This window comes from Hyaena hyaena, unplaced genomic scaffold, assembly GCF_003009895.1.
Source record: "Hyaena hyaena isolate Hyena2069 unplaced genomic scaffold, ASM300989v1 scaffold_23, whole genome shotgun sequence".
NCBI classification, from domain to species: domain Eukaryota; kingdom Metazoa; phylum Chordata; class Mammalia; order Carnivora; family Hyaenidae; genus Hyaena; species Hyaena hyaena.
The window spans coordinates 2406302-2476636 of NW_024080655.1; the positions used below are offsets into that span (position 1 = coordinate 2406302).

The 70335-nt window shown below is 50.2% G+C and overlaps 2 protein-coding genes across 4 annotated transcripts in view; both read right to left on the minus strand.

The window, feature by feature from the left end:
• MAPK8IP1 (mitogen-activated protein kinase 8 interacting protein 1) overlaps positions 1-10430 on the minus strand; it is a 17017-nt gene extending 6587 nt beyond the window's left edge. Inside the window, exons 1-2 of one of the 2 annotated variants that reach the window (XM_039226832.1) lie at positions 10330-10430; positions 1500-1605 (exon numbers count right to left, since the gene is read on the minus strand). In XM_039226832.1, the coding sequence (XP_039082763.1) occupies positions 1500-1605; positions 10330-10430 (207 nt within the window). Of the gene's footprint in view, positions 1-1499; positions 1606-2645; positions 2732-10329 lie in introns of those variants that run through there. The other variant, XM_039226833.1, reaches the window with a different exon arrangement.
• A 2757-nt stretch (positions 10431-13187) lies between these two features.
• CRY2 (cryptochrome circadian regulator 2) lies at positions 13188-46812 on the minus strand. 2 transcript variants are annotated; one of them, XM_039226778.1, is made up of 12 exons: positions 46589-46812; positions 38987-39095; positions 35988-36130; positions 33636-33820; positions 32826-32914; positions 27707-27847; positions 26227-26538; positions 25846-25997; positions 25520-25722; positions 25107-25199; positions 23775-23916; positions 13188-15478 (listed from the first exon to the last, which is right to left on the minus strand). In XM_039226778.1, exons 1-11 carry the CDS (start codon positions 46801-46803, stop codon positions 23777-23779), a joined length of 1782 nt encoding a protein of 593 aa, XP_039082709.1. In that variant the 5' UTR covers positions 46804-46812; the 3' UTR covers positions 13188-15478; positions 23775-23776. The 2 variants fall into 2 exon arrangements, with proteins under 2 accessions (XP_039082709.1, XP_039082708.1); XM_039226777.1 differs by lacking the exon at positions 13188-15478 and adding an exon at positions 23140-23498 and having other exon boundaries at positions 46589-46803.
• Between the last annotated feature and the right edge of the window lie 23523 nt (positions 46813-70335).

Below are 70335 nucleotides of genomic sequence, written 5' to 3' on the forward strand. Positions count from 1 at the left end.
AGTTAGGGCCCCACAAGGGATGGAGGAGGGGAAGGTTAGCATCTGAAGGGGGCAGTGAGGAAACCTGGGAAAACAGTCCCAGCCAGGCCGAAGCATGGAGGGAGGGCCGCAGTGCTAACAGAAGAGGGATGCTGGCTGGAGGGGCAGGTGGGGGCACCCGGCCGCAGCACCTCTCGACAGTCGGAGAACCCTCCAACCTGGGGTTTTCTCTCAGGCCGTCCTAACCTTGGTAATTCAGAGCTCCAGTCTAGTTTCAGCTCTGCCACCAACTCCCTGGCACCTTGGACAGATCCCCTGACCCTTCAATTCCCTCTCCAGTTAGCTTCCCTCCAGCTTCCCAGAGATTGAGGACTCACGGGCAAGAGTGTGTGAAAGCCCCATGGAGCTTGTCTAAGGCCCCACAGGGTACATCTCTAACTGGTACTGCCTCAGGGCCCTGGCTGGTTGCAGGGACCACCGTCTCCCAAACTCTGCGGGTGCACATTGGGTGAAAGGGTGGTGTGGGATTCCGGAACAGGTGTACCACCTTAGGGAAGCTATGTCAGGGCCCTGGGACCATTCCCCACCCTTGCTGGCCTGGCTTTGGGGGTACTGGAGGGTTATCCTTACCCCTCGGCTACCCCTTGCCTGGCTTTCAGAATCTCTGTAACAGGCAACTGGAGTTCAACCCAGAGACAGGCACCCCACCCCAGCTCACACTGCAGCTCTCCTTTGCTAACCATTCTCCTCTAATACCGTGTCCACTTTGGCCACCCACCCTCCTGGGGGGCCGACAGAAGCTCTGGGGTCTGCAGCCTAGTCCTGTGCTTTGCCTCCTATTTCCTGGCCAATGGCCCCTTCCTCCTGTTCTGAAAAGACCTAGGGGGACCCCTATCTGACCCAAGCTACCCAGATGCTGAGGACCTCCTGGCGGGATGCAGAACTTAGGGAACAGAGAGAGCCAGGAGGCTGAATGAAAGCAGCAGCAATGCTAGGTGAACCCTCCAGAGAAGCCTTGAAAATTGCAGGCCAGGGAGGGTCTGCGGGGCTGTGTGGTGTGATCTGGTGCAATGGCAGCCGAGGGAGTGCCTTGGCTCTTTTTTCCTGTCCCAAGCACTGCAGAGTCTATCAGACTCCACCCTGCTCTGCCTCAGGCCCTCTGCCAAGGCTGCTCTGCCAATGGTTTAGGGTAGTCCTCAGCCTTCCCTTAACTCTGGCACTAATTGCTACTGCCCTATATCTGAAGACCTCCTGTCCTCTCCTTTCTTGTGGGCAGCTGAAGGAGCTGCCTCTTGCCTTATAGCTCCTAGCAAAAAAAAAAAAAAAAAAAAAAAAAAATCTGATTGAGCCCCCAAGATGTGCCCAGCATCGTATTGGATGTGTTTCTTGGGTGCCATTTCCTTCGATGAGGATGCCATACAAACCCTGCAAGTCCTTTTGTAGATGTGGGGATGCCCTCACTCCTGTCTTTACCCATCTTGCCACCACCCCCCCAGGGGCTCATGAAACCCCACTCTTACCCGCAAGGACAGGGTGTCTTTGCACTGCCGGCTGATGCCACACTCCTCGGTGATCTCTGAGAGGTCTTCATCCTCAAACTCCTCCAAGCTGATGTCATGGGTGAGCCTGGCGAGGACAGGAAGCCCAAGTTACCAACCCAGGGGGACTACTTGGTCCACTGACGTCTCCCTGGTACCTCTTCCAAGGGGCAGCCCCCCGAAAGCAGATCCCAGCCCCCAGACGATGGGACTTGTCCACGTGAGCCAAAGCAAGGGGTAACAGGCAGGGAGAGGGGAGGCTCCAGGTTACTCCAGGTGACTCCATTCTGGTGCCAACCAGGAGGCAGTGCCTCGAAGGCCCAGCTGGTCAGAGCCTCAGCTCTGCCAGAGAAATGCCTCCCAGGGTCAAGGCAGGTGCCAAGGCCAATTCACCCGTGGAGAATGCAGAGGTGAGAAGCGACAAGGGACGCCTGGAGGAGGGGGCTGCCCGTGCAATCCCTGCAGCGAAAAAACCCGAGGTGCTGGCAGAGGCCCCTCCCTAGCCTCAGAGGAGTGCTCCATGCCCCCAGCCCAGGAAAGCCAATGCCTCTTGAGCCCTGGGAGCAAGTGAAGGGAAATCTGGTGTCAACGTGGCTAGTTTCAGCCTGTTCCAGGAGAGACTACACCCCCATTCTGTGCTCTTCATCTCTTCAACCCAGCACACGATTGTGAACAGAAGGCTGCAGAGGGGTCAAGGGAGGCCCGGGGTTTGGGGCTGGAGATGTTGTGAGCTCCGCAGACAGAGCAGAGCACAACTCGTAACTGGCTGTACTAGAACCCTCTACCCCCAGGCCAGCCCTGTGCCCCGTGCCCGCTGTAGTGACTGTCTTCTTGGCCCCTACACTGGCTCGCCCCTAGCCCTGGGTGCTCCACCTAGTTTGGTGTGGGTGGGACATGTGGGAGAATTCTGAGCCTTTCCCCAAATAAGACAGGGAGATTGAGGCATAGAGCAAGCGGAGACCCAGGAGTCCAAGGTCAACCAGGAGAGGTAGTGGCCCAGCCCCCAGCCCCAGCCCCAGGCCCACACCCTCTGCCTCTTGCCTCAGTCAGATCAAACAGAGACCCAGAGCTCCATAGAGCTGCCCCCCAAAAGTCCCCCCTCCCCCACCAACCCCTGTACCCCCCTACCAGCGCTCCCACTGATCCTCCAACCAGCTGTCATTGTCTGGGCTCGAATCCATCTTCAGCACCAGCTTCATGGAGAGCCCTGCCCAGCCGGGGGGCTGCAGGGCCCCAGGGCCACCCTCTCATGCCCAGAAGGGTTGGGGGGCTAGGGCTCAGGGCAGGGCTGGGGCCTCGGGCCTCCACCGCCGGGGCCTGCCTTTCTGCGTCCTGCCCGCAGCAGAAGCCTGGGGAGCTCATTAAAAATAGATGGGCCAGGAGAAGAGGCAGTGGCTGCCGACCCAGGCCCCAGCCCCAGCGCTTCCCGGCCCAGCCCTCAGCTGCAGGCGGCTTCCTTCCCAGCCTGGCCCTGCGCTGCTGCTGCTGCCGCCCGTTGCCGCCTCCCCCTCGAGATCGGATCGGGTTACTGCAATCGATGCCACCTGCCCTTCCAATGCCCCTGTCGGGGGCTGGGGTGGCCCCCCTCCCTGGACCAGGCTTGTAAGCAGATGGCAGAAATCTGGGATGTCTCCCCCCAAAAGCCAACCCTGATCTGCTTTAAAGGGCCAGCGCCGCGCTCAGGGCACCTGGTGGTGAGATGGGGGGGCTTCTGAGATTCTCCATGAATGGATGCCCCCATCCACACAGCAATGCACTCAGCCCTCACACCTCATCAGGGAGGGCCCAGGCAGCATCCAGACAGTGCTGCCGGAGGTGGGTCTGGGCGGCTTCTATTGACCACCAGCATGCAGGAGAGAAAACTCTGTCACCTCCCCAGGGTTTCATCCTTGAGCACTCAGGAAGCGCCTGTGGGGGCACCTGGGGGGCTCAGTCGGTTAAGTGTCTGACTTCAGCTCAGGTCATGATCTCACAGTTTGTGGGTTCGAGCCCCGCATCGTGCTCTGTGCTGACAGCTCAGAGCCTGGAGCCTGCTTCGGATTCTGTGTCTCCCCTTTTCTCTGTCCCCCCCCCCCCCCCCCATGCTCTCTCTGTTTCTCAATAATAAATAAATATTTTAAAAAAGGAAAAAGGAAGCGCCTGTGGGCACAGGAGGCTCCATGGCCAGGGCTAAAGGCAGACTATGTGTGGACACTCTCAGCCTTGCTGGGAGCTTTCTGTCACTGCGCACAGCCCACCAGGCTGCTGCGGAGGCGGATGGAGCTCACGTCGCCCACCCTTGTGCCGGGCAGGTGATGCATACAGGTCCCCACCCTCCCAGCTCCCTCTGGACTGTCTGCTCCTGGAGGGCAGAGCTCGTGAGGCCACCTGGCACGCATGAGGTGCTCGGTACACACCTGCTCCATGTCTGTCAAGGGACATCCTTAGCGTCCACCTGCTCCTCTCAAGCCAGAGTGTTCAGGGCAGGGCTATAGGGGCGCTTCTCAGCTCATCTCTGCACCCTCAACATCACACCACATCCCACTGCCTGGGACGGCAGGTCTGGGGACAGGCAGGGTCCCCTGTGGGGCCAGCTGTGGGATGACGGGGGAGAGAGCACTGGGCTGGGCTCGGAAGCCTGCACTGGTTTCCAGCTGAGGTGGGGTGGGTGAAGGGAGCTGCTCATCTGCCTTTTTCCTCCTCACAAGGCCGGATGGCAGAATGGTCACCACAGCAGGCTTGGGGACAGGTGGCGCGAGAGATCAGGTCCTGACTCCTGCACTTACGGGGCCGCTCCATCTCCCGAGCAGCTGCCGTGCCCTGGCCGCCAACCCTCTTCACGTGGGCACATCTCCCTGAGTCCTCACTACCACCTTGCACGAGGGTTTCATTTCGCCCATTTTCCGGATGAGGAACCCTGAGCTCCATCCCTGCCTCCCTCCCCGACCTCGAGGGTGTCAGTGAAGCTGAACAGGGTAGAACGTTTGTGGATCACTGAGCGCTGTGAGGAGGTCAGGACCTCCTGTGGGTCACCCCCTGCCCGCCCTGCCCCCGCCCTTAGCTCCCGCTCCTACAGGGATGTCCTGGGTTTCCAGGGGAGGCCCTTTGTGGAGGGAAAGCAAAACAGACCCTTGGGCCCTCCAGGCTGGGAGGAAGGGAAGAGGAAGGAAAAGCTGGAGGGGAGGAGGGAAGAGGAAAAGGAAGTAGGGAGGGAGGACCTCTTCTGATCCCCGCAACCCCCCTTTTGCCCGGAAACTTGAGCCCTGGGCACCAGGAGGCCACCTCAAGCTGAATCGCACACCCTGGGCAGGTCGGCATCCCTCACCTCCAGATCTGGAGGCCTTGGCGGCTTCCCTCCAGGGGCAGCCGCTGCCTATCCATCAGGCCTGCTCGCCCATTCGGGTGAGATGGTCCCTGAGGTCTCATCCACATTAACAGTGGGTGACCCCGTGGCATGGGCTTGCTCTCCCGAGACCTCCCTGACCTTTGTAGTCTGTATGTTTGAGGCCCCCCTCTTCCCGCACGAACCTCAGCTCTAGGCCTTACTTCAGGCCTAGAACATTCTGAACACGCCACCCCCATGCCCCCCACCTCTTCCTGCAGGGAGCTCCCCCCCCCCCCGATGAACAAACATGCCTTTGTGCTCTGGGGTTTATTACGCGGACTTTTCCCTTCCACGTGCCGTCTTGTCTCCTGCTCTCTCCATCCCTCTGGTGGCAGCCTAGCCCTGTCCAGCTGGCCGTCTCAGCCCAGCAGCAGGCTGAGTTAGGAGTGTGTGCAAAGTAAGGGTTAAGTGGCAAAGTGCCGCGGCTTTCGCTGAGCAAGGCCAAAGCCGAGCCAGGCATTTGGCTGTCCAGAGGCATTCCTGTCTTCCCCTTCCTGGCTCTCTGTGAGGTAAGGATGCCAGCTGCGTGGCCTTGCGTCCTGGCCATGGTGCCCAGGGGCCCCTCTCACGACAGAGAGCCTCTGTGGTTCAGGCGCCCAGCTTGTCCCTCTGCCGCCCTGTGTGTGCTGAGCAAATAGCCGGCTCCTGGGGGGTTCTCAGTTAGGCTGGTTCCCCATTTCCCTCTGGCTCCCCTACAGGCCATTTGCCACCGGGCACCGAAAACCAGCGTGTGACATGCAAACCTGGTCTTGCCACCCCCTCCCCAGCTCGGTCCCTTAACAGCTTCCCCTGGCACTTAGCGAAAGGGGCCAACATTGCCTGTGGCCTGAAAGCTCCATAGGGCCCCCCCCCACTGTAGGGTGTCACCGCCCCCCGTTCTTCCCCACCCAGTTCCCTCAACGAAGCCTTCCCTGACCTCCCTGACTAGGCCGAACAGCCCTGCTCCTGGCTCTCTCAGGCCCACTCGCCGGTGTTTCTGGGTCGCTGCCATTAGCCCTTTGGGTTCTGAGACAAGTTGGGGGGTCCCCTTAGGGGCAGTTGGCCTGCAAGGGTGGGGCCGTGTCTGTCTCCATCAACGGTGTGGTGCCTGACAGGTATTTAATAAATGGTCACTGAACGAACATCTGGTCTTTCTGGATTTTCCCCTTAAAATTCTCTAAGTCAGGTGCCCTTTCAACTCAACTTCCCGCGTCCCCACCGACGTCAGAATCTGGGGCAGAATGTGCAGGCCTCTGGGGACGTGCGGGCTGAAATGGTCCGGGGGGGGGGGGGGCCGGCCCAGCACACTCAGAACTCCCACCCCATGCCACCGCCAGCTCTGGGGAACACTGGGGCCAGGCTGGCTTTGTTCCTCTCGTCTCTAGTTCCCACCCTGACCATGTCCACCCTGGAGTCACCGCCCGTGAAAAACAGAATCCATCCCAGGAAACAAGTCATATGGGACAGTCCCTACTTGGGGTTAGAATGTGTCCGATCTGCTTAAAGCTCTCGGTGCTGATATGTAGCCGGGACTCTGGGATCTGGTGATTTGACTTTTGAAAAGCTGCCTGAGAAAATAACCCTACGTGGCAAAAACCTTTACACACAGGGATGCGTATCTCTCATAACGGCAAACAACCGAAAAACCACGGAAGAGCTCGGCACCGGCCGGCTGGTTAAACCGTGGCCAGCCCGGGGGTGGAATACTGTGCAGTCTTTTGGTCGGATTTTATAAAGTCTGTGTTGATGTGGAAAATGGCAATTACTCTAATGAGCAAACAGAATGTTAGGACCTCATGGCTTCACATGAGGAGTCCCACGCAGGAAGAAACACGAACACAGACGCGGCTGTGAGACATGGGGGCATCTGGGGAGATCGTCTCTCCTCTGCTCACCTTGACAAACTTTCTGCACTTCAGACAGAAGCGTAGCGCCAGGCTCCCGCTCCTGGTTCTGGGGCTGCTGGCCTTGCTGTGGAGCGGTTTCCGGGGGGCAGGGGTCATCATGCTCAACTAGGCACCAACACCCCACCTCTGTTCTAATCCGTGCACAGAGCCCAAGACCTTGTACACCGTAGGTACCAAATAAATGTCTACTAAAGGAAGTACCAGGGCACCCGCAGCTCCGGGCGCCAGAACACAGCAGGGCCCACAGTTAATGTTGGTAGAGATGTTTTAAATGAATACAAGGGTAGGGCCATGAGACAGAGGTGACATCCCAGGATGGGTAAGAACCCTTAAGTGGGAGGGGTGGCAGTGACCCCACTTTGTAGTATCCATGGGAGGCCCAAGCCAAGAAGTCAGAGACCCACTTCAAGGCTCTGCCGTCAAAGAAGTGGGGGTGAAACCCTGCCGTGGCCATTGTCTGCCCCCCACATTGGGGGTTCACTAGGAGCCGAGCTCAGCGTATCCAGTGGGCATTTTTCTAAAGTCTCTTTTCTAGGGTTGTCCTTAGAATGAACATGGACCACGTTAATTTTAAATTCTCTTTTCTAGTTTTGTAAGTTATAGAAGTAACCAATGCTGCTTGTAGAAATGAGAAGTCCAATAGTAACGGAAGTACGTGAAATCAGGGAGAATTTCTCCTCTGATACCACATCCAGGGGTAACTACTAGTAACTGGTTGGAGCATTTCTATAATCAGAAGGAAGAAAAAAAAAGAACACTTATTTGAACCAACTACCAACAAACAAAGGCTCTCCACCCCTCCATGTCCACAGCATGAGAGCACACGCTCTCCCCCAGGGCTCTCGCTTTCCAGGGCGGCTCTGGAAGCAGAGGGCCTGCACTCAAACCCCAGCTCTGCCACTTACCTAGCCTCTTTATGCCTCAGTTTCTTCATCTGCAAAGTGGGGATAATACTAACCCTCTGTTTCTATGGCTCCGGCGAGCATGAAGCACTCTAGAACGGTGCTTGTAGAACCATGTAGAAGGGTGCTGGGCAAAGGGAGCGCCTCTTGGGGTGCTGGAGGGGGGGTGGTCAGCACTTCCCATTGTTATTCTCTGACAACATGCCCTGTTCTTCTCTGAGCTCCAGGAAGGCAGCACACAACTTATCCTTAATAATAAGCCAAGAAGGCATTACTGAGCACCTACTCTATGCTGGGCAGTGAGCAAACCAAAGTTCAGATACTGACTCCTCATGCCCTCTGGAAGCTGACAGTGGGTCTGGGGGCACCCACCGAGTCACAACGACAGCAGCCCGGCATGAACGCAGCTCCTCGCAGCCCCTGACACAGTCCACACGTGCTGTCCCATCCAGGTCACAGGACCACCCTGACCAGGAACAACACTGGGATCGTGGAGAAGAAATGGGGGCTCAGAGGGGTCAAGTGCCCAGTCTTGGGGCACACAGCTAAGATGGCTGGGCCTGACTGCAAACCCAGGCCGGCCGGACCCACGACCCCACCAAAGAGCCGCGAGAGAGCAGTAACCATCCAGGGTTAATCCGCGCTGGGCGAAGGGCTATGCGAGGCGGGACAAGGGAAAGGTCAGCAGGGGCGGCTGGAGCAGGCAGGGCGGGCCATGTGGGGCCGCAGACACTGCCTTTATTATTCCCACGAGCTGGCCTTGTCCCCACAGCCAGGCCACAGTGTCCTGGAGGGCCAGCCCACGCCTCAGCCTTGGCACACTGCTGTTCTCGCCCACCTGGCCGGGACCGAGCGCTCACTGGCTGGGGTCCACCTTACCAGTTCCCCTCACTAAAGCATTCATGATAACCTGCCTGCCAGGGGCGGGGTGGGGTGGAGGGCACTGTCACCTGCGGATCTGGAAGCAGGTAGAGGGAGGCAAAGCTGTTCTCTGGGCCAAAGACAGGGCCTGGAGGCAGCGTGGACTGAATACACACAGATGGCCCCAGGCTTTGACTTCGTCGGGGTCCTCAGGCAAGCCGTTGCCTTCCTGAGCCTCAATCTTGTTATCTATAAAATGGGCAGACCAATACCCACGGCCACAAGGGCAAACGAGCCTGCCCTGGGAATGCTCCGAACAGGAATGAGCTATATAAATGCTCACCAGCATGGAGGGCAGACACTTGTTGAACACCGACTTGATGTTCGATGCACACTAAGGAATCAATATTAATTAGCTCACCTAATAGATGGGGTTGTCAGGTCACTCAGCTAGAAGGTGGTGGGGCTCAGATTGGAACCCAGGTTCCTCTAAGCTGTTCTACCGCAGAGGAGCCTCCTGGTAGGAAGGCGATATGTGCCCCGTGGCTGGGCATGCCATGCCAGGCGGAACTGGTCTCAGACCTCAGCCATCACTCAGAGGCACTGACCACAGAGGCCCCAGCCCTGGAGCCCTCGCGCTTGGCCTCCTCCGTCTGGTCCCCTCCCTTCGGTTTTCCCGGTTCCACAGCTGAGGGCCTCCGGGGAGGCTTCTAGTGCTGATGATGCCATTAGAGATCCCCAGGGGTCCCTACACACCTGAGGGCCGGGGAGCCAGCCGCCCCTTGGCCAGAGAGAGGCTGGCGCCAGAGCCCAGCTGCGGCCTGGCTGGGGTGGGGTGGGGGGCAGGAGAAGGGAAGGCACCAACCAGCTCATTGGATAGGGAAACAATGGGGTATATCTAGGCCTCCTCCTAGGCTCTGGAGCAGTTACCCCCTCCTCTTCCCCCTCTCCAAATGGGGCCAGGATTATGGTGGAAGGACATCCATCCCTTCCCCATAACACCCACTGGCCACTTATCTAAAATCCATCTCCTAACTGCCTAGCACCAGAGACTGGGCAGAGAGGAGGTGAAGGAGAACTCAGATCACAGACCTGGGTACTTGCTCCAGCAGGGACACCTTCCACCCAATGTCCTTGGCTACTTCTGCTACGCTCAAACCAGACCTCCCCCAACTACAGCTGGCTGTAGGGTTTCCTGGTTGAGTCTAAGCCTTCTGCACCTGCACGCACCTGCCCAAGTCAGTGCGGACCCAATTCTACAGAGGGTCCTGGCCATGCCAGGCCTGGGAGTGAGGCCCCTCGGACCGGGCAGGGCTAGGGGAAGGGCCCACAACTTCCTCCTTCCAGCAAGGCTGTCAGTTGCTCCAAGAAACTGGGACCCACGGGGCACCCCAGACAGCTCCCATCTCTATTCAGAAGCTTTCCGACTGGGCATAGGCAAAGCCCTAGGCTACCTACCTCCTCTGGGATCTCAATCCAGACCCCAGGCCCTGCCGCAGTACCAAAGTGGGGCAGAAGGAGGCCTGAGCGCCCCCTCCTCCAATTCCAGTTCTGAATCTCCTAGCCTAGGACGTGGAATGGCGGAGGGAGCCGCACCATGGCTGTGCAGCAGCTGTCAGCCTGGACCTGAGGCTGAGGGGTTTTCTGGGGACCTGTCCAGGGAGGGAACCCCATCACCAAGCCGCCCTCGCGTTCCCAGGGATCGGTGTGTCTGTGCTGGGGGATGGGGTGGGGGTGGGGGAAGCCCGCACTCAGCAGCCTCGGCTGAAGGGCGGGGCGCGGCGGCCGGGGACTCTCACCTGAAATTGGGCGGCGACGCGATGTGCAGCCCGAGGAACGGGGAGGCGGCAGGCGGGGACGCGGCCCCCCCGCCCAGGCCGCCGCTCTCTCGCTCCGCCATTCTCCGGCACAGCCCTGGCCATCCGGGCGGAGCGCGGCGCAGAGGCGGCGGCGGCGGCGACGGATGGGAAGGAGGCGGGGGCGCGGCGAGAGGCCGCCGCCGCCGCGGGGCTCCAGCAGGGGCGGGCGCGGCGGGCGCACCTGCGCAGGGCAGGGCGCGGCTCTGGACCGCGCGCCGCTCTCGGACTGGCGCGAGCGCCGCCGCGCGCCCCCGGGCCCTGGCTGGGGTCTCGTGCACCCCGCCCCCGGCCCCGCCCCCGGCCCCGCCCCTCCGGCGCTCTCCGAGGTGCTGAAGTCGCCGTCCCCGTGGTCCCTGGGCTCGGCCCAGTCGAGCCGAGTCCCACAACTCCTCTCCTCTGCCCTCTTCCCCCTCCCGCAAAGTCTTCGTGCCCCTGCGGGCTCTGCCCCTTGGGTGGCTCTAGCGCTCCGGTATCAGGGAACTAATGGCGGGACCCTGGTCCCCAGGGCCCTAGTTGGTCCCCAGCAGCAGACAAAGAAGGCAGACGGGAAAAGAGGGCCGTGGAGGAAGACAGAGAATGGTGAGATGGTGTCGGATGTGGGCTCCTAGAGCAAGGAAGGTTTGGAGTCAGATGGTATGAAGTCACAGCCATCACAGGTGGTGTGGCCTTGCATTAGTGCCTTCACAGTCCTAAGTTTGGTTTTCTCATCTGTGAAATGGGGACAATAATGGTCCCTCTCATGGTGGTTTTGAGGATGAAAATACAAATATGTTGTCACCAGAGGCAGGGAACACCCCACCTCTTCGCTAGGATCCAGGTCTTACCTAACCCTGTCCCCTTACGTTGAGGAGACCCTCTCGTGGACTCTCCCTAGAGGGTCTTCTCTCTAAAGATTGACTCAAGCCCCCCTTTAGCCCCAAACAGCTATTGATGGTGAACTGAACCTTTCCTCTTGGGTTTTCTGTTTCTCCTCCCTCACATCAGGACTTTCTCAGATGTCTCCACTTCTCACTTGGCATCTCAATTTCATTTCCTGCAGAACACCTCTCTTTTGCACATCATAGCTGGCTTCTCACATTCTTTATTTTTATTTTAAGCAGGCTCGCCTAGCATGGAGCCCAGTGCAGGGCTTGAACTCACGACCTTTACATCAAGATCTGAGCTGAGACTGAGAGTCAAACACTCAACTGACAGCCATCCAGGTGTCCCTGGCTTCTCACATTCTAAGACTAGGAGCTGGCCTTCCCACCTGCTGCCATAATTGACTTCTTGGGATTCTTCTCATGGTTTTTCTGTTTCCCCCAGCACCTTTACCCCTGCTAACTTTGGGCCATGGCTCCCTCCTGTCTCTCCCCTAAGAAGCCTAAGACTGTGAGTTATTTTACAGAGCACAGACTGCTGGACACTCAAGCTGCTGGCCAAGTCGAGGGGCCCAACTTTGGTAGGCCATAGAGCCTCTGACCAAACCTCACTGGTTTCTCTGGTCCCCTGAGAACTGCAGAGGCCCTATCCTCTACCCGCCCTTACCTCTCTTTGAAGAAGGGGCAGAACAAACTATTTCACAGCTTGTGGGGTCCTATTTGCAAATCTGGACGGCCAACTGGTCATGCCGCCCCTTTTCCTTTAATGTAGCACCCGGAAAGAAGCTCTGCAGGAAACAACTCCCCCTCCAGCACCGAGAACATCCTGTTACCTAGTGCCAAAGGTCTTCTCCCTGCCTGGGGGCCCAGAGCAGTGGCCACTTTACCTTTCCTGCTATTGTGGCTCAGCCTCCTTTCACTAGTACCAAACAGCAACCACCTGCTGATCAGATGCCTGGCTTTTGCTCCCAGGAAAGCAGTCATGCTATAACGGCTAGTAACTGTTGCTTGAGAGTGTGTGCTTGTCTCAACTAAGAGCATCCTTGGGTTAGGAGGGTGCATGTGTAAGACAACTCCATTTTCCAGAATCTTTTGCTCAAGAACAAAGGTATCTTAGCTCCTGAGGCCAAGCCAAAGACAGTAGAGAGAAGACAGGAGACAGGAGAGAGGGAAGGACAGGTCCAGGTCTTGGTGGGAAGGAGTTTCAAAGCACATTTAAGAAGGAGATGAAACCCAGGGCCAAGCTCCTGCCCTTTCCCCCTTCCTCACCCTGTGCACGACAGCCGTGTATTCTTGGGCCCTGCGTGAGCCCCTGCCCACAAGAAGCTGGGGTGTGGTGTGGGCTAACAAAACTCTTCCAGTGATCCAAGGCTAGAACTCATCATAGGAAAGCCCACATACACTGCAGAGAGGGGCCGCTCTCTGGCCAGATGGCATGAGGCAAAAGCCAGCATCCAGACCCTGGGCTTGGCTGTGGGCAGATACTGACCACCTAGCTAGAGTCAGAGTGCTTGCTGCTTGCACCTCCTCCACACCACACAGTGCTTGAGTGGCTGAGTCAAGATGAAGGATGGACTGAGGGCCTGGAGAGCCCTGCCAGGGACTGACTGATCCTCAGCCCCGGGGGGGATAGGTGGGCCAAGAGGCTGAGTCACTGCAGGATACCATCCTGGGCCTGGGTGCTCTGTACCCTTCTAGGTGTACAACTAGAGCCCCCAACTCTGGCCGAGCTGTGAAACTGCAGCGGGCTCACCTAGGGGCCCTCCCACTTCCTCCAGCTCTACCCATCCTTCCCTCTCCCTCTTGCCAAGTCTCAGGCGGGGTGAGAAGCCCCCGGTTCCAGCACAACCAAGATGGTGGGGCATAAGGCTTCATTCAGGCTCAGCCTTACGGATTCCTGGTTACCAGATCTCCCACAAGACTGACAACAAACACAGCTTTGCTCAGACAGTATCAGACATTTATGAAACAAGTGAATATTCACAAAATGTGGGAGAAACACACCTTCTCAGTAAGAAGAAAATCTCTGTATAAAGTGCATTTTGCCTGCGACCATCTCTTCCCCATGCTGGCCCTTGGATCAGGATTTGGGGCAATATGCTGTGGCAGCCCGGGGAACACCTAGGCCAGAAGAGGAAAGGCATGAAGCCATCATGGAGCTCGGGGCCACCAGATGCACCCTCTCCTCACCCCGACCCTCCCAGCTCCAGGAGCGGACCGCTCTATTCCGCTGGGAGTGGGCCAGCTTGCCACGGATGGTGAAGTAGGGGAAGTGGTCCTGCCAACTTGTACCTCAGGGAGCCGAGCCATCATCTAACAGGCAGGGAAAGGGAATCATCCTGATATTTGAATGTGCTGCTAAATACATGCTGACTCTGGTCTTCTCGTTCTCAAAACAGCCTTCCAAGGCTCGCTCTACTCTCCTTCGGGCAACAGCCCCTACTTCCCTTTCCTCCTGGTTGGGGCTGGGGAACAGAGAAGACCCCAGCCCAATGCTGTGGGTATACACCATCGCCTGTGCCTTGCTTCCCCCACAGGATTATGGGACATTTGTGATGAGAGTGACATACATATAACAGTTGGACTCTAAAGGCAGCTCTCTGGCTGAGAAAACCTGAGGACATCTCAGGAAGAAGCCTGTCAACGTGCCGGACAACTGTAGGCGACAGAGGCCTGACCCCAGGGTTCTGGTCCGAGGACAGAGGAGGGACAGGGCTAGGCCCAAGGGAGTTAACAGCTATGAGGCTAGGAAAGGTCACAGGGGAGGTAGAGAGGAAAAGGCCCAGAGGCCAGCTTAATGTTACAAGTGGGGACAAAAATCCACAGAGGAATCAGCCTCTCAGTTATGCTCACACCTGTATACACACACACACACACACACACACACACACACACACACACACACACACTCTCTCACACACACACTTTGTGGCTCAAGTGCAGGCCACAGGGTGGAAGGAAGACTTGCTCTAGCTGACCACACAGTCCTTTTCATTCTGTCTTTCTCAACACAGGCCTTCAACAGTAGGAGGCTTGAGGCAGGAGGCCAGGCCACTCTGGAATGCAAGGCCTTGGCTTCTCTGGGTCAAACCTCCCACCTGCTGCTTCTGGAAGGGTTGGTGTGCCGGGTGGGGTCTCTACCTGGACATTTCCCAATTGTCCCTGGCAGTTCCCACCTGAGTCTACCTGCCTGGGTCCTTGGCATCCAGCTCCTGGGAAGGCTGACACAGAGGCCTGGATGCTGAACAGCCGCAGCCAGGCCCCAGAAGCCTAGAGACCACAGGACAGACTGGCTCTCCTGGCTGTCAGCTGACTTCAACGGCAGCACTGCGGTACAGCCAGGGGAGCCAGGGGCCTTCTACCACCAGGAACCCGGCTTCCGCCTGGTGGAAGCAGGACTCCACAGTCAGCACTCAGGCTCTCAGCTTCTGAGGAAAGAGGAGTAAAAGCTGGGATTCCATTCCTAGCCTCGGGTGCTCAGCCCTAGAAAGGCAGACGCACTTTTTAGGCGACCGTCTACCGTGTATATGGCACACCAGTCAGGTGTCCGGCTGTACCTCCCCCTGATGACGTCAACTCTTCAGATCTATTCACAGCCTCACACTCAGTCCCAGATGCCCAAGGAGGGTCTGGAGGTGCCAGTGGCAGGAAATCTTAAATAAGAAAGAGGCCAGGCCAGGTGACTATGTCTGGACAGCAGCTGTCCCCTCCAGCCTGCCCACTCTCCAGGGTCACAAAGCAGGAAATCTGCAGGGCCCTGGCTGCTTCTAGAATCACGCTCTGGACAAGAGCCAGCAATACTGTCCTCCCGCTCCTCGGTCTGATGTGACGAGAGAGGAAGGAAGGGCTCAGGGTCGGGGTGGGAGGTGGGGCAGAGGCCAGAATCCCAGCTAGGAATCCCTACTACTCTCCTATTCAGACAAGCAGCTGGCTCACAGGGACAGTTTGGGCAGGAGGTCACTGCCATGACCTCTAGCCTGGTGTCTGGAGGCTGAGCTGAAGCTGCTACAGGTATTCCTCCAGCCCCGTCGGCGTTCAGAATCACAAGAGTGTAAACAGATGCACGCACACGCAAACAGGCACACCACTCCTTCCTCCGCGCACGCGTACACACATGCACACTCGTTCGCTCAGTCTCTATCGGTGGTCAGCTTTTCTGCAGGCTGCGCTCTGCTGCACGGCGGCTGCTTGGGCACCCAGGCTTCGCTCGTAGAGCTCCAGCGTTGCAGCTGAAAGAGAAAAGCAAGTGCAAAAAGGAGCATTTAGGAGGCTGCTTAGTTGCCCAGAGACACACACTCCTCTGTCTGCTTCTCTGGGGACACTCCGACCATGAGCTGAGAAGAGCCTAGAGTGAACAGCACAGGCCTGGGGACAAGGCTGTTGCTGCGATGCCACCGGGTGCCTGCACACTGTCCCTCTGAGGCAGCGACAAGCTCTCCCCTGTAGCCCCTCTGGGCCTCCTTGGCTCAGGGCAGGAGAGGAGGAGGAGAAGGCCCTGTGGGACTCACTTGAGGCCTTGGATGACACCTGCTCTGATAGGACACGGGCAGTTTTCACATCAAGGCACAGTGGCTGCTGCCAGAGATCTTCAGAAAAAAATATGGCTGGAAGAGAAGCCAGCTGGGGCCAGTAATTTGAAGATGAAGGCAAAGACTGAGTTTAGAATCAGCTGGTGAACAAATTTCCACATATAGATAAAAGAACCCTGGCAATGTGCTAGAAGTTGGGGGGGGAGGGAGGTGGTGCAGAGACACAAAGAAGAGTCATTTTAAATATTTATGACATCCCAAATCTGGGGCAGAGAGAAGAAAGGGACTCATGCCTGATGACAGAGGAGAGGGTAAGCCCGTCTTCATGCTGGGCTGCCTGTTTAAATGGGTCTAGTGTGCCTGAGAATGTACAGACACATGTCAGGGTTCCACTAACAGTCTGTACAGTTTAGGGGCGCCTGTGTGGCTCAGTGGGTTGAGCGTCCAACTCTGGCTCAGGTCATGATCTCATGGTTCATGGGTTCAAGCCCCACATTGGGCTCTGTGCTGTCAGAGCCAAAGCCGGAGGCTCAACCGGCTGAGCCACCCAGGCTCCCCATGATCCTGTTATTCCTGAAGATACGGCCTCCATTTTCACGAATGAGAAAACAGAAGGTAGAGAGGATACACTGCCTAGGACGATAGCATCAAAAGTGGCAGAGCCAAACCAGGAAACCCAGGTCTGATGCTGACACTTGTATTTTTACCATTAATTAATGTCTATGTTGTAGTATTGCCCATCAAGACTTTTAGAGAGTATAAGAAGACATTCAACATGGCGGCATGAAGGTTAACATACATCTGAGCAATATAAATGGAAGTTTAGAATTTAACAGAAGAGGGAAAATGCTCTGAAGAGTCAAAGATGCTAGAGTCAAAGATTCAGAATCAGTCTTCTGACATATGCAACCTTTTTAAGACAAACGTTGAATCTGAAAATTTTATCCAGATGATGAGAAGTTATCTGGAAGCTGGATAACATAAAGAGCAAGTGTACAAGTGGGCACCTGAGTGAGTCAGTACTGAATGCCCCACTCTCTTTTTTATTTATTTATTTTTTAAATGTTTTATTTATTTTTGAGAGAGAGAGAGAGAGACACAGAGAGAGACAGCATGAGCAGGGGAGGATCAGAGAGAGAGGGAGACACAGAATCTGAGGCAGGCTCCAAGCTCTGAACTAGATGTCAGCACAGAGCCCGATGCGGGGCTCGAACCCACGGACCATGAGATCATGACCTGAGCTGAAGTCAGACACCTAACTGACTCAGCCACCCAGGTGCCCCTCTCTTTCTTTTTTAAAGTTTTATTTATTTATTTTTTGAGAGAGAGAGAGCACGAGCATGCACATGAGTGTTAGCAGGGAACGGGCAGAGAGAGACGGAGAGAGAATCCCAAGCAGGCTCTGCACTGTCAGCACAGGAGCCCAATGTAGATGAGCTCATGACCTGAGTTAAAATCAAGAGTGAGACACCTAACTGACTGGGCCACCCAGGCACCCTGAGGGCCTCATTCCTCAAAATATATATTATTTTCAATAATTTTTTCCTTTAAGCTTGTACCAAAGTAACCTAGCCATATTTTTCCTATAAATAAATATATTCATTTCTAAAGTAATATATGCCAATTGAAATACACCGTGACACATATCTCACACACAGGCCTCTCTGTGGCCCCTGTGAGGCCAGATTTGGCTTTTCTTCTCAAAGTGAAAAATTTGGGATTTTTCTTGAATGGAGTGGAGAGTGTACCACAACAGATCCTCTTACCCAATACCTCTTTTTATCTTGTTTTCTCCATCCTTAGTTAGGGATGGGAGAGGATAAAGAGTGCATAAAGATTCCTTAGAACAGGGGCTCTTACTCTGGGGTTCATGGCCTCTTTACTGGTCCAAGGACAGGCTTAAGGGGCAGCCACTGAGGACCCTGAAGTTCTATGCACATTTTTCTGTGTGTATGAATAGCTACCACTTTCTGGGAGGATCCATCCTTTATCAGACTCTCCAAAACATGGATAACCCACAAAGGGTTTAAGAACCAATGCTTTCATTCGGTCGGAAAAAATATATTAATAAACTAATTTCACATCTTTCTTTTTACTTTTTAATGTGGTTACTAGAAATTTAAAATTATATGTGTGGGATGCATTGTATATCTGACAGGACTGATCTAGAGTTTGAAGCAATGAAATCTTTGTAACTAGGGAGAAAGAAATCCTCTTTTCCAGATTCTCTGATCAAACACCTGGCAGCCTAACTGTGTAAGCAAGTTGCTTAATTGTAACCAGTGATCTTCACAGCTTCTGGCAAACTTGTCTCTAAGTACTTATGGTTGTTGCTTATAGAGCTAGGGCTTAGCGACAGAAGACGAGTGAGTGGCCCAGAGGATATTGGGACTGAAGATTTCCAGGCTCCCTCTCCATCTTAACCCCACAGGGAGGAGACATGCACTCACTTCGGTGGCAACGGCACTCCATAGTGGTTGTCCGGGGTCTATGGGGCCTTTCTGGAAGAGTAGACAAGAGCCCTGTCTTCACTCCTGAGATCACCTGAATAATGAATAGATCCATGTACTTGCTAACAGCATTGACTTGCTTTTGGTTAAAAAAAAAGCCCTTTTCGGGCGCCTGGCTGGCTCAGTTGGTTAAGTGTCTGACTCTTGATTTCAGCGCAGGTCATGATCTCACAGTTCATGAGTTCGAGCCCAGCGCTGCTTGAGGTTTTCTTTCTCCCTCTCTCTACCCCTCCCTTGCTTGTAGTCTCTCTTTTAAAATAAATAAAGCTTTAAAAAAAATGCCCTTTTCAGTGACAGGTTTAATTTAAATGCTTAAACCGTCTCTTCATTGCAAAGTGCCAAAATTCTTTCTCTCCCTGTTTTTTAGCTGCTTATCTTCATTATGTTTTCTTAGGGGTTGACCTAAGACTTACCACATCACCGTATGTATAGAAAACATTATTTTGGAATTAAGGTGACTTTGCTAGTATCTTTAATCAAATTTATAAGATTACTTTCTAACATGCTTTGCCTGTCAACCTTCTTAATGATTGCTTTACACCCCACAGTGACAATGACCCATCATACAATCTGTTGATGACATTCACGGAATTAGAATTAGGCTTATAATAAATCTCACATACTTTAAAGTACAATAAGCAAGAGAACGTGTTATTTCCTATTTCCATCTGGTGTACACTGGTAATGAGTGGGTATTCCAGTCCACTATGACGGCGTAAGACATGACCTGTCGCCTGCACATCTAAAATCCGAGCAATGTATCTGTCAGCTCAAGTGTTCTGCATTACAATTAAACGTTTTCCAAAGAAAAGCCACAACAAAAAGAACCAATGCCTAAATTTAAAATATAAGCAGTCAGGTGGCTGTAATGCTAACACTTCGGACCTATGTTGACATGGATGATGCTGCCATGGGGCAGGCTCAGGAAGGGAGATGGCAGGTGACTGGGTAATAGTCCCTGTGCTCTTGTTCCCAAGCCAGGGCATAGGTCTGCAGAAAAAAGTGGACTGGGGAAATCAAAGGAGGCCTTGCAAGAAAATGATGACAGCAGCATTAAAAGAAAGGGAAGAACAGCTGAGGGGAGGCACCCAGGGAAAAATCAACTCATAAAACACGCACTGAAAAATCAATCTCTCAATTGTCTGACTCTTTCAACCTGTCACTAAATATAAGAAACACAGAAGGAGCAGCTGAACACAAAGTAAGTTAATGACAGGCTCCCTCAGTGCACCCAGTGTTCGACTTGCCCCCAGGCTACCTGTGAACCGGATGCTAACAAGAAACCCAAGTCTGTGAGTCTACCCTTCCTTCCCCTGATCCCAGCCCAGAAGGGGCATGTGGATGATGTGCGCGCAGGAGCTTACATCAGCAGAGGAGGCCACAACAGCTCAAGGTTGGCGGAAACTCTGCTTGGAGTCTGCAACCAGGTCTCAGTGCCCAGGGGCCTGAAAGAGGCAGAGGATTTGCCACCAGCTCCCAAGTTAGAAAGAAGGAAGAAGAGAGGCACAGCCGGGCTTGGCTGGGCTCAGACGGGCTACGAAGCAGGGCTCTCAGCTCTGTCTCTCTCCTCATGTCCGTGACACCCTTTCCCTTCCTGCACCATACAAATCCTGCAGCCAAGGGGAGGGTGTGTCGATCAGTCAATGGCAACTTGGTTGGGAAAGTGCAAAGGGACACGGGGTTCCCAACTTCTCATTTCCAGGTCAGGAAGTGAGGAGTGGAGAGGGGAGGCAACTCAGGCGAAGGCTCCCAGGCAGTGAGCGCAGGATGGCAACGCAGACACTGGTCTGAGTATAATGCCCAACTACCACACTGTGCTCACGCCCACTGTGTAGCAGTTTAGACCACCGCTGCCTCTCGCGTAAGCTGTTTCACATAAGGAGGGACACACAACTAAAGTGCCAAAGCGACAAGGAAGAGAGTCCAGAGGTGAGGTTTTCTGCAGTGAAGCCCCAGGGCTGACCAAGCTTGGTGAACTGTGGGCAGGGGAGGGGAAGTGGTGACCCTTGGCCCGGACACTTCTGAATTCAACGGGGCATCTCTGAACAGATCACTGTGTACCATGTGATGGGCAAATGGATCACGTGCACTGCCGCCCCACGACAGAACAATTGGACCAATAAGAAAAGTCTGTACACAATTCGAGGCTAATGGAATCCTGAGCAGTCAGCAGCTTCGGGGATTATAGGGAAGCCTCTGAAATGATAGCTATTTGGGGACTGGCTTATTTTTCAGTTTAGTGGACATTGTACAATAAAACCAAATGCAGAATAGACACTGGCGTGGGCTTTAGGTAAGCATGAAACCTACTGATATCAAGGCATGTTTTACACTGTAAATCGTTGTCTGCCCTGTGAACTGCCACAGGTCTGACGCACTAGAAATAATGGAATCACAAAACCACAGGGCTCAGAGCTAAATGGGGCCTCAAAAGATTCAGGATGGAGTCTTCAGGCTGGTAAAGAAAGATCAGTCACACCCCACAGTCTCAGAAAGGCTAAGCACCCTGCCCCAAGTCACACAACTAAAACTGACCAAGAGAAGAGGGGACAAGGGTAAGTCTCCCACTGGTACTGTGTCAACTTAGGCCACATGGCCACAGCTCTGCGCTCCACTTAACCCAATGGACTGCCTCTGGCTGGAGTAACAATAACACAGTTCAAAACACCTTGAGAAGCATGTACAAGATGGTAAAGTGATTTCATCTCCATAGTGCATTTGACCTTGTTCAGAGGCTTTGCACATACGGGTTTTCATTTCTTTCCCTAACGTGCGTGCTTGGTTGGCAGGGCAGGTGACAAGATGCTATTATCGCTGTTTTACAGATAAGGATGCTGAACGTCTTGAGGGCCAGACACTACCACCAGCAAATACAGCGAAACACAAGTATACTCTCCTCTCTCGGGGTTTCCAAAGAACATGTGCATTCTTCCCCCGGGCTGTCTTGTCCTCTGACCTCCTGGCCCCCCACTTCCAAACAATTAGCCGTGATGAAGGGCAGAGCAAATCTCGAGAATCTGTCCTTAAGATCCCAAAAGGCTGAAGGATAATCTCCTGGGTGGCAAGGCCAGAGACAGGCTGACCTCTGCTCCCTTGTAATGTTTTCACTTGGAGTCACTGCTGTCGCCTCTCAGCTGGCTCCCCCGCCATCTCCCCTGCAGGCCCCAGCCCGATGCCTTCCAAAAACACCTGTTTGATCAGTTCACTCTCCTGTTACAAAATGCTTAGTGTCCAGAGACACCAAGGGCTCACCTGTCTACGTTTAGGACCTTTCAGGACCCAACCCAACAGCAGCCTTATGTTCTTCTTAGAACAACAATGACAGCCATACCTAGAACAGGATCTACCGTTTACTAGCTACCTACGAGCCAGGCACTGGGCTAACTGCCTTGTACACCAACTAGGCACCGGCAGTCATCCAGGAGTGTCCACACTTCCTCGCTACCAAAACCTAGGTTTGGTTCAGTGGGTCACAGGCCTGGCATAGCAACAGATCATGATGCGTCTAAGTTGGTGATTCTCAAAACAGTCCCAGAAAAGCAGCAGTGGCGGCTACTGGGAACTTGTTAGAGCTGCAAATTCTCGGGCCCCACCCCAGACCTACAGATCAGAAGCTCTGGGGGTGGGGGGGCGATCTGCGGTTTCACAAATCCTCCAGGGGAATCCTATTGCTCCCTCAAGTCAGAAAACCAATGGTCTAAACCAATCCTGACAACCTGGATCCCTACTTCCAACACTGGAAGCGGCCCTGTGACTCAGTATGGGCTCACGAGACCAATGTGAAAAGCTGGGGGAGAAGTATTCTAGGATAGATTTTATTTTCTTGATAAAAAAGAAGAGAGGCATCCCCTCCCAATCTTTTTTTTTCCCCCTCCAATATTAAGATTGCAACCCCTGACTGTGGGCCAGCCTTTACTTTCTATCTTCTTACCAACTTTATTTTTTCTTCGTAACGCTTCGAGCCTCTTGACTATATCTATTTGTTTACTGTCTGTCTCCTCCCACCACGAGGCACCCAAGAGGGGGCCTTTGTCAGTCTCGCTCAGCGTGTCCCAGTCCCCTGATGCCCACAATAGTGTCTGGCAAACTGTTCACTGCGGGTGTGTTTCCTGATGAATGAGCACAGAGGTCTTTGCCACTCCTCTTCTTTCTTGCTTTGGGCGAAGAAATCCTCTGTCTAGGAATTATAAGTTATCTGCCTTCTTTTTCTAGGCAGACTGTTAAAAGCTTGTGGATGGGCATCATAACACATATGTGTATACTCCCCTACCTCACATACCTGCTGGCAATAATTTCATGCTGAATTGAGATGCCATTAGCGTACTGAGCAACCTTGACCCAGACATTTAACCTCTCTATTCTTTGATCTTCTCACCTGAAAGTCAGGAGTAACGGCCTGGCAAGGTCCAGATTTGTAAGGCAGAATGAATTTTGCTTAAGCAAAGTTTAATCTACTCTTTAGATAACTAAAGAGTCTTAGTTATCTCTTAGATAACTAAGAGAGTAGTATCTAAGGCTGACGGCTCTTCTAGAACAAGCCAGCACAAATCTATCAGCAATGTCTCTGACAAAGAGCTTCAGAGGGTAAAGGGCACAAGCATCAAACAATCGTCATCTCACCCAGCACTCAAGCCTAGCCGCTCCAATGAGATGGCCCCACCTGGCCCCGAAATGGAAGGGTTTGGAAAAAGAATCCATTGGTCCCATAGAGAAAAAAACACCCTCTCCAATCTAATGACGCAGACAGGGTATAGAGAGAACAGCTTGGGATGATGACTCAAAGAGAAAAGTAACTTCTATTTCCCCAAGAAAGGCATATAGTCCTTCCTGCTCTGGGGAGGGAGTCAAATTTATTTTTTTAATGACATTCAGGGGGCTTCCAAGAAAGCTGAGTGCTGACAGGGAAGTGCAGAGCCAGGGCCAGGGGGAAGGGAGAACAGAGGAGTGCTTCAAGAGGCAGAGACCATGGGCCGCCGGGCTGTCCCAGGCCTCAGGTGTCCCAGGCCTCAGGCGGGGCTGGGCCTAGCGAGCAGTGCACAGCTATCGCCTGTCTTCTCAAGGTCAGTGCTGCCCTCCACTGGCCTGCCTCCGGGACACAGCCTGTCCGCGAGGGCAGAAGGCCAGGGAGCGTCCTCAGAGCCTGCCATGGGGCCACTTGTCCTACAGCTTCATCTCCAGGTCTCTGCTTTCTTTTTGTGGGATTCGACTCACTTTGATGGGTAGAAAGAGTGAAAAAAAAAACTTTTTTCTTAGCTGGTAAAGAAAGAAAAAGGCTTTACTTTTAAATTTCTTTTTAAAATGTAAAAGGTACAGAAGTCAGAATGATAGAAATTTAGAGCTGAAGTCCTAAATCGAATCATGCAATCCCCACCAGGTGTTAATGTGGCTTGCTGGGCTTTAACCTCCCACTGGAAGCCAGGAGCCTTGCAGACCCACGCCCCGCCTCCTACCCTCCTTCCCGAAGCTGAGTCTAAGCGGTCACTTACTCTCAGACGCCCCTGCTTGGCAGCTCTGGGGTGGGCAGCGCTGCCACCCTCACCCGTTTGCTCAGCTCTTCACCGGGGGGCTCCTCGGCTGCTTCCAGCTTGCGTTTAGGGGACGCGGGGCCACCAGCCAGTGGCCTTGGGCCTGCAGAGAAACCAGTCAACATGTCACAAAGACCGTGCGTGAAGCCACGATGACCCAAAACCATGCAACGGCCGCTTTTTAAGGTGCAGGGAGCCTGCATCAAAGCCATGCCTACAGGTTGCTCCTCAGGCCTGCCCCTCGGCCTTCCTCTTAGCTGTAACCTTGCCTGGAAATGTCTAGGGAGAGCATGACCAGGCCTGCTGGCGGCAGGGACAGCTTGTGGGCCCCAAATCCCGTGGGCTCCAGGCCAGAGACTGATCTGGCGTGTCTGCTGCCCTTGCTCTGAAGGTCAGGCAGTCCCTCCGAGACGCCAGGCCAGCCTCCCGAAGCAGGCATGAGCAGCGTCCGCATCTGCAGAGCCAGCCCAGCTGGGCAAACTAGAAAAGCCCTGGGTTCTTGCTGGTCTCCTCTTACCAACAGTTACCCCAGAGCTGACGGGAGGAGGTGAAGAATTCGGCAAGACCAACTGACCTCTCTTTCCTGCCACCACCGGACTGTAATGCCACCTCCTGCCTGGACCACCACAGCTGCCCCCTTTCTGGCCTCCCTGTCCTCAGCCTGCCCACACTGTCCCCTCCACACAGCAGGCACAGGGAGCTTAGAATACATAGATGAGGTCACACACCTTCACCCTGCTGTCAGTGCCTCCTCAGTGCGCTGATGACAGAATCCCACTCCTCCTCAGGGGGGCAGGCCCAGGTGACACCACTCCTGCCACACCTGGTCCCCATCTCATTCCAGCTCCCCCCTCGGGGTACGCCAGCACCGGCTTCCCTTCCTCTGTGCCTTCAATGAGCTAAGCTCGTTCATCTCTGGGTCTTTCCCCGCTATTCCCTTTGCCTGGAATGTTCTTTCCCCAGTTCTTGGAAAGCCTGGCTCTGCCTGTTCCCAGGGTTCTGCTCAGAAAGGGGTCCCCTGACTAACTCTGTCTAAAGAGCCTGAAGGAACCCCCCCCTTCCCTAGCCCCTCTCTTATCAGGTCATTCAATTTTATTTTCTCCAAAAGCACTTGTTATCTGAATGATCTTACTCGGTTCCTTTACTATCTGTCTCCGCCAGGAGGACTAGAAGCTGTCTATAAGGGGCACAGATTCATTCCAGCCTCTGTCCTCAGCCCTCAGTCACTGAAGTGGCGGTAGTTCCGCAGTGTCCTCCGGGGACACAGGCCACAGGAGGCCAGCTGCTACTCACCTGCGCCACTCATGCTCCCCGTCTGGCTCGAGCTGGGCTCTGCCACCGGGTTGCTGAGGTCTTCCACACAGGAAGGGACAGAAGCCAGCAGACCTGGGAGAGAGGCAGGGGAGCAATCAGAATGTAACCTCGCAGGACTCCAGAGGCCCACGGGGCAGTTGCAAACAAGATGAGGTGGCGGGAAACAGTGTGCTGGGCCATGACACTAAGGCTCCATCTCTTCCCACTGGCCACAATGAATAGAGGCCCCATCCAGCCCGGCCCGCAGTGCTCTGGGCCCTCAGGTCAACTTAACAGCTCAGAAGACAGCACTCGGTCTCCCTTTGCAAGTATCTGGAAATCCCCTAGGAGCCCGCAGTGCTGTCCTGCCCCTAGCGAGCTAGGGGATGCTGGTGGGAGTAGTGGCTCCTTACAGAGTCCGCGGTAGCGAGAGAGCTGCTGATAAATCTGCTTCATTCGCTCGATGTTGAGCCGGCTGGTCTCAGCATGGTTGACGATGGGCCGAGGGTAGTCCACACCAATGATGCATTTGGCCGCCTTCTGAATGGACTCTGGGGCATTCCAGGGCTCATAGATGTATCGAGAAGGGAATCCTTTCAATATGGGCAGGTATCGCCTGAAACACATACATCAGACGACCGGTCGGCACACTGGCGCTCTCCTTCAAAGGGCCCAGGGAACCCATCCTAGGAGCGGGCCGCAGCAGCCGGAAGCCAGAGCGCCTGGACCGCATCCTCACCTGATGTAGTCTCCACTGGGGTCCGTGCGGCGGCCAAAGCCCACAGGGCAGTAACAGTGAAAGAACTGTTGGAAGAAAGCGCTGCAGGACAGCCACATCCAGCTGCCCGCGTTCACGCTGAAATCCGCATCCAGGAGCAGCTCATCAAACACCTAGATGGGGGCGGGGGATGGGGGGAAATCAGCCTCCTTGGGGACCTCCTGCCAAGGTTCTCCTCAAGTTACCACATATCTCCCCATGGAGGCGAGCCAAAGCCCTCTGCTGAGGGCAAAGCAGGGAGCATTTGGAGGGGATCCTACCCCACGCCCTGGACCAGAGAGGGCTGCCCTCGCTGGGCCCGACAAGAAGGTCCACGCCAGCTTCCCCCGAGAGAGCACTCACCCGGACCCCGCTCTCCCAGCTGACCCAGAGGTCCCCGCGGGTGAGGAAGCAGGCCACGGCGTGCCGAGCCAGATGGTGGATCCAACCCTCCTGCCTCAGCTGGGTCATGATGGCGTCAATCCAAGGAAAGCCTGTCTTGCCCTCGGCCCACTTGGCCAGGGCCTCGGGGTTGCGGTCCCAGGGGATCTGGATGCAGATGGGGTTCCCCTCCATGCGGTCAAACCTGGGGTTGTTGGTGGCCGCCGTGTAGAAGAACTCTCGCCACAGGAGTTGCCCAAACAGGGAGAGTGGGGGCGTGCTGTTCCGCTTCACCTGGGGTTGGGGGTGCATGCAGATGCAAATATCACCCAGCTTTCAGCAACACGTCACTCGGGCCTCCCCCACAAGGGAATCTGGAGCTGCCAAGAGTGTGGTGGCTCCAAACCCCCTAGACGTGTGGAGGGACCATGCCCCAGCAGCAGTCCGGCGTGCCCGCAGGCCGAAAGCCCAGGCCCGGCTGTGCCACTGCTCTGTGCGGTGAGAACGGCTGCAGAGTCAGGCAGTGGGCAGGGGTATCGCCACGGGGCTCCACACCGGGAACCAAACTCCCCAGGCCTGGGCCATGATCCTTATCCTCAAGGGTCCCTGTCTGGCTCCACTTTCTAGACTCAAAGGCAGTTTTCCCATCAGCACGCATAAAAAATGCTCCGTCTAGGTGTTGGTTAAATAAGTTATACACAATGGCCTAGATCTGGAGCTATGAGGGAATTAAAAGATCAGACCTCCAAGCAAATAACGACTTTTCTGAAATCACAAGATTTCAAACTGGCAAAGCCACCCCATGCCACAAAATTCTTACTAGCCAGGACAGGGAAGCAGTGTGAAACAATAGACAGAAGGATGCCCTGATGAATGCAGAGAGGTGGAGGTATTGCCCTCCTTCGTCTGGGGGTGGGCACATGACCACAGGGTCATATGCCTCCTGTCCACATGGCACAGCCCTCCAGGTCATTTCCTCGTTAGTGGTAGGCAACAGCTGCTCATGGACACCCCCTCCCAACCCCCACCCTTTAAACGCTCCGGACACAGCCCCACAAGAGCGCCGCTGTGCTCTTCAGCTTGGGACTGGCTCCAGCCTTGCCCTCCCCGCCTCCCAGCCCGAGCGCCTGCTCCCGTCCACCTGTTGTCGGCACATCTGCTGCCTCAAGGGTCACACCCCGAGGTCAGCTTTTCTGCCTGACCTGTTCTACTTGATAACACGGATTTTATTCAGATCAGCAGTCTGGGTCGCGCTGGACTCTGCGACCTCTTGCATATGGACTCTTCCCGACCTTCTCTGGACTATATACAAACTCAAGCACCTCCAGGATCCACAACCCAGTCTCCCATCCCCAGGGCCAGAGGGAAGGGCCCCTTTCCAGGGGTGTGAGTAGCTCAGAAGCCCCGGTCTGCTTGGCTGTGACCGGGGGCAGGGCCTGCTGCTCACCCCCTTGCCCCTCACCTTTTTATACAAGTCCCACAGGCGGTAGTAGAAGAGGCGGCACGAGAGGCAGCCAAAGCGCAGGTAGGGGCTGAGGCCCGTGGGGCTGGCCAGCAGGGAGTTGGCGTTCATTCGGGGTCTCTCATAGTTGGCAACCCAGGCCTGCAGTGGGAAGGGAAGGCGAAGAAAGGAGAGGACTGGATGTTAGAGAAGAAACCCTGAGGCGCCGGCACAGAGCCTGACTTCACCGCTCACTCTTACACGTGGTCTCCCGTTTGATCCGAACCATTCTCCGAGGCAGCACCTCCTGCTGAGGATGAACAGCAGAGCCCAAAGAGTTACGTGACTCTTCTGGGGTTTCAGGGACAGTAAGAGACATGGGGGTGGGGGGGGAGGGGGGCAGAGCTTCCGACTCCAGATTCAATCTACATCTCAGAACTATTTTCTCTTCCTCCACTCCGAGCACCCTCTTTCTCTTCTTGATAAGAAGTTTCACAAACTTTACATCCTCTCTAGATCTCCTACGCCACACTGCCCCACCACCCTTCAGCAGATGACTTTCCTTCCTTACGATAAGGAAATGGAAGCCCTATGGAGAAGAGCTCCTCAACTTTTAGCCACCAAATCCACAAACCCGCCTACATCTACACCTACCCCCTCTGGTGACTCTGCCCAAGGCCAAGACCTCTCTGCCTGGCTTTGGAGCCCTCCCCTCTTCCCTCTCTTGCATGTTCTGTATCTTTGTCTCCAGTTTCTACTCCAAGAATATTGGGAAAATCATCTCACTTCTTTGCAAACAAACAGAGAGAAAAAAAGGACTTCTAGTAACCCTGCAGACTTCTACCCTTGGGTCCTCTTTCCTCTCTTCATGGCCCATTTCCCCATATCCACCTTCACTTTTCAGCCCGCTCCAGTCTGGCTTCTGCCTTCACCCATTCCCACCAGAGTCTCCGATTTCCATGCCACTGAGTCCCGCAGGCATTTCCTGTCATATTTTTGGGCCTCTCGGCACACCTCACCCTGCTCCTGTCTCCGTAACCCTCTGTTCTTATTAAATTTTTTCAATGTTTTATTTATTTCTGAGAGAGAGAGAGCAAGCGTGAGCATGGGAGGGTCAGAGAGAGAGGGAGACACAGAATCCAAAACAGGATCCAGGCTCTGAGCTGTCAGCACAGGGCCTGATGCGGGGCTTAAACTCATGAACCATGAGATCATGACCTGAGCCGAAGTCGGACACTTGACCAAGTGAGCCACCCGGGCGCCCCTGTAACCCTCTGTTCTGTTGGCCTCTGGACTCCATGCACTCCTGGCTGCCTCCCCTCCCAACTCCTTCAGTGTAGGCATCTCAGGGCTCTGTGCTGAGTCCCCTAGTCAACTGTGTTCCCGGGGGAGGGCGTCTAGTCCCGTGGCTCCCAATACCACCTCTTTGCAGAGGATTGGCATGTCGGTGGCTCCAGCCCAGACCACTTAGCTACTGCTTAGCTGGATGCCCAGATCATTCCATCCACCTTGCTGCCAGGATCTCCATGTGGCTGCCCTCCAGGCCCCTCAAACCACCCTTCTATTGGCATCCTTATCTCAGAAAATGCACTGTCATCCACCTAGGTGCCACGCCAAGGCCTGGCCATCACCTTTGAGTTCTTTGTGGCCAAGTCCTGTCAATTCTACTGTTCAAATATTCCTCAAATCTGCCTTTTCTTTTCATCACTCTTGCTAACGGCCCGGATCAGGGTAAGATGTAGATTTGACAAATGTGACAGTCTTCCAAGTGACCTCCCTGCGTCTATTCCGGTCTCTCTCTAAGCCCGTCTCCACACGGGGGCAGAGCCACTGCTTAAGAACGTCTGTCCTGCGGGAAAAAATGTGTCCTGAGCTTCCTGTTGCTCTCAGGATAGAGTCCTGATCTTAAATGTGGCTGACAAGCACCCCATTGTCTGGGTGAGCTCGTCTTTCTAGCTTTGTCTCTTGCCACTCTTCTGTAAGCACCATCATCTCACGGGCCTTTGCACACGCAGCTCCCTTGGCCTGGAACGCTGTCCGTCTTTCCACTAACCTTCCCTCGGTTAACTCTGACTCTTCCTCCAAGTCTCAACCTAATGGCTGCCTCCTCTGCACGTAAACCCCCAGGTATTAGGTCAAGTGCCTCCAACAAACATCAGGTAGAGTTGCCTGCTCATAGCCTTTCCCACCTCCCTTTGAAAGCCTTTTTATTTTAAGTGAAGTACAAATACAGAAGTGACATAGATGTGTGGCTTAATGAATAATTCTAAGGCAAATGTACATGCAACCATCACTGAAGTTCAAGGACAAGAACTCTGCCAGCCACTCCAGAAACCCACCTCAGTGCCCATCCAAGTCACCGTTCTCTCCTGACCCCACAGGTGACCACCTACCCAATTTTTATAATAACCAATTCTTTGCATGTAAAAATGTTGACATTTTTCTATTTTTGCAAAGCATATTTGGGAAAGAGAGATTTATCTTTTCAGTTATTCCTTGCATTTTCAAGTGTTTTTTGTTTGTTTGTTTTTTCATCCAAATGTGCATCCCTAGGCACTAGAGTTTCGCCTTGGCCATTTAGGGTATTTTGACATGTTATTTAACTTTCTTTTAGTTTACATATTTCCTGTCATTTCTTTCTTTCCCTTTAAGGTTTTCTGTGGAAGAACACAGGCCATTGACCTATACTGATGCCCACAGTCTGCATCTTGCTGATTACACACTCATGGTATATGGCTGCAAACTGGCGGCTTGGATTGGGCTGGAGACTGGACTAGGCTCAGGTTTGATTTCTCTGGCAAGACTGCAGGGGGATATAAGGCTTGACTATCTCTCATGGGGTTAGCAGTCATTGATGCACAATGCGTCATCACGGAAGGTTACAAAACGTTCTATCATTCCATTTTCATTTAAAAATAGGGAGGGGCACCTAGGTGGCTCAGTGGGTTAAATGTCTGATTTCAGTTCATGATCTCACAGGTCATGACCTCACGGTTCATGGGTTTGAGCCCTGAATCGGGCTCTGTGCTGATGGCTCAGAGCCTGAAGCTACTTCAGATTCTGTCTCCCTCTCTCTCTGCCCTTACCCTGCTCGCACTCTCTCTCACTGTCTCAAAAATAAATAAACATTAAATAAAATAATAAAATAAAAATAGGGATACTTTTATAAAGAGGTGCTTGCCCTCATCTACTATTTTGGGTAACTCAGTAGTAAAGATCATACACTTTGTCTCCCTTTTTTGGTGACAGCAAATTTTTTTGTGGTGATCCAGCCTTCCCTAATCCCAGTCCAAGTGGGTAAAGTGGAGCTGAGCTCACCTTCTGACTCTGGGAGTAGACTCATGATGCAAGTCTGACAGGGAGAGTACCCCTTCCTCAGCCGCGGTGATTGAGTCAGGGACTGTCACGTGACCCAAGCCAGAGCGAAATGAAAACACTCTGTGAGACTTTTCTTAGAACTTCCAAAAAAGAGGCACACCACTTCCTCTGGTGTGCTAAGCAGATTGAAGATAAGCTTCTGATGACCACTCTGCCACTGCTCAAGGAAAGCCTACCTCAGAGCTCAGAGATGGAGAATGTATTCCTGGTAGCATTATTTGGACACCTGGATCCAGCTGTGCCTAAAGGCTACATACACCTTGGACTCCTGGATACATGAGTTCAAAAACTCCCTTTTTCAAAAGCCAACTTGCACATACGAACTGATTAATAAAACACCCTTCCTCTTTGGTCTCCTAATCCTCTGAACTGGTCGCTCCCTAACCCTCAGAGTACCCTGTGATTCCTTATTTCATGTCTATCCCCTACAACAGACTATTCTTCTAGAAGCAGACTCTATGCTTGCCTCATCGGGCAGTCTTTTTAGCAGGTAGGCCGTCCTGACACAAGTAGACGTTCAATCCAGATTTGGAGAACTGAAGACTAAAATAAACCTCCTGAGATAAAGTTACATTCTGCTCACAGGCACCTTCTCTTCTCCCAGATATGAAGACACAGTGTCCCCTCTGACCACCACTGAGTCTGAAGGGTCCTGCCAGAAGGCCCCATGACACACCACACCCTCCAGCGATATGTGGAAAAGGACCCTGACTTCGTGATCTAAAGGGACAGCCCTCCACAAAATGCTTTTAAGGTAATGATAATCCACGAGGCCATATGTTAGCTCTTCCTCTTTGTCAGTCTTATTCTGGTCCTGCTGTCCTATTTGTAATCTCTACCGCTCTGCCCCCTGAGCCCAGCCTCTGTTCCCAAACGGATCCCAAGACCCTCTGGGGAAAGCTCCTAATGTGGATGGGACGGCTGGTCCTCCCCGTAGCCTCTGGGCATCAATCTTATCCTTTGTTTGGCGGGGCTGGCTGATGGTAACAGGCAGACAGGGCCATCGAGGCCTCTAGGCCCAAGGGAGGTGGGGCCGGTGGCACATTTTCACTGCTGGTAAGGTACTTCCAGGGCTGGGCAACACCTTCCCTATGTCGGTCTGCCTTAGTCCCCTTGTTCCATTGTCATCACCTGGCTGCTGGGCCAAATGCCTACCCATCTGAGAATACAAAAAGCTGTAAGCCAGTCTACCAGTCTAGCTAGAACCTTCTCTGCTCCTCCAGTCCCAGGGTCATGGAAGCCATGTGACATTATTAAGTAGTGCCTTTGAGGCCTCCACCTCTTTCCTTCCCCTTACCAATTCCCATTTTATTGGGAAGTGGACCATTTGTTCTCTGTGTCCAAACAAATGGAAATCAATGCCTTGGAGGGGACCCAGCAAAAGGTGAGGAGGGGACACTAAGTAATGGATCTTCTGGACTTCACTGACCAGATAGATACCCTCTCAGTAAGGGGAACCTGCACGGAGATGAAAGAAAAGCAATCTAGTATAAGTTTTAGAATCACATAGAACAAGGTCTCACTCTACTACTTACTAACCGTGTGACCTCAGGTAAGTTACTTATCCTCTCTAAACCTTCATTTCCAAATCTGTGAAATGGAGAGCTTAACAGCTACCTTGTAGGGATGTTGAAAAGAAAACAGGAAATAATGCAAGCAGGTACTTAACTCAGAAATGCTCAGCCCAGTGACCAGCATGTGGTAAACACTCACTAAATGGGCGCTGTATCCCAAGTTCTATGTCATAGGAATGGGGCCATACCTTCCGTTCCAAATGCTTATCCAGGCGGGCCAGGGCTTCTGTCTCTCCTCCTTGCCAAACAGCCGGGCCAAGTCCTTCAGTAGGGAACCCTACAAGAAAGAGGAGGGGCAGGTCACAGGACCAGAGGTCAGGCCATTTCAGTGATAGCTCAACAAGCCTCAACACATCGGTGTGTTCTTGGAGCCATGTGCGAACGGAACTGTATGTTCTCAGAGCCTCTGGGGCTGAGATCATCCTAACGTTTCAACATCTGCCAGGTCATCCAGGTGATGTTTTCCTCTCCTTTCCCTTGCCTTCCCTATCCTGGCCACTCCTCATTCGAGGCAGATGAGAACAATATTGTAGGGCACGCCCTATCAGGCAGGATGGCAGGGACTGTGGTTTTCAGGTGAGAGAGGCTAACTTTGTTCAAATCGTGTAATGGGGGATGGGGGAGGAAGGGTACAGTTGGTGACCTAAGGGACTGAGAGACCCCCTTTCAATGGAAACAATATTAGTCATCTTGGTACTGGGGAGCCCACTGATGCCAACACCAGACTGCCTGTATCTTCTGAGAGAGGAAAAGTACAAAAACAGGAGCGTCACGTAGGATCACATATATGAGTAAGAACAGAAAAAAGCCTTGAAGGACATGTTCCAAAAACAGTAGCGGTTATCTCTGGGCAGTGGGGTAACAGTGATTGTTATTTCCACTTCTGTTTCACTGTTTCTTCTACACCGTCTGTAATAAAATGCATCGCTCTGACAAAGAAGAAACACCCCAGGAAGTTATCTTACAAAAAAAAGCGGCTTGGGGCAGGCAGTACGCACCTAGCTCCTCCAGGGAGGGCACGCCATAGGCTTCATCGTGGTTCTCCTGGATCTCGGCCCTGCAGCTCTCCATCTGCTGGCCCGTCACGGAGCCCACGGGCTTCTTGGGCAGCTCCATGCGGCTGATGATGGCCTGGAAGCGCTTGTAGGTAAGGGGTGGCTTCTGCCCGTTCAGCTCGATAATCCTGGGAATCCCAAAGCACACCTGACGTCACGCACGAGGCCCTTCACTTCAGGTCCCTGCCCTCCCAGAAAAAAGCCCAGACCTGGAAGGCTTGGAGGGCAGCCTTCCTCATCCACTCACGGGTCCCACCCCTAAGTGGAAAGGAAGGGGCAAGGAAGGCTACATCTCCATTTTACCGAGAGGGAAAATGAAGCCCAGAGAGCTGGAGCAGATGCCTCAGGTAATGGAGCAAGAAGGGGCCAAAGCTGGGGCTCAATTCCGGGTGCCCTGGTGTCGACGTGGAGCCTCCTAGAGACAGAGACTGACCGTATCTCTCTAATCACAAATAAGTCCCCACTAGCCGTCATGGTACTTGGCTTGTGTGTCCACGCCATGGGCATCCCCATGAGCCTTCCCGTCTACCCCGGCGTGAGCCTTTAGGAAGTTCTTTGATAAGAACTGCAAGCATGTTCTTCTGTTGAAAAATCATTCCCTTCTTGGTCCCAGTTTGTTAGAACAGAGAGATGGAGAACAGACTATCTTTCCTAGATCAGGGACCAGGGCTGGGGTCAATAGCAACAACTATTTAAAGGGTGTTTGGCAGGGGCGCCTGGGTGGCTTAGTCGGTTAAGCGTCCGACTTTCACTTGGGTCATGATCTCGCGGTTCGTGGGTTCGAGCCCCGCGTCAGGCTCTGTGCTGACTGCCAGCTCAGAGCCTGGAGCCTGTTTCAGTCTGTGACTCCCTCTCTCTCTGACCCTCCCCTGCTCATGCTGTCTCTATCTCTCTCCTAGAAATAAATAAAACATTAAAAAAAAAAAAAAATTTAAAAAAAAAATAAAATAAAATAAAGGGTGTTTGGCAGTTTACAAAGGCTTTTTGGGTTTTTTTGTTTGTTTGTTTGTTTTGTTTGTTTGCTTTTGTTTTTGTTTTTTCATGAGCAAGGGAAACAGCGATGCACTCAGGTTAAGAAAAGAAGATACAGGACTGAGGAGAACTGAGGCCGTTTATACAGCATGCATTGGGGTGGTCTGGAGCCAGATTCCCGGGGCTCTTCCTGTGGGGCCAAGAAGCAGCTTATGCAAGACCTGGCTGGCCGGGTTAAGTTCACGGTGGGGACGTAAGGTTGGCTGCTGCCCCTGCGGTTACCGCCCCCCTCTTCTGGCACGTGGCAAGAGGAGGAGCTCCACACCCAGCCGCCGGCTCTGGAGAGCCAGCTCACGTGCAGGGATGTGTGACCTGGCCTCCTGGCAGCCACCACTAGCTCGGGGAGAGGGGGGCAGGGAGCAGGCACGGCTGCTGGCTTGGCAGCCATAGCAGCAGCAGCAGCAGCAGCAGCAGCAGCAGCAGCAGCAGCAGCAGCAGGAGGGTGACAGCTCTGCCAGGGAAGGGGAGGGGAGGCTTTCCTCCTAGACACTCTGAAAGCACATGGGCCTGTCCCTAGGGAAGGAGGCTGCTCTGTCCTTCTCAGCCCCCTGCAGCGATCTCTAGCGCCTCCTACACAACGTCTGAATACATGGCCTGGAAACCCAGAAAGATTCTGTATCTATAACAGTAGATACAGAAATCGGGCATAGGAGAATAGAGCTCTGTCCAGAAGGTCACCAGGTAGGGCCCGCTGAGGTCAGAGGGCAGTCTCTTGGGAGCAGGACACAGGTGGGAGCGTGAGCCAAGGGGACAGCACATTAGGAGCAGATCTATGAAGCTCTTGCGTGGGGATTCTCCCTGCCTCCAGCCCTCGGCCCTAGTGAGCCCCTTCGCACCCAAATCAGGTACAGCTCTTTGTGATCTGTTCCACAGGCCCCAACTCTGGCCCAGTCTCTTCCAGATTCTAGAAAATGCTATATCTCACTTTTAAAAATATTTTACTTATTTTTGAGAGAGAGACAGAGACAGCATGAGCAGGGGAGGGTCAGAGAGAGAGGGAGACACAGAATCTGAAACAGGCTCCAGGCTCTGAGCTAGCTGTCAGCACAGAGCCGGACATGGGGCTCGAACCCACGAACTGTAAGATCATGACCTGAGCTGAAGTCGGACGCTTAACTGACTGAGCCACCCCGGTGCCCTGAAAATGCCATACTTCATGTGCCAGGTGGCTCTACTAGTAAACCTCCCAGAGTCCTGCTCAGCAGGGCCCACAACCGACAACTCCTGTAACCGTCAAGCTGAGCCCGGGGCCCCACTTCTCACCTGTCCAGGTCATAGAGAGTGTGAGAGTTCTCAGTCACCACCTCCACACCGGCCTCCTTGGCCATCTTCATGATGGCTGCATCACGTTCTTTCCCAAAAGGTTCAGAGTCATATTCAAAGGTCAAGCGGGTCACCCCCCACTCCTGCGGGGGGAGAGAGTCTGTTATGCTAAACACCATCTGGGGAGGAAAATGAAGCTGAGAACTGCTCCTTCCTGGGAGGAAACAAATCTGGAGACCTGTCAGGATGGGCTGCGGAACAAACTAGAGACAAAGATTTGAACTGGAAAGCCAACAATCTGAGGTTCACACAGTTTGAGGAGAGCAGGCCTTTGAGGAGAAGCCAACAGCACGGTGACACTGGAGCCCGAGACTGGTGGAATCAAGATAGAGGTGGGCAGTCCCGCACGCTTGCTGTGTCCCGGGGGTAGGAGAATGCAGCAAGAGGCTATAAATACGACGTTCCCAGGGGAGGCCCTTGTCCCAGAAAGAGGCACTGACTCACTGGTGGAGACAGCGGAGACTGGATCTCTACTGCCTTCCGCCCAGCATGCCTTCCCCAGAGCTCCTCAGGGCCCTGCAAACTTCTGGCTTGGTTTTCTTGGCAGACTCGTGCTATGTGAAGTGTCCTGATGGCTCCCACGGCAACACTCCTGAAGCCAGTAGCTAACAGAGCTAATAGGCTCTGTCTAGCTCTAGCTCTCAGAAAGTCGGGGAAGGAGGAGCAATTCTTAGTTCAGAAGTCAGAGAAATCTGACCAGAGGGGCCACATGTTAAAAAAGAAGGGAATTCTTTTCCAAGCCTTTAGTTTTTTTCTAGGAGAATTTTCTAGATTTCCTTGCAGTGCTGGGACAAAGCTGGCCCAGTGAAAGGTTGTATGGATAACTCACAGAAAGCCCTAGAACACGACTAGGAAGAAGAAATCCACATTCCTACCAAAATCTCTGGCCATGGTCCCTTAAAACTCTAAACCCCCAGAGCAAATGTCCTATCCACAAGGGACCTGACTCAGCCTTGTCTGTGGTGTGGGTCCTGAGAGGGCTGACTAGCCCTCATCTAGGATAAAGGACTAAACATTTATTGAGCCTTTTACTATGAGCCAGGTGCTAGGCTTAGCAATTCATATAGATGACACAGCTAAATACTTGTAACTCTGTGGATGGTAATAAAAGATTATTAGAGGCCACCTCCTCCAAGCAGCCTTCTTTGACCTTCTCTTCCAATATGATTTTCTTGCACCTTGCCCTTTTTCCATCACAGCATTTACCATATAGCAATGAAGTTGCCTATTACTGGTCTATTTCCCATATTAGAGTGTGAACTCTCAGAGGAAACACCATGATGTCTCATACATCATTACTCTAGTACCTAGCAGGGGGCCTAGGACATAGTAGAAGCTCAATAAATATACAATAGTCACCGCTTATCTGAAGGAGGTGTGTTCCAAGCCCACCAGCAGATGCCTGAAACTGCAGATAGTACTGAGCCCTACATATAGTACTGGTTTTTCCTCCACGTACTTACTTATGATAAAGTTTAATTTGTGAGTCAGGCATAGTAGATTAACACAACAGTAACTAATAATAAAACAGAACAATTATAAAATACACTGTAATAAAAGTTATGTAAATGTGGACTCTCTCTTAAAATACGTTATTGTATTGTACCCCCCCTTCTCTTTGTGACGATGTGAGAGGATAAAATGCCTACATGATGCGATGGAGTGAGGAGAGGAGGGTTAGGCGACTAATGACCTTTTGACTCTATGTGAAGAGGAAGGTCATCTGCTTCCAGACGACAGCTGGCAGCGAGTAGCTAAAACCACAGATAAGGAGAAGGCGGACTATTACACACTGAATGACTGAATGAAATGATCTACCTGAATTTCTGGGCTATTGCTGGGCGGGCCTCTGAGGTGCTAGGAAGGGAGACAGGGAACACAGTGCAGAGTGAGGAGAGAAGCAAATGTGTCTGACGGTGTGGTGGTCAAGAACACAAATCTGGTGTCAGAGAGCGGGGCCCAAATCTTAGATCACCACTTCTTGGCTGATGACCATGAAGTTCTTGTTCCCTCATCTACAGAACAGGGACAGCAACACACACTCTGAGGGCGGCTATGTGAATTAACACACGTAAAGCCCTTACTTAGGGCGGAGCTTGACTCACAGTCTGCCCTCAATGAACGCTGGCTGTTTTCGGCACTGTGCGATCTGGGTGTGCATGTGCGTGGGGCGTGGGGAGGGGGGGTGAATGAGGAGGCATTTACTAAGCTGCTTGTCTTGACACGGGACCTCTCCTCTGGTCTTTCCCCCCAGGAAGAGTAGGGAAGGGAGCTGGGGTGGGAAGGAGCATGAAAACAGTCTGGCACTGCTGAGCCTGAGGACAGACAGTCCTAGAGGCCTCTGTCCGTGGGCACTTTTGCCTCTGTTTGGACCTTGAAATGTGCTTTATGAAGAAAGGGGTTGGGGGCGGAGGGGGAGTGGACCGGCCACCTGCCAGAGAAGACAGAGACCTTCATGGTACCCAAATCAAGATTTTTACAAATCATTTGCCCCAGAGGAGGCAGGGAGCTCCCTCAAAAGGGCTGATTTTTTCCCCCAATAAGCAGCACATAGCAAGATAGGAAACACCCTGTGTTAAAAAGGAAAACGTGTCCTCAAACTCCTGGCACAGGAAGAGCCGTAATAAACCCTGCTGGCTTGAGCCAGAACAACATCTCGGGAAGCCAGCGGCATCCGGGGTGGAATAACTTGCTACATCCCTTGTCTGGACGGAGCTGGGAACTTTCCAACAAGACAGTGGTTTCACAGAATTTTTCCTTTAACACAGTTTCCATCCCGTCGGCAAGCTGATCGGCTCTGCTCCCAACCTCCCAAGAGGCGGCCCTCGGAGCGCACGATGCTTCTGTTTTCTCAGTCAGAACATCACCTCATGCAGCCTGCGGGGACACTCTGGGGGACAGAATCTCGCCATCTGCTCTAGGACCCCCCCCACACGTACCTTGAATAGCCTCGGGAACACGTCAGCGGGCTGGCCCCGGACCACAAACAGGCGAGAGTTCAGTTTCCTCAAGCTTGTGTCCAAATCTTCCAGGGACTGAAGAAGGAACCTGCAGAGGCCACACAGGCCTTTTAGAGGTGACAAAACGGAGAGGCATTCTTCCTCCCGACAAAGCAGCGAGAGGCTGGGACACTATGCCGAACAAGCAGCACCATTAGTACCAGGGCCAGGGAGACCTGGGCACTACTCCAGCCGGTACCTAACCAGTGTAGCTTTCTTCTTCTAATCTGGAACATGGAGCTGATGTTGGTACTAAGCTAAAACTGCTAGCAGTTTATCAAATCAGTTTTCTGCTAGCAGAAAATCAAATAACGCGTGAAAACCATTTAGTGCAGTGCCTGGCTTATAGAAAGCCTGGGATGAACGTGAGCCTTCCTACCCTGGCGGTTCCTCTGCAAGCTGAGGGCAGTCACTTACTCCCTCTCAGCCTCTGGCCCTGGGTATCAGTATCGGCCCATCATCAGGCTGTGGTGAAAATCCAAAGGGAGAGGAGGGGAGAAGGCCATGTGGAAAACAGGAAGCCTGAGGTCCTACCAGAAAGGAACAGGGCTGTGAGAGCCCTGGCAAATCCTACCGCCCCCCCACAACCCAATGGACCCCCACCTTTGTGCATTCGTGCTCTGGGCTGCACAGATGCCTACTGCCGCACCCCCACAGGCGGTTCCCCAGTTCTCAGGGTTTTGCTTGGCAGGTGGTTCATTCTCCAGGCCTCTGGGCACCAGATTCTCACCCCAAGAGACAGAGAAGGCCTTAGAAAGTACTTGTCTATAGGATATCCTCACGTGCTTTTGGGGGTGGGACCCCAGGTACTCAACAGACCTAATCCTGAAAGCTGGATCACCACGGGGAAGGAAAAATCATTTGCTGAGTGCCTTCGCATTCTATTTATTATTATCACGTGACCATAAATATTTATTTACTGTTCAGTTAGGCACAACCACCTTTCTGAGACATCTATCAATAACTTTTTATTTTTCATTTTTTTAAGTTTATTTATTTATTTATTTTTAGTAATCTCTACATCTAATGTGAGGCCTGGACTCACAACCCTGAGATCAAGAGTTGCATGCCAGCCAGGCACCCCTGACATGTGTTTTATTTTTAAATTAAATGAAATTAACATTTTAAACAGATAACTATGTAATTCAAAATTCAAGTTATAAAAAGGTACATGGTAAAAAGCCTCCCCTTTATCCATGAGGAATTTAATTCTCCAGCACAGAGACAAACAATATCATCGTGTTATTACGCTTTTATGCTTATTATTATTATTATTATTAAAAAGCTGTTATGCTTTATAACGTGTTTTCTTTTTCATTCTCTCAATACATTTTGAAGGGAAATATCTTCACTTTGTAGAAGAGGAAAACCAAACACTGAGCGGATAATTAATTTGATTAAGATCATAATGACTAAGTGACAAAGCCGGGTTAGGAACCTATGCCCCATTTCTAAAGCTTTGAGTGACATGCCCGACACTATTCCAAGGGCTGAGATGCTGCCAGGCCTCATGAGTGTGGAATCCCTCTCTCTGACAAACACAAGCCTGACTACAGGTAACCCAATGACCTTCTGATCTTCCTCAGGAACTACGCCTGGTTCGCAGATACCCCTGCTACTTGGTATCTCCCACCCATCTCTGTTGGTGACGGAAGTCACTAGATTTTGTTGTGGGCACACTGAAACCCTGCGCCTCCTCTGTAGCACTCATCACGCCCTCTGACCACTGCAGGCTTAGAGAAACAGCCCCTGTGTCCAGGCTGCCAACCAGAACCAGGCCCCACTGCTGCATCTGACGTCTATTACATGACACTCCCCTGGCAGCGAATGCCACAGGCCCACATTCCAGCAGGAGCAGAGTCCTGGGCTCAGCCCCAAGCATCATGCCAACCAGCGAGGCGACAGGAGGGGAGACTGTTGCTTCATGCAAACCCAGAGCTCCGCCTCTGTGAATTTCTGTTTTTGAAAAACTGACACCCTCTGAAAAGGAAAGCTAAGCCGGGAGTGACGCACTTGTGTCGGCCTCCTCCCAGGCCGGGCCGTTCCTCCCAAGAGGAAAATATGAGAGGCCCATGTAAATAGCCTCATGGCACCTGGAGCCTGGGCCCCCCCAGGGAGAATGCTGGGAGGTAACTGGAGACCTAAAGCTCCCAACCTCAGGGCACACGGTCCTTCATCTGTGGCTCCCAGGAATGTCCCTGCCGTGCACTTCGGTGGCCTCCTCCTTTACAGTCCACCAGGCTGCACAGGCTTTCGATTTGAAGCTATAAATAAGGCTGACATGCACATGAAAGCCGGCTTCCAGCTGCTTCTACAGAACTTTATTTCTAGGCCTCATTTACTAAAAGGAGAGATTCCTTGCAGCATCTCTCAAGTAAGATAACCCCACGAAAGCCCTTTCCTTCTCTGACAAGAGATGTCTACAGCTGAAGCAGGAAGCAGAAGGCCCAATCCTGAACTCAGCAACCAAATGAAAATAATCACAGCAACAACTAACATCTGACGAGCATTTACAATGAACCTAGCACCAGTCTACTTATTTTACATGCATTATCTCATGTAATTCCCAAACTGACCTATGAGGTAGATACTATCATTATTCCCATTTTATAGATGAGGAAACTGAGGCACAGAGTGATGAAGTAATTTGCCCAGTATCATATACCTAACAAGTGGCCAGAATTCGAACTGGGCAGTGTGGCTCAGGGTTTGCATGCTTAACCACCAGGCCACAGGGCTTCTTGACCAGGACTTCCCATCAGAGCACTGAGGCCGTGCTGTTCAAGATGCAACCATCAAGGAGAAAGCCAATGCCTTTGCCATCTGATCCTTGCCCCTCTGAGGATGGAATAGCTGTGAATCTCCCAGAAGCCTGATGACATGCAGAATCCCAGACGGACCTCCAGGATCAGAACCTGCATTTTAGCAAGGGCCCCTGGTGATTCCTTTGCACGCTAAAGCTTCACAAGCACTGTTCTAGAAAGCAGAACTAAACATCTTGCTTCTGTTTACAAGCTGCCTTTCTTTGCTTCTAAGTTTCTACTAAACTTTCTCTCTTTGAGATACTGGTTTCTGCCTCTTCTTTGATGCCCTAGATGTGATTTGTCACTTCCAACTTCCCTTCCTGCGTCCAGCCCTCAGGGCTTCTCCAGGAAGGAGGTTTCAGGATGGTCCCCCTAAGAGGGCAACAGGCCCCTAGGAGCCCCAGCCTCCAGGCAGTCAGAGAAAGAGAGGCCACTGCTACTGTGCCTCGTCTGCCAGGTGGCCGCTTCGCATAACAGGGAGCAGCACTGCTACTGGGCAAAGGCTCACTGGGGCAGGTGTGTGCATTCTTTCGCCGGAGAGAATTTTGGCCTTTTGCCCTCCCTTAGAGCCCTCCTCTCCACATGGCCAGTTTCTCTTTACTCCAATGAGGGTGGATGCTAAAGAATGCTGGCCTGTGCACTGCAGTGCACTGCTGGCCTGTGCACTGCAGAGAGCAGTGTTTGCGGCTGGCAGCTCACCCTTGGCAGCTCCAGGATGAACTCACATGGCCAAAATTTAGAGCACACGGTCCTGTGTGAGCAGTTGAAGCTCACTCTGAGGATCAGACAACATGTGCAACTGAATTATATTACGTAAGTGCTCTGGAGCTAGAGGCAGACAGAACTGGAGAAGACCAAATGGGGATTTCCAAAAATATAGCAAGGGCTCTGTAATTCAGGGACTCCATGGGGCTGGCGCTTTTGAGTGTAAGATAGGCAAATTTTTAGACAAGACCTTCCTCAGAGATGGCAGATTCTGTGTTGAGGAATATTTTATTGGTTGTTAATAGGAGGAGGGAGGATGATAGTGACTTGCCCTTGACCAAGTTTCTCTGCTTCAAGCCAAGGTAGTATCTAACTATATGATGACCTCATAGGCCAGCCCGGACTGACTACTGAGGATATTAATAGGAATTAATTTATCCTCAGTCAGAGAGCGTAAGCCCCATGGAAAAGGATAACTCAAACTCACAATCCATAGCAGGGACTGATCTCTAAGTACCACTCTGAAATTAGGAAAGAATAAACATATTTTTCTCTAAGAGAAAGGTGAAGGTGTTCATCCCTTTTTGGCAAACGGAAACACCTCCTCAGCTGCGGAACAGTAAAGTGACTCACTTGGGTACCAGTGAGAAGAGCTCAGAAACTCCCACTTCTGCCCCAGGAAACTACAAGTCTCAGTCCCCTACCTGCTGGCCGAGTTCCAGGGAAGCAGCAGCTATGACAGTCCGACAGTGATTAGTTCCTGGCACTGGGATGAGAGACACACTCGTTCTCACTGGGCATCCTGGGGAGGTTCCAGTGCACCTCATTTATTAATTCTGAGCTGTATGGGCTCATATGGCATTTCTACCAATTTCTACCTATTTCTACCAGCTTCCCAGAAGCTCCTGAACGCAGGTGCAGCTCAGCGCTAGGGAGAAAGTGATTTAAATAAAGGACTCAGTGAATTGTTGCCAACACTCGATCTAAGCTGCAGGAGCAAGAGGGAGGCAAACCCATTTTTAAATCTAGAAGTCGATCACCACCACCATCACCCCCTTTTTGGGTGGTCTTCACTGCAGTACCTCCTTCCAAACGCAGCATATTTGAGAACGGGGGAGCTGGGGAAAATGGCAGAAATGGGGAAATGGCCAACTAGTGCTTGACAAAAAGTCTTGAGGCTTCCTGAGCCACACCAACTTCCCACTACCGCCAAGGCAAGGAATATGCTAGCTAGCCCTTCTGCTATGCTAATAAATATACAGATTTCTTGGTGGCCTTTCCCTGTCCTATTTTCCTCTTAGAAAGTGCCATTCATAGTTTTTTTAATCTGATTCATCTGCTGAAACATGCTATGCAGGAGTGAGTGTAGGAAGTGCAGAAGAACAGACATCTCAGATCCTGATCACGCCCCCCCCCACTCGCCCCCGCCTCTTGCAGATGGCCCGCGGCCCACTCTTTCTAGGGAGCCTTCTCCCAGGCAGCAACTGAAGTATCTGCAGAGCTAGGATGTTATGTTGTACAACAGTTCTCCCAGGCGACTCGCAGATCCAGAAGCAGCTGCTGGAAGATTACACATATTGAAGTTATGCAGAGGTCCAGCTGGCCCCTTCACTCCCCCGACCCCCCACCGAGGGTGTAAAACAGTCGGCAGCTCTGCCCTGCGTGGTCTGATCATGGGAGCAAAGTGTACGGTGGGGGTGGCGGCAGCGCGTCTGTTTCCAGGTCCAGGAGCAGTTACCATATTCGATCTGTTTTGTGTTTTTTCACCTCTTTCTTCTGAATGCCGAAGCTAATTAGCCTCCCTGCCAATGCACTGCAACACGGTTCCCAAGCTGTCGGGCTCGAGTCTGTGGTTCTCAGGCTTCACGGCACAGGGGAGCTTTAACAACACTACTGCCCAGGCCATAACCTAGAACCATTATATCAGAACTGGGGGAGGAGGAAGTCCAGGCATCTGTTAAAGACCCTTTCGTGATTCCCATGAGCAGCAAGACCAATGCTGCTCTAGTCTATCCCCCTATTTTATTTATTTCATGGCATTCAGTTCTACTAAGTCATGGCTGTTTTTACTTGTGTTCCTTCATGGAAATGTAGGCTCCCAGAGCTCTGGACAGCACGACGGCTTGCTCACTGCCATGTCCCCAGCAGCACCCAGAACGGTGCCTGGCAGATCTTAGCCACTCATTAAGTCACTGTTCAGTTAATGTCTACATTCCTACATGGCCTCTGACTCCAGGATTTGACTCGGGCATGTGAGCTGCCACATTCCTCTTCTCCTTCCCTTGCTCAAAAGCACAATCACAAAAGAGTGACCCACAGAAATCCACACACACCTAGTTCCTGGCATATCTGACTTTAATCAGCAACAGAGGTTTTGCTGTTGAGTTTTAATCTCTACTACCACTTACAAGTCAGAATTTCATGCAACGCCCTCCCCAAACCTGATAAAAAAAAAAGACAAGACAAAACCTCCTTCGTGACCCTGTAACGAGCAGGGAGTCAGACGGCATCTACTCTGCCCTAATGGGCACACTGCCATAGGAGGGGGCAAAGTCTGAGGCCTGGTTTAACGTCGGTGCTAGGGATAGTCATTGGAGGGTGTTTGTCAAACCCAGCCTCCTATCTATAGAAACTGGAGCAGAGGCAGAGCAATACAACAGCCTGAAAACTGTGTGGGCAGGCTCTCCACAGGACTATCTTTAGTCGTTCTCTCTACATAAATGGGGCAGAAGGGGGCATTTAATAGACCCACTGCTAGGGGCACTCACTCTCCTGGCAAGGCACACGCCTTGGAGAGGAAAAGAATAGGGTACTGTCGGCCACTGCATCTTGGGGATCAGCTGCCCATCAGTGCAACAAGGCCACAAGCAAACATTCTCCAGAGCAACGCAAACAAACCAAGGGACAGCGGCGGGGTGTTTCAAAGAGAGCTGGGTACACAATGTCTCAAAGCCTCTTGGTTTTAAACACCGGCTACAGAGAAAAGACATCAGCTGCCTATCTGTTAATCCTTTCCCATGATTCTGTCGACTGCATTTCCTGGGAATCATCAAAGAGGGGTCGCCTTGACATCACAGCTATCCTGCTCCCTAACCTCAGCACATCAGCTGATAAAAGTCTAATCTACAGTGGCTCAACTGTCCTTTAAAATTAATCTCATGAGAAGAGGAGGAAGAAAGTGACACTTTGGTTCCCTTTTCTTTCTTTTTTTCCTTTTCCTAGCAAGCTCCTAGCTAGTGGCCGAGGGAATTCTCCAACATGGGTTTAAGTACTGCTCTCTACCTCAGGACACAAAGTGCCTCGACCAGGAAAAGCCCCTTGATGTCCTTATAATAAAGGGCAGACTGCACCTGCCTTATCTAATGCTAAGCTAGAGTCTCTAGGCACCTCCAGAGGCAGGAGGGAAATGTGGATGGTGAAAGGATGGATCCAAGCAAGCCAGAAGCGTAGACATGACCTTCAGGAGCCCAGCGATGGGCTCTTTACTTGAAGAACGCCAGCGCACCTGCTGTGCTACCGACTCAGAAACGCGTCCCTGCCCTCACATCACAGCATGTCCTTTCTTCCCCTCCTAGAGCACGCCCCTGAGAGCCCTAGACCCAGGAGTCCCTGCTCTGCCACTCCCTGTGGGCAGGCCAACTTGCGTCTCTAGGCCTCGGGAGTCCCTGATCAATGGGGAGCATGGTCTCCGTCCAGCAGGAATGCTGTGGGGCCCCAAAGGGGCGAACACACAGTGCGAACGCGCCTGTCCGAGGTCGAGCCCTGGCCCACACAGGCCATTACGAAGATGACTAATTCCTTCCCCAGTCGCGGCTTCTCCCCTCGGGAAACCCGGCTCCGTCTCCCTGTCCCACCTCCCGCAGGCTGGGGTCTTCCGGCCTTGGGGACTGAGAGTCTGGCGCCGTAGACCACTCGGCCATCCTGACACCCGCCTCGGTGTCTGCGGGGCGGAGGCGACCCGGGCTGTTCACCGAGCACCCTCGAGGCCAGGCCGCTGCCCCTGGGCCCGCGACCCTGCTCCGGGCCCCCTTACCTCCATCGATTGATCCCCACTGAGGAGGAGGCCGCGAACCAAGGGTCCAGGATGTAAACGCAGCGTACGCAGCGCGCCCCGCGCACAGCCGCCAGCAGCGCAGGGTTGTCGTGGAGCCGCAGCCCTTTGCGGAACCAGTGCACTGAGGAGGCGCCATCCGCTCCGGCTGCCGGCGCCGGGGCCGTCACTGCCGCTGTCGCCACAGCCGCCGCCATCACTGCTGAGACTGCTCGGGCCTTCGCCGCTCCGCCCCCGTCGGGGCCGCGGGCCCCACCCCCGGCCCGCCCAGTGACCTATGACGCCGCTGCTCCTCTCTGTGGCCCCGCCCCCTAGGCACTAGAGTGCCTCTGCCATTGGCTGGGTGCCTCCCGCCGGGCGATTGGCCCAGAGACGCCGAGTCCGGTACCGCCCCCTCACGTTCCCACCATGTGTCCGTCGGCAGCATCGGAGGCGGCAGGCTGGGCTGGTGACGCACACCGGAGATCCCGGCAGAGGTCTGGGCGTGGAAGGAGTCTCAAGGGACAGCGGATCTCTTACACGCGTCCCATTCCAAGCCTGCTGCTGGACGCGGTTTGGGCTGGTGGAGAATTGCTGTGACTCCAGCCAGACTTAACCAGCACCATCCACTTCTACCTGTATTCCATCATCTGCTATATTCTACAGCAAACATTTACTGAGTACATTTTATGTACCAAGCAACGTGATAATATCCTTACACAGACTCTCTCATTCATTGTTCTTAACTCAGCCCGGTTATTTAACAGACCTCAGTGAAGGAGTATTATTATTCTCATTGCAGAAACAGAGAAATCTGAGGCTGCCACAGTGGAGTGGCTTGCTATGTACCATGAAGCTAATAAAAGGATCGCACCCAGATGATTCTGAATCCGAAGCTCCTCCTTTTATCCACAAAGCTAGACTTTTATCTTTGTAGAGCTCTTTGGCATTTGCAAGTGACAGAAGGAGGAGGAGGGCCCTGATGGGCCTCAGTGGAGAGAGTAGAGACTGGCAATGTGTAGGGTGTGGATAGAGATAGTAATTATGTCAGGAGATGAATTTTTCTTTTTCTTCTATGTTTAGTACAACATAGAACAGTGGTCCTCTGTGCTCACAAAGCGCTGAACTGGATTCTGTGTGGGATTCAGAGATAGGGAAGACACTGTCTCCACTCCTCCCCTGGGGAGCCAAGCGGAGCCCCCTTATTCTTCTGGAGTCTAGCACTGACCTTGCTGATAGGCTGATTGAATGGCAAGAGAAGCATATGAACACCTGCAGTGACGTGTTGGTGATGGGCTAAGATAGCCTAATTAGGCTGGGGCTGTGTGGCTATCAAATGAAGAGTTTGTTTGAATTTGGCCTTAGGTTGTGCCCATACTCACATCCCTTCCTGAATTTGGGAATGAGTAATGAAATAATTCAGCCATTTAGTTGGCATTAATTGGCACAACTCTGCAAATCACGGAGTCGTTGCAATCCTAGGTTCTCATTTCTAGGGCTTTGCATAAGCTGCTCCCTCAAAGCCTGAATTACTTTAACTCCAACTTGTCCTATGTCACTGCTCAGTATAGATGTCACTTTCTTGCTGCCGGGTCCCAGCTTGTATGGTACCTATCTCATTATGTGCCTTCTTCTGATCACTCTGGCTTTAGTACATGGTACTAGAAGTTATTACTTGTCTTTCTGTGCCATTCGACTATAAACTCCTGGAGGGCAGGGCCCATGGCTTATTTACAGTTGAATTTTTAGAGTTTAGCTTGGTGTTTGGTTGAGGGTGACTTGAGTAAAAGTTGAACAGAAACTTGTCTCCGTTGGCAGAAACCTTAAAGGTCTATTCAGTCTTGACCTTGTTCCAGAGAGTGTAAGGAGATAGTTCTTTCCCCTCCCTTCTTTTTCTCCTCTGAATTCCCGTGATACTTTTGGTATAGACTGTTGGTCCATGAGGTCAGGAACTGTGCTTTTTTTTTTTTTTGCTTGTCAGTGTATTCCCAGCACTGGTCTGGGACCTGATTGTGGTAGTTGCTCAATAAATATTTGATGAATGATTGAATGCCATTTATCTGTATCTATTTGGCTATCGTGGCAGTGTAGTATAATGGGTAAGCCCAACATCTTGCACATTTGGAGTGGCTGAGTTCAAATTCTGGTTCTGCTTTTCTTCTGTGTGACCTTGGGTAAACTGGTTGGTCTCCCTGTTCCCCACTTTCTTAATGTATACAATAGGGGTGACCATAGTAGTGAGGCTATAGTAAGTATTTAATAAGAATCAGCTATATTTTTCTGAACAGCAGGAATTGTGTCTGCTTTTGTCTTCCTTGCAATACCTGGCTCTTGGTCTTATGAACACTCTATAAGTTGCTGAGAGAATGAAAGATTTCAACCAGTTTTTAAAAGACCTCAAAATTATGCCAATAAGGAAAAACAAACCAAAAACGTAATGATTACCAATCCCCCAAACCAATCAATTTTTAAAAATATTCATATTGCCTTCTAGACTTTGTCTATAAACATTTTTTTAGTAATCAAAGCAGAGGGGCAGTGTTGCATACGTTTTAAAACAAAATATTAAGTATATTCTATGTTGCTATGTCACTGTCCTTGTGTTTGTTATTTTAATGACTATACAATCCTTCATCAAGTTGATAATGAGGAAGTATTTTATTGAATGATTGGATCGTATGGTTTGAGTATAATGATGAGGTAATATTCAAGAATAAATCAGGAAGTAAATCTGGCATTGCAGAGAATACTGGAGTGCAAAGTCCACTTTGGGATTTTACTCTTTAAAAGGGACTGGAAGAGAGACCAAAGAAACCTGTAAATTTCCAGGGAAGTGAAATGTAATAGTGTACTATTGTATCTTCGAGAGAAATGAGAATGAGGATTGACCCCAGAGCTATACACCCGGTAATTTACAAGCATCTCTGAGAGTGGTTGTCATGAGGACGCCAAACAGTTGCTCCTTGTTTCCATTAGGGATAGACGGAAAGAACCTAGTTAAAAAAAAAAAAAAAAAAAGAACAATCTAGTTTATGCTGACGAGAGTAAGAGATTTAAGGAGGGGCTTAGTACACATAGTAGTTTAGGAATGAGACAAATTAGGCAGTGACTTTTAGACAGGTTTCTTTCTTCACTGAAGATATTTAAGAAGGCAGAAATCAGTCCTGGCTTTTTTTATTGTTGCTGTAGTAGTCTTGCATGGAGACTGGATTGGGCAACTTTTTATATTCTCTTGGACTGCGCTTTGTGTAAATATTTGATGATTGGTTGAAAGGTAACTAGGGGCGGGAGGGGACGGCCTGGGAGAGTTTAAATTACCCGCGCCCTCTAGTGGTGGGACTGGGAAAGAAGCGGCTGTTCGGTGTCAGGTCGAGCAGGGAGCATCAGGGCCCCTCTCCCCTGCCTTCAGGTGCGGGGACCCACGCAGTGTGCAGCGGCCGCGTTCCTATTGCCAAGATTTCACACCAAGCCTACTTTGATGTTCTTTGAACCCTTCGTCTGGAGAACCTGTAAAACTTCCAGACGCTTATTGACCGAGAAGTCAAAGAATTCTTACATAAGACAAGGGATGTATCAACCATAAATGAAAAGATTGATACGTTGAACTACATTAAAATTATGAACTTTTTTTGTGGTCATTTTTTCTTAGTTGAAGAATAGTTGACGTGCAATATTATATTAGTTTTCTGTGTATAGCATAGTGAGTTGACATTTCTGTACATCACACAGTGCCCACCACAGTACATGTAGTTACCACCTGTCACTATACAAAGTTATTACAGTATTATTGACTATATTCCCTATGCTGTACTTTTCATCTGTACGTATTTATTTTGTAACTGGAAGTGTGTACCTCTTAATTCCCTTCGCCTGTTTTGTCCACCCACCCCATCACCTCCCCTCTGGCAATCACTAGTTTGTTCTCTGTATTTATGAGGCCTGTTTTTGGTTTTGTCTGTCTGCTTTGTTATGAACTTCTGTTTAACAAAAAAATATTATTTAGAGAGTGAAAAGGCAAGCCACAGAGTGAGACAAGATTGTTATAACACTTAAAATTCTGGGTTTGTTTTTTTTTTTTTTTTGTAACCCTTAAAATCCTTAAAGAGCTCAGATCCAGAATAAAAAAGAAAAAAGAGACAAGCAACCCAACATGAAACTAAGTCAGACTTGAACAGGTGCCTTTTCCCCCATGAGGGAGACGCAAGTGGCCAATGAACACATGAAAAAGTGCTCACCTGCATTAGTTCATTGGGGAAATACAAATAAAAACCGTAAGATACCACTAGAAAAATGGAACAATGGAAAAAGTTAAAAGGACTGACAAAATCAACTTTGAGGGAAGATGTGGGCAATTGAAACACTCACACACTGCTGTTGCGAGTGTAAACTGATACAATCACTTTGGAAAACTATGTGGTGTCATACACTAAATTTGAAAAACCAAATATCCTATGGTTTGCAAACAATATACCCTATGACGCAGCAATTTATTTATTTTTTCAAGTTTATTTATTTTTGAGAGAGAATGAGCAGAGGAGGGGCAGAGAGAGGGGGACAGAGGATCTGAAGTGGGCACTGCTCTGACAGCAGAGAGCCCAATGGAGGGCTCGAACTCATGAACCATAGAATCATGACCTGAGCTGAAGTCAGATGCTCAACTGATTGAGCCACCCACGTACCCTTATGACCCAACAGTTTAATTACTAGCACATACTGGGGCACCCAGGTGACTTAGTTGAGCATCTGACTTCAGCTCAGGTCATGATCTCATGGCTGGTGACTTCGAGTCCCGTGTTGGGCTCTGTGCTGACAGCTCAGAGCCTGGAGCCTGCTTTGGATTCTCTCTCTCTCTCTCTCTCTCAAAAATAAATAAACATTAAAATTAAAATTAATTAAATGATTAAAAATTGTTTTACATTAAAAAATAACTTAAAATTAATTAACATGAATTAAAAATTAGTAAGCTTTTTATTAATTAAAGTTAATTAATAAAAATTAAAAATTAATTGACGTTAATTAAAGACTAATAAACATTCTGCTAGCACATACCCGGCAGAAATTTGGACACATGTACACCAAAAGATACCGTCAAAGCTTCAAAATAGCCAAAGTAAAACCAATGAATCACTGAAGTAGTAATTAGTACAAATTTATCATGCAGACAGCAAAAAGACAGCTTGGAAACCAGAGCAGTCAGAACAGAACATGAAATGAGGCTCAGGGGTGTATTGTCATAAAGTAGTTTATACAGTAAGAAAGGAGTGACTGTTTATTCTTGGGGATTGGTTACAACATTACAGTTTTCAGTGGTTACCCTGTATTAACCTTGGGAAACAGTTCAAGTTTTGCTTATCACTTCCAGAGGCGGAAGCAAGACATAATCCAGGTCAGGTCATGTGAGTGCAAAATAAACTGAATTAAGTCTTGTCTGCATGACTGATCTTGTTCTGTCTTACTCAGGGAACCTTCAAGGCTGATCTCTGTCCTCGATTTGAACACCACATGCAGAAATATCCATCATAGTGGTGTTATTAGTAATAGTCCTAAACCAAAAGCAAGATCAAATGTCTCTAAGCAGTAGAGTGGATACATAAATGATGGTACAGTCAAACAAAGGAATACTATACAACAATTACAATGAAGAAAACATAGCTATATGCAACAACAGGGATGAATCTGACACAATTTTTAAAAGATTTTACTTCTAAGTAATCTCTATACCCATCATGGGACCCAAACTTACAACTCTGAGATCAAAAGTTGAATGCTCCACTGACTGAGCCAGCCAGGTGCCACCAGTCTCACAAATTGAATATTGAACAAAAGAAGCTGGACACAAAAATATCCACCATATGAAGTTCACAACTGGGCAAAACTAACATATGGTATCAGTAGCCAAAGGAATAGAAATAACCCAAATGTCCGTCATCTGATGGATGGATAAGCAAATGTGGTATCTCCATACAGTGGAATATCACTAGGCAATAAAAAAAAGAAGGGAAGGACGTAGAGGGGTCCTTGGATGGCTCAGTTGGTTAACCATCCGTTGGACTCGTTTCAGCTTAGGTCACTATCTCACAATCATGAGATGGAGCCCCAGGTCTGGCTCTGAGCTGGGGGTGGACCCTGCTTAAGAGTCTCTCACTCTCTTCCTCTCTTTCTGCCTCTCCCCTGTTCATGTGCACACACATGCACGCACACGCACTCTCAATAAAAGGGAGTACTGACAGATGGTTCACCACCAATGAACTTGAAAACATCTTGCTAACTGAAAGATGCTAGTTACTAAGTACCACACATTGTAGGATTCCATTTATGTATGTATGTATGTATATATGTACGTATTTGAGAGAGTGTGTGTTAACAGGGAACAGGAGCGAAGGGAGAGAGACAGAGAATCGTAAGCAGTCTCCATGCCCAGCGTGGAGCCTGACACGGGGCTCCATCTCACAATTGTGAGATCATGACCTGAGCTGAAACAAGAGTCCAGTGTTTAACCAACTGAGCCACCCAGGCGTCCTGTAGGATTCTATCTGTATGAAATTTCCAGAATAGGCAAATCCATAGAGACAGAAAATGGTTTTCTAAGGCTGAGAAGGCTGGGGAGAAATGAGGAGTAACAGCCAATGGATACTGAACTTTTGGGGGGATAATGAAAATGTTTTAAAACCGATTTTGATCACGGTCACACAACCCTGAATTCAACAATGGGTGAATTCCATGGCACATCTAGAAAGCTATTATTTAAAAAAATATATAAAGCATTGTAAATTAAAAGTAAAATAAGCCTCAGCCCCAGAGTGGAACCTTTATGTTTATTTCTATTTATTTTTTTTTAAAAGAGTTCATTTCCTTCTTTCTTTTTTTAAGGTTTATTTATTCTTGACAGAGTGGAATTTTTAAAAGGCAGGTATTCTACTTGGAAATACCAAAGTAAAAAAGCGTTGTTTATATCAAATTTGCATATAGAAGTCTTAGTTTTTCATTGCTGTTATGCTGTCTTTTATTTATCTGAATATATACATTGGATTAACATGTAGAGTGTTTTAGATAGATGAGTGTATTGGCGTCCCTATTAAAAAGATCTTCAGTTCATAAATTAAAAACAAAACCAAAAAGTAGCCTAATTCATGGTGTTAGATATCATGTGTCAGGATGGTGGTGACCATTGACTAGCAAGGAGGGATAGAGATGTGGGAGCCTAGGGGAGTTTCTGAGGTGCTGATAATGTTCTATTTGTATTTCCCTCAGAGCCTTCCCAGACCGTTCTGCTGGTTAAAGGACTTAAGGAAGCTGGACTGGGAGGACCCGAGTTCTTACAGACGCACCCGAGTTTCTACCTGAGCAGGAAGCAACTCGTATCATTTGTTGGTTAAGTCCTACTGAGGCCTCACCATTTGTCAAAGGCCAAGGGAGAGGTTGGGCTTAACTTCCTGCTAGACAGCCCAGAAACTCATAACCTTGAGCAAAGGACCATGGGCGGGTGATTTTCTGATCTTTCCCACAGCTGGCCAAGAGCATTCAAGATGTTCCTTTCCAGATGAGGTGTGGCCATTGGGCCAGTGGCCAGTGGGGGATGGGCAGGTGGCTGGACTCAGATCTCCTGGGACTGAGATCCCAACTCTACATCATCCCAACACTCAAGGAAGCTGCATCCCATTTTCCCCCGAAGAGGCAAGGTCTCAGTCTAGATGTCGGACCACCCAGTAAGAAAGAGCAAATCAAAAGAGAAAAGCCAGGAGGAGGGGCTCCAACCAAGAGTACGGGGGTATGTAACTGTCTAACTTCAAAACTGACATTTTGTACGTTCTTGCTCACAAGAACAGCAACTACCCTTGGGCTCAAGGGAAGGAAGTGTGGTGTGTACGTCTGCAGGTCTGTGTGTGGCAGGGATGAAAAGGACAAAGTGCACATGTGACATGTGCCTCTCAGCCACCAGGAAAGTGACCTCGCTGCTGAGCCTTTTTCTGCTAAACTATCTCTGGGGCTCAGGGAGAGATGATGTGTTCGAGGTGACGGATTGGCAAGGGACTTGCCGCAGCTTGCCCTTAATTATAAGCCTCTGCTGGAGACGTGGAGCCCCATGCACTGCCACCCTCAAGAGCAAGACTTTGGCCATTAATGTAGAATCGTGGTCTTCTCTGAGATATTAGCACTTTTTCCCCCTCCTCTCCATTCTGGTAAATACATTTTTTTTTTTTTTACAAATAGTTTATTGTCAAATTAGTTTCCACGTAACACTCAGTGCTCATCCCCACAAGTGCCCTCCTCCATGCCCATCCCCCCCTTCCTCCCACATCCATCAGTCCTCAGTTTTTGTCAGCATTCAAGAGTCTCTCATGGTTTGCCTCTCTCCCTTTCCCCCACCATTTCCCCCCTTCTTCTCCCCCTTGTTCCTCCGTCAAGTTCCTCCTAATCCTCCTATACGCGCAAACATATGGTATTTGTCCTTCTCTGCCTGACTTATTTCGCTCAGCATAACACCCTCAAGGTCCATCCATGTTGCTACACATGGCCAGATTTCATTGTTTCTCATTGCCATGTAGTATTCCATGGTATAGATAAACCACATCTTCTTGATCCATTCATCTGTTGATGAACACTTAGGCTCTTTCCATGTTTTAGCTATTGTGGAGAGTGCTGCTATGAACATCTGGTAAATACATTTTTAAAAAGTTTAATATTTATTTTTGAGAGAGAGAGAGAGCAGAGGAGGGGCAGAGAGAGAGAGTGTGCAGCCCCTCTCACTTGATTATATATGGTCAATGGCTGTTTTGAGCTATAAAGGCAAAGTGAGGGAAGGCTCTGTTAGGGGTGAAATCTTCTGGGGGACCCAGACCTGGAGCCAGGGAGGCGGCTCTCTGGAGAAGATGCTCGATATTGGGGCAAAATTTGGAAGATCCTGAGAAAGCAAATGATTCCCCGGGACCTATTAGGCCTCATCTCTCTTACCTTCTGCCTCTGATGCTATCAGCTGCTTGCAGGCTGGTGTTCATTTAAACCACATTTACTAAGGGCCTTCCGTGCGGTAGCTGCTTTACTAGGACTGGGGATTCAGATGCGAGCAAGAGAGGCTCCATTGCCACCATCAAGGACCTTACGATCCAGTGGGGGAGACGCTTTCCTCCCCATGGAGGAAGTGAATAGGGGCTCAGAGATCATGTCACAATAGCTAATGTTTAGTAAGTGCTAACTGTGTACGAGGGGCCTGCTCACCTCACTCGATCCCCATGACCATTTGTGAGATAGAACATTTTATTAGCATGATTTTACAGATGAGGAAACCAAGGCACAGAAAAGTTAAGGAACTCATGTAAGATTGCACAGCTAGGCAGAGCTGGGCTTTAATCCAGGCAGTTTGGTAACCCCAGCCTCCAAGTTAGGTGGTAAAGGAGGGGTTGGCCCATTTCTTACCCTCTGTTTTATCTTTACCAAATTTTAGCTGGGCTTCTCTTTTGCCTACAGGCCCATAAACTCTGTTTGTCCCAAGGCTGAGCAGGTGCAAGAGCCAAGACCCTATCGGAGCCCTCTGGTCATTTCCCAATGCCTGTCTGGCTTCCTGTCTAGAGATTCTGCTTGCCTCCTCCTTCAGTTTGCTTCTGGAGCAAGGACTCAGGGAGGCAAAGACTCAGGTCACCTGACACTTGAACAAAATGAGGGCTCTTTGGCCAGGAAGAGCAGGTTATTCGTGAACAACCAGCAGAGGCTGCCATTTTGTTCGCCTGCCATGATCACCATTCTAAACCCTGAGGAATTTTTGGAGGCAGTTGATGGGACAGAACTGACTCTTTTCTGTCTCTCAAAATAAACTGTGAAGTCGTATGCAAACATTCCTTACAATAATAGAAGGCTTTGTTATTGTCAAAGTTCATACTGTTCTCAGTAGCAAAAGCAACCAGAGCCACTAGGCCTGCTTCCCTGCCTCTTGGCAAAGACATGGCGGAGAGAGAATGAAACCTTTCACATACTCTAAGCCTCCAAAATATTCATGATACTCATTGTTGCTGGAAAGTGGTGGAAAGAGCCAGAGAGACCCCCTTCAGGAAGCTTCTCTTGGGGAAGGTGGAGAAAGAAGGATGCTTTTTATTTATTTATTTATTTTTAATGTTTATTTATTTATTTAAATGTTTTGTTTGTTTCTAGGAGAGAGAGAGAGAGAGACAGCGTGAGCAGGGGAGGGTCAGAGAAAGAGGGAGTCACAGACCGAAACAGGCTCCAGGCACTGAGCTGGCAGTCAGCACAGAGCCCGACGCGGGGCTCAAACCCATGAACCGCGAGATCATGACCCAAGCGAAAGTCGGACGCTTAACCGACTAAGCCACCCAGGCGCCCCAAGAAGGATGCTTTTTTAAAAAATATTTACTTATTTTTGAGAGCACTCCAGAGGGGGAGGGGCAGACAGAGGGGGACAGAGGATCTGAAGCAGACTCTGTGCTGACAGCACGAAGCCCCATGTGGGGCTTGACCTCACAAACGGTGAGATTGTGACCTGAGCTGAAGTCGGATTCTCGGTTCAACCGACTGAGTCACTCAGGTGCCCCAACAAGGACTGTTTAACTGGGACGGGCAAAGGGCAAGCCCATTAGCTCTGGTTCACAAGGATGCCGCCATCTTGGCCCTCAGATTCTGTGTCCTATCAGCCTCTCAGAGATGTGACGGCAAACGAAGTTATACCCTAAGAAAGAAGTTGTGGAAGATGGCCTGAGGCTGAGTCTGGTCCATGCAGCAGCGTCAGAACCCGTGTGGTAGTTTATAGAACTTGAGCCATCATTTAAAAATCAGGAGATTGCACAAAAAGGTTTGGATTTCAGGCTTAGTTAGCAAAATTAGACATCCTAGCAATACAAGCCCACACTCCCAAATGGCAAAAAATGGTGGGAACTTAGTTGCGAATCCCTGTTTAGTCCCCCTCCAGTTCACCTTCCTCATTTATGTTACTGGTTTTCCCTGATGGTGTTTTCCTTAGTTCACCCTTGTGATAGAAAAAAGGATTTCATCCTCCCTGCAAAACGCAGCAGGAGGGAAGGAGCAGAGATCCATTTAGCAGATGAGAGCGGCAGGGATCGAGGCAGCACAGGTTCCTGGCATCTCAAGCCGAGGGGGCAGCTCTCCCCCACCCAGCAGGTGGGAAGGCTGCTCTGGGCAGGCCTCAGAGCTGATACCGCAGGCCAAAGGGACAAAGTCCCGCCCTTCTTTCTGCGGCGAGCTTCCCTCTAGTGATCACATCTGCTGTGTATGCACTAGACAGTGTGCTAAGCATGTACTACGCATTATCTCATCCAGTTATTGCAGTGCCTTCTGGAGTAGCAACTGTTATCATCCTCATTCCACATAGCAGGCCAGCGAGGCTCAGAGACGTCAAGTCATTTGCCTAGGGTCACATAGCCAGGTGTGGACCAGAAACCGAGGCTGCTGCGAGGCTAACTCGCTCCGGTGAAGCCACACAGCCAACAGAGGGCAGGGCTGGGACTCCGGCTCAGGTCCAATTGACCCCAAAGACTAGAAGTTGAAAGCTGGTGGCCGCAGGGGCACACGGGCTTGCCCAGCAGTACTTTTGGAAATTAGGAATTTTCCCGCCCTTTGCTGGGGTTCCTGGTCCCCAGTTTGCCACAGGTCCCACCAATACCTGTTGACTTGCACCCTGGCCTCTTCCTTCATGCTTGTTACTTGCCCGGCCTCGCCTTTGTGTCCTTTCCATGTTCTCTTGCCTTCCCACAGGGTCCAGCTCAGGTGACTTTGAGCTCTAGGTCCTAGCACAGAGCTGGCTGTCCAAGCTTGCCTTTGTTGACCCCACCCCACCAGGCCTTATGGGAGTCGAGGGCAGAGATCAGTAAAATATGGTTCCAGTTCAGGTTCAGCTCCATGACCGTGATGCTCCATGCCTCGGTTTCCCCATCTGTGAAATGGGGATGCTCATTGTACTTGTCTCAGATATTAGTACATGTGAAGAATTTAGAAGAGCACTTGGCATGTGGTGAGTATCCAACAAATGTTAGCAATAATAACGATAATAATAAAGGTGATTCTTCTTTAAAAATTAGTATGGTGGTGCTCAGGGGAAAGGCACTGGCCTGGGTTCTGCTCCATGACACTGTGACCTTGGGCAAACCAGTCACACTTTCTGAATCACAGGCTTGTCTGACTGGACCCGAATTTCCATTATAAATTCACCACTGGGAGGGGCGCCTGGGTGGCTCAGTCGGTTGAGCGTCCGACATCAGCTCAGGTCATGATCTCATGGTTCGTGGGTTCGAGCCCTGCGTCGGGCTCTGTGCTGACAGCTAGCTCAGAGCCTGGAGCCTGTTTCGGATTCTGTGTCTCCCTCTCTCTCTCTGACCCTCCCCTGCTCATGCTGTCTCTATCTCTCTCTCAAAAATAAATAAAACAATAAAAAAAATAAATTCCCCACTGGGGGCTTAGTGACAGTCTACTGTTGCCCACCCACTGGGGCCTCCCTCCCCCACACCCATGCTCAGCCCTCTGCCCCCTAAGCTCCCAGCACATCTGGTCCAGGTGCTCCAGCACAGCAGACTCGACTGTCCCCGTTTCAGCTGGTTTCAGATCCTAAATTTAGCCCTACCGCAGAAGCTGCAGTTTGTGGTGGGGGCAGGGTGAGCATGAGGGCTGTGTCTGGGGAGGCAGTCCCCCACCCCCCCAACTGGTACTGTGGAAAGCAAGCAGGGTCGGGGGTCGGGAGCTGAGAGCCAGCCTCTATCTTGTCATTGGCACGGGCAAGTCATTTGACCTTTCGGCGTCCTTAATTTTCTCATCTAGTATAACTAAATTTCATGTATGTTGACTCCTTAAATCATCATGTTATCTCTTAAATTAAAACAGTTTTCAGGGTGCCTGGGTGACTCAATCGGTTAAGCGTCTGACTCTTGATTTCGAGTCAGGTCATGATCTCATGGTTTGTGAGATCCAGCCCCGCTACCGGCGAACTGAGAGCATGGAGCCTGCTTGGGGTTTTCTCTCCATCTCTCTGTCCCCCCTTGCCCCCCGCTTGTGTGCATGCACATGCTCTCTCTCTCTCTAAATAAAGAAATAAAACATTTTTAAAAACCACTTTCTTGGCGGAAATGGTGGGGGAAAGGGAGAGAGGCAAACCATGAGAGACTCTTGAATGCTGACAAAAACTGAGGACTGATGGATGTGGGGGGGAGGGGGGATGGGCATGGAGGAGGGCACTTTGGGGATGAGCACTGAGTGTTATGTAGAAACTAATTTGACAATAAACTATTTGTAAAAAACAAAACAAAAAAAAAAAAAAACAACCCACTTTCTTTTCTTTCATATGTGAAAAGTATCAGAGAGGTTAAGTGATGTAGCAAAGCCCACACGACTAGCATGTGATTTACTCATCCTTTAACCTCAAGATGTAGTCTCCTTTTATCTTTAGATGAAAGATAAAAGCCATGATTTCATGGATGAGAGACAGACTGCCTGGTTTGAATCCTAGTTCTGCCACTAATTAGCTGTGTCACCTCAGACAAATTACTTACCCTCTCTGAGCCTCAGTTTTTCTCATCAGTGAGATGATAATTGTACCCACATGGAGTTGTTATGAAGGTGAAGTAAATTAGTATGTGCAAAGCACTTTCAGCAATACGTGACACTTAGTAAAATTTATTTAACTGCTGCTGAATTAATAAAATAGCTTCCCTGCCAATCAGGTGCATGATCTCAAGCATGTTAAAAAACAAACAAACTTTGGATTAGGACCAGGAGACTCGTGTTCCACTTTGGGCTCAACTACTAATTTGCTCTGTGCCCTCAGAGACTTCCTTTAACCTGTCTGTGCCTTAGCTTCCTCAGCTACAAAATAAGGGGCTTGGGCAAGTTCACTGATGAGCAGCGTTTTTTAAAACAAAAATCAAGTCAGGAAAAAAAAAATCAAAACTCTTTTGGTCACATTATCTTGTCTCTTTCAGTCTATCGGGGAGACTATTCCAGTGCCTGGGCTGCTGTCCCAGCACTCTTGGGGACCACCCATGGGCCCCGTAGCAGTGGTCTGGGTGGCATATGTGACTCTACTGGACCCTAGGCCCTGGGGAAGCGGACCCCAGCGGGAGTCTGAGCTGTGTGGCAGGTAGCGCTCAGGCAGGAAAGTCACGGACTCGGGCTCAGGTAGCCACAGGATTGTGGTCCTGCTTTTTTGGGGGTCTGGCCTCTCTTGAATTCCTGAAACTCTAGTTTCCTTCAAATATCAGTCCCTCCCCCATTTGCTTAGGCCAATGTATTAGTTATCTATTGCTGCATAATCAATCACCCTATAATTTAGAGGCTTAAAACGCCAATTCCCTGTTTCTCTAGATTCTGCGGGTTGAATGGGCGGCCCTTCTGCTGGCCTTCCCCAGGCCACTCATGTGGCTGTACTCACCTGGTGAGCGGGCAGGGGCTGTTGGCTGGGGTGCCCTTGTTCTCCTCCCTGTGGCCTTCCCACATGGCCAGCTCAGGCTTCCTGAGGGGGGTCTCAGAAATGCTAAGGGGAAAAACAGGAATCCTGGCCTCAGAAGGCCTAGAATATTGCTTTTTCTGTATTCTCTTGGTTAGAAGAAGTCACAAGTTCAACCCTCGTTCAAGGATTCAATAGACTCCACCTCTTGATGGCAAATGCAGTATGTGCATTGGGGGTGGGAAGAATGGAAGCTGCTGGGGGTGTAGACAATACCCCAACTAGTTTCAGTGGATTTCTTGGTGGCAGACACGGACACACACACAAAAACACAAGTAATAGATCTTGTGACTTACATACTCCCACCTAGCACGCTCTGATTTCATTTCTCACCACCTCCCAGCCACCCAGGTCTTGTCTTCCCTCACTCACACCAACCACTCTCCCACCCCAGGGCCTTTGCACTTGCAGATCCCTCGATCCCTCTGCTTGGCACAGTCTGACTCCAGATCTTCTCTTGACTGCTCCTTTGTTACATTTAGATCTTTACTCATGTCTTTACTCAGAGGGGTCTTTCTTTTTTTTTTCCAAATTAAAAAAAATTTTAAATTTATTTTTGAGACAGAGAAACACAGAGCATGAGTGGGGGAGGGGCAGAAAAAGAGGGAGACACAGAATCAGAAGCAGGCCCTGGGCTCTGAGCTGTCTGCACAGAGCCCAATGCGGGGCTTGAACTCACAAACTGTGAGATCATGACCTGAGCTGAAGTTGGATGCTTAACCAACTGAGCCACCCAGGCATCCCTCAGAGGGGTCTTTCTGATGCCTGAACTAGTCATATGCCTGACACTGCCAGTCTCCTAATCAGGTCTTCTTTGTGGCACAGACTGTGTATTATTATTTTTTTGTCTTCTTGTTTCCTGTTGTTCTTCTCTCAGTAAGCTCCAAGGATACAGGGACTGGGGTCTGTCTAGATCTCTGATATACACCTGGCTCACAGTAGGCACTCAAATATTCACTGAAAGAAAGAATGAATTTCATGCTTTTTAGATATCATACTATTAATATTCAAAACGTTGTGATTAGGGACAGCTTAAGTGACGCCACAAATGATTCCAGGAAGTAATGCAGGGAGCTCATCCCTAGGCTGGATAATCTCAATGACTATAACTCTTTCAAGTTCTGCTAGTCCATGACTATGAGCACTATTCCAAGTGCTTTGAGAATCTGAAGGCATAATATAAACACTTAGTTACTGGGGCGCCTGGGTGGCTTAGTCGGTTAAGTGTCCGACTTTCGCTTAGGTCATGATCTCGCGGTTCGTGGGTTCGAGCCCCGCGTCGGGCTCTGTGCTGACTACCAGCTCAGAGCCTGGAGCCTGTTTCAGTCTGTGACTCCCTCTCTCTCTCTGACCTCCCCTGCTCACGCTGTCTCTCTCTCTCTCTCTCTCTCCTAGAAATAAAAAAAAATAAAAAATAAAAAAATAAACACTTAGTTACTACTACTGAGAAGGCACCCTGGGAATTCTCTGAAGGATTGGGCTTGGGCATTCATTTTACCTGTGATCGAATGGGGTTCCTCACTGAGCTACAAGGAATAAACCCGTATGTGTGTCATTTGTATTTCCTCCACCATATGGGTTAGCAAGGAGCTGTTATCAATGGACAGCCATAAGAAGTGTGGTGTGGTGGTAATACATACCCCCAATGGCCTTGGACTCTCCTCCCATGGGAAGTGGGGACTCTCTCTCCTACCCTTGAGTCTGAGTGGGCTTGTAATTGCTTGAACCAATAGAGAAAGGCAGAAGTGACACTATGTGACTTCCATGGCCGGGTCAGAAAAGGCCGGCTAGCATCTTCCTACTCTTCTTGGGACGTGAACAATGGTGGAAGCCAATAACAGGTAAGGGAGCCAAATACCCTTGGCACCACCATGCTGAACAGGCCATGTACAGATCAATAGTAAGCAGAATGGGCTGTTTCTTTTGTGCTTTCTCCTTCACAGAAACTTCCAGGGTCCTCATGTCCCAGACTCTACTTGACATGTCTACTGGATGATGTCTTGCTCCAACCAACCATCCGACATCTCAAACTGTCACCCCTTAGTCTTCCCTGTCCAATGAATGGCACCTCATTCCCCAGTTCTGTAAGCCAGGGTCTGGGCATTGTCCTGGATTCTCCTTTTCTCTCGGCGTCGCATCCAATCCCTCTGAAAGGTCTATTGGCTTTATCTCCAAAATGCATTCTCTCCAGCCAAAATGCATCTCTACAGCTACCACCCTGGTCTAAGCCATTGTCATTTCTTGCCTGGCCACCACTGCAGCCTCCTGACTGGTCACACTGACCTTTTGTGCCCAACCATTGTCACAACAGCCAGAAGGATATTTTTTAAGTCGTATCTATCTATCATCTATCTATCTATCTATCTAGTATTGTATTACATTTTTAATTTTAACTCCGGTATAGTTAACATACAGTGTTATATTACTTTCAGGGGTACAATATAGTGATTCAATAATTCTATACGTTACTCAGTACTCACATAGTAAGTGTACCCTTAATCTCCTTCTCCTATCTCACCCATCCCCCCCACCCAGGATTTCTTAAGATAAAATCAAGTCATGGTGCCCCCAGTGGCTGCTTAGGGCTTAGGGCACTGAGAATAAACCTAACCTCCCTGTTGTCAGTAGAGTGCTCCCTGGCTAGAACTTGGCCTCTGACTCCCCTCTCTCTGCTCCTCCCCACGGTGAGTGGAACCGAAAGGAACTGGGTTTCCAACTAATGTCCGGGAGCTGTTAAATCTGTCTCTACCCGTTTCCTATTTCTGGGATTTTGTCTTCCCCTGTGAGGAGAAACCCAATGGGAATAACCAGTTGGGTTACCCAAGTCTGTTCCTGTCACCCTGGCCTTCACTCGGGTCCTCGACCGCGCCCAGCTCTTTTCCCTCCTCAGGGCATTTGCAAGGTCCATGAGTTCTGTCTGAGCACCATTTCCCCAGCTCTTCCTGTGCTGGCTCCTTCCTGTCATTTGGGTCTGAGGTTCAAAGGTGTACTCACACAGAGGCCTTCTCTGGCTATTCTATCTAGAAGATTCCCTTCGGCTATTCTCCATTTTGGCTTTTTGTTTGTATTTTTCATTGTTCTTGCCACACTGCATGGATCTGATGGTTTACAGTGTCTTTTCCACTGCTTGTCTCCCTAGCGCGTGGGGCAGAGTTAGCACTCAATGAAGGAGATGGTCGTCTGTTGATGTGGATAATAGTGTTAAAAAACAGAAAATCATGAGCCCCAAATGGAGTCCCAATCTAACTGCAGTCCACTCCCCCAACCTGCTGCCCTGAAATGTAGCCTTAACTAGTCAGTCAGGGAACTATTCTTTTCATCAGTGCCAATTAGTCTCTGGGTCCTGTCCAAACCCAAAGAAGAAAGGTTATCTGCATGATAAGACACTTTTCTTTTCTAGCAAACAGCTTCCTCTGGAATAATCCTTTTCCTTTGCTAATAACGTTCTTGCCCCCATTTTGTACAGCTCCTTGGAGTGCCTCTCTACCTGCTAGATGGCATGCTGCCCAACTCATGAATCATTTAAAATTAATTATTTAATTTATTTTTATGTTTATTTATTTTGAGAGAGAGAGAGAGTGCAAGTTAGTGTGCAACTGAGGGAGGGGCAGAGAGAGAGAGGGAGAGAGAGAATCCCAAGCAGCCTCTGCACTGTCAGCACAGAGCCTGACATGAGGCTTGAACTCAAGAACCATGAGATCGTGACCTGAACCAAAAGTCAAGAGTTGGATGCTTAACTGACTGAGTCGCCCAGGCGCCCTTTCTCCAATTCGTGAATCATTTAATAAAGCCAATTAGATCTTCACATTTACTTGATTGAATCTTGTTATTTAACAAGAGTGATAATTCACTATATTCCCAGGACTGTGCTGAGCAGTAATTCACCACCATGTTGTGGGGAGGGAAGGACAGGAATATCCCCGTATCTTGGATGGGAAAAGTGAGGCCCAGAAGCATAGGGCCAGGTCACTGTTCCTCAATTCTCCATCTTCACCTGCCAGTTTTTCTCCCTGGGAAGTCTGACTTCAACATCCCTGTCTTCAGAAAGGGACGAGAGAGAAGGAAGGGGGACAGACGGGCTCCAGGCTGGTGGCGTGGAGAAGCATGACTTTGGCCTTCTTGCTGGGGAAACATTCCTGGAGGGTGTTCTGTTCCCTTTAAATACCATAGAGATGAGCTGGGGGGGGGGGGGCGGTGCTGGCTGTGGGAGGAGGCTGGGATGCTGGACGACAGTTCCCTGGGCTTCATCTGCATCTGGGTTGGGGTCTGTGGCAGTGTGTATGCACATCCAAACCCATCTACACAACCTTGCAGGTATTTGTGCATGTGTGTGTGCGTGTGTGTGTACGCGCGCGCGTGTGGAATGTTGCACAGTGAGGTGTGCTATTCAATTTGTTCCGGGCTCTCCTCACATTTCTTTAACTTCCAAATGAGTTTGATATTTGAGATGAAGCCAGAGGCCATGAACCTTTTCATCTGCGCTGTAAAATTTGTGGCAAAAGTTAAAGTAAAATTTCTCTTGATTCTTGTCCAAGAAAGTACAAATAATATTAAGACTGCCTTAATTTTTTGATCGTACAAAGGATGCAGAAATCCCATGTCCCTTCTGTTTAAGGAACCTGGCAATGGCTAAAAAATTGATAGGATCAAGTTCAGATTGGCCATTGCATTCAAGGCCAAAAAGACTTCATATAGAATTTGATTTGGGGAAGTTTGTCCAAATTATAAAAATATTTTGCACACTGCCTAAATAGGATCACTATTTAGCTATTATGAAACAATCCTCAGTTATTTATTTAACCAAAGTGACAATAAGAGATTTTAAAGGCAAGTATGGAAGGATATATATTTGTGAGTAAAACTTGGCTCTTTTTTAAAGTTTGTGTATTTTTGAGAGACAGAACATGAAAAGAGGAGGGGTAAAGAGAGAGGGAGACACAGAATCCCAAGCAGGCTCCAGGCTCTGAGCTGTCAGCACAGAGTCCCATGCAGGGCTCAAACCCACGAACCGTGAGATCATGACCAGAATGGAAGTCGGCCGCTCAACTGACCGGGTCACCTGGGTGGCTAGGTCAGCTGAGCGGCCGACTTCCACTCAGGTCGTGATCTCCCGATCCCCACGTTGGGCTCCGATGCTGCTGTCAGCGTGGAGCTCCCTTTGGATCCCCTGTCTCATGCTCTCTGTCGCCCCACTAACCATCTCAAAAATAAACATTAAAAAAACAGATGAAGGAAAATTAAGTTTTAGTTTTACAGAAGTATGCTACTGATTTTGAATCTCAATTTTTATAATCCTTGTGATAAATTCATCCAATTTCAGCCACCTTGACTATATAAGGCAAGATTTTCTGTGTCTCCCTCGGGGCGCTTGGGTGGCTCAGTCATTGAGCTTCTGACTTCCACTCAGGTTATGATCTCATGCTTTGTGGGTTCTGTGCTGACAGCTCAGAGCCTGGAGCCTGCTTTGGATTCTGCATCTCTCTCACTCTTCCTTTCCCCTGTTTGTTTTGCAAGGTCAGAGAGAGGGACAGAGAGAGAATCCCAAGCAGGCTCTGTGCTGTCAGCACTGAGCCCATTGCGGGGCTTGAACTCATGAACCATGAAATCATGACCTGAGCCCAAACCAAGAGTCCAACGCCCAACTGACTGAGCCACTCAGGTGTTCCATCTGTCCCCAAGTTTTTTGTACCATTTTGTCTTTTATTTTCTTTTTTCCTCTTCAGAAATAAACAGTTTTACTTTAGGACAAATTTACATTCTTTTCTCAACAAAAATGCATCTCTCTACTTCATACTGTCTCTTAGCCAAAAAAACTTCCGTCCCTTCTTGCAGTTTCTCTTATTATTTCCAGTAGCTTTAATTACAAATATTAATTAGAATTCTTAGCCCTTAGTAGCTTTAATGTCCAGTGAAAACTAAGAAATTTTTCATTGTGAATTGTTACACCAGCGTTCTTTAGATTGACAATTTTGTGAATATATTTCATAATTTCTGGAAACCAATATTTCCTCATAAACAGTTTTTCAATGTGGCACAAGACAGGTTTACTAACAGACTCAAAGCTCTTCAGTGCCTCTGGAATAGCAAGTCAAAAGTAGGTAAACTTAGGCTTGCTTAGGAATTAATAATTAATGTTTCAGTATTTCATCTTGTTTGGAAATGATCTAGACATTAAATGAATTCTCATCATTTAATTTTTAAAAATATTTTATTAAAAAATTTTAAAAATGTTTTATTTCTGGGAGAGAGAGAGAGAGAGACAGCGTGAACAGGGTAGGGTCAGAGAGAGAGGGAGATACAGAATCTGAAACAGGCTCCAGGCTCTGAGCTACCTGTCAGCACAGAGCCTGATGCAGGTCTTGAACCCACGAACTGTGAGATCATGACCTGAGCTGAAGTCGGATGCTTAACCGACTGAGCCAACCAGGCGCCCCTCCCATCATTTAATTTAACTTAGCAAAATTCTAAGGGTAAAAGCAATCAAAGATTTGGGAAACTATTTTTTAATAAACATACTGTAATACATAATTATTGCTGGAAAGTTGACCTAAAATCTCGTATTCCACTTAACATCTATCAAAATCTTTCTTCCACGATTATGTTTACACAACCCACAAAAAGCTTCATTAGACACTTCATTTCATTAGACAAAGCCAGACATCATCCCAAGCTACTTTTCTTGCTGACAACTTTTGCAAGAGATAACCCGAACTTATTGGACCTTTATTAAACCCAGTGAGAATAAAAGTATCACATTTAATGCTGGTATTTTTCAAGACATAACTGTTTTAATTAAGTAAAAAAAATCTTGAACTAGCTTTTACTTACCAAATAGTCTCCTAGATCACAAGAACTTGAGAAACATTTGGGTTAATTTCTCCTATATTTCTGAGAGTTTTCAGAATCCTTAATTTATATAAACACTTGTTTTTTTTAGCCACTGAATAGAGCCCTTTACGAATTAATTTTAGTAATATTAACAGAGGTAGAAATAAATCTCACATTTACAACATATATAGATCTATAGACACAGAGACCTTATAGCATTTGTTTTAAAATCTTAATTGTGAGGTGAGTATGTGAAGGCAAAACTCATGAATTTATAAAAGAGCAGCTTGGATCCAAATTTTGTTTGGCAGTTGGAGTTAAGTGTTCACCTGCTCAGAGGGCTGAAGCTTTTTACTAATAGTTGTGGAGAGGACATTTAAGATTTGTGTTTACATGTCAAGGACATGGTAAGATTTACTTCTTCAAGGGACGGAGAGAGAAGTAAGTTTTCTTCTAGGAGATTTTGTACCTTTGGATGGTTACCGCAGTCTTGGTAAAATGCAATAGTGCTGCCCTATAAATAGGGGAGCACCCTGTAAAAATACTTCTTTGGGGACACATGGGTAGCTCAGTCGGTTAAGCATCTGACTCCTGATTTCAGCTCAGGTCATGCTCTCGTGGTGGGATTGAGCCCTGCATCAGGCTTTGTGCTGACAGTGAGGAGCCTGCTTGGGATTCTCTCTCTCCCTCTCTCTCTCTGCCCCTCACCCTCTCTCTCTCTCTCTCTCTCAAAACAAATAAATAAACAAACATAAAAAATACTTCTCGGTGCACCTGGGTGGCTCAGTTGATTGAGCATCCAACTCTTGATTTTGGCTCAGGTCATGATCTCACATTTGGTGAGTTCAAGCCTCATATCGGGCTCTATGCTGAGTCTGGAGTCTGCTTGGGATTTTCTCTCTCTCTCTCTCTCTCAAAATGGATGGATAAACATTAAAACTAAAAACCTCTCTGGATTCAAGGTCAAATAGGGCCTCTTTAGGGTTGGAAATGGAAGATGGTTCATTTGGGCCATTGTGGTCATGGAGATGATAAACCCATTGGATCATGCCTGTTTTGTGCAGCAGGAGATGGGCTTCATCTCGATATTTTCCATGTGCTGGGAGCCTGAACGAGGATCACAGTAGAAGGATGAGCCCGGCACCAGGCCATCAATATCCAAGGGCCCTCGTCCAAATACGGGTGGCTTTAGGGGCCATTGCCTTCCCATTTCTTTCTTCTCACTAGGGGTCCCAATAACCCTGCCAACTTTCCCCTCAGTGGCAGGGATACCTCATGAGGTGTGCTTTTAGTTCTGACCAGTTTCAGGGGAAAGCTGAGAGGGCTCAGGATCTATGGTGTCTTTGAAGAAACCAACATAGAGCCGAGATGGCTCTTTAAGAAAGTCATGGATTTGGGGATTTTAAGAGATACCAGCCAGTTGACACATTTTGACAGCTGTGCATCACAATGCGGAGCCTATTCCACACACACCAGAAAACCCACAAGAGCCAACTGGTTCCCCTCTCTCCTTTTGCATAAAATCTTCAAGAAAGATTTGAATTTCAGTTAAGGTATAGCTTTTGATCTCAGTTTTTGCTTCTTGTTTTTCTCCTATTCCCTTGACCTTGTTGTTGCTGGAAAATTTTGGATGGTGTCCCAATGAACCCTCTTCATAGGTGCCCACTTTCCTTTCCAGGGTGTCCCAAGAGACCTCTTCAGGATTAGGCTCTACCTCTGCTAGTACAATATACACCGGGTCTTTGGGAAAAGCCCTCATTTCTCAGGAGCCCAATGGTAAAGTCTTGGCTTGCTGGTTTGCATGGCACTGAATAGAATAGGAAAATATCTAGCATCCATGAAGGTCTGCATTTGTCAAGGAGCTAGGGTACCTCCCCAGGGTAGGTTGAGATCATCTATACATCCATTATTATTTTTAATAGTATCACACTGGGGATTGGACCTAGAATATCTCATCCGATCAGGGGATAAAGAGTGACAGAGCTGAGTGAGCTGGTGACATAGACACTATAGGCGTCAGTTGTATTTTCCCTCCGGTGGTGCCACTGATTTCTGGTTGCAAGGCTATTGCACTCTTCAGGTTAGAGCTCGTAGTCCACGCACGACCCACGGACTCAGTGGTCACCCGTCCTCCTCCCTATGGGAATCTTTTCCTAAGTGTCCAGCCCAGAGCCACTCCTCTGGTACTGACGATAGCCTAGCTATCCAATCCAGCCTCCTTAGCTCTCCTCGGCCTTGAAGTATAGCGGACCCTTAAGCACATGAGAAGTCAATGAAGGCCTTCGTAATTAGTGGTCTAATGGTCTCATTAGACCATATGGTCTTGATCATGCTGCTCTGGGGAGATCACTGGATAATCACAGCAGCTGTGAACTTCTGGGGGGAGGGATACCTCAGGCAACATACCACAGAGGCTGTATGCAAAAGCACGTAGCAGTGCGACAGACCCCCGGCGAGCCGTGTTCCT

Bases quoted from the DNA above. Each gene is read 5' to 3' on its own strand.
- CRY2 (XM_039226778.1), bottom strand. From the start codon at position 46,803: ATGGCGGCGGCTGTGGCGACAGCGGCAGTGACGGCCCCGGCGCCGGCA. The intron at 26,539-27,706 runs GTGAGGGGCAAG...CCCCAACCCCAG, and splicing joins TGTGGGACTTGTATAAAAAG to GTGAAGCGGAACAGCACGCC. The intron at 25,200-25,519 runs GTAAGGAGCCAC...CCTCTCTCCCAG, and splicing joins CTCTCGCTACCGCGGACTCT to GTCTGCTGGCTTCTGTCCCT.